A 72,089-nucleotide genomic window follows, 5' to 3' on the forward strand; every position below is an offset into this window, starting at 1 on the left:
TTGAATAATTTGAGGGGAATAAACACTTGTAAACCAGCACCCGCTAAAGACGCTGCGTGGTGCTAATTGATTCATGAGGAATTATCCTCCAAAATCCTGACCATCAACAAGCTATTCTAGCCAACCAGTTCTCTTTCCCCCCAGACACGACATTGCCGTCTCCCCCTCCCAATGCTCCTGCCATTAAAAACTCAAAATCATTTGCTCATTTCGAATTTAGACAATGCTCCGAAGCCCAAATCTCTAAAATCGTGGCCGATCTCAAACCCACTGCTTGCCAAGGAGATAGCTGTCCCTCTTAACATCTTTAAGGACTGCAAGGCGGTCCTGGCTGTTTGGGACACCAAACTGGTCAACTTATCATTTGCAAAAGGTAGTGTTCCTACATCACTTAAACAAGCCTGGATCACTCTGCTTCTGAAAAGAAGTTGTCTTGACCCCTATATTCCCAAACACTACCCGTCCATAACTAGTGTTCCCTTTCGCTCAAAATCATAGACCGTGTGGCCTATTTGCAATTCCAAGAATTTCTGGAATGCAACAACATCCTTAACCCACGACAGTCTGGCTTCAGAGCCAAGCATGGCACAAAAACTGCCATGGTGGATCTCAAAGCTAATCTGGACAGTATTATTGATTATGGTCCTCCCGCCCTTCTTATGCTCTTGCATCTCTCAGCAGCATTTGACCTGGTCGATCATGCCTTAGTGTGACCAGGCTACAGGATCACATGCACAGCATGGATTCTGCTACTCAATGGATCTCCTCCTTTTTGGACCTGGGTCTGCCAGAGTGGCTGTTGATGGCATCTGTTCCACACCCTTGGCAATCACCTTCTGCGTTCCACAAGTGTCCTCTATCTCCCCCTCTCTGTTTAACATCTATGTTATGCCCCTGCTTCCCCTCCTGGATGACCTAGGTATCCGGTATACCAACTACACCGATGACACCTAGGTCATCATGTAACTGTCATGTATTTATGCCCAGGATGCCCTTGCAATCAATTAAATCTACGTCACAATCCAGATTTGGAGGATGGCAAATTCACTTGCCCTCAAAACAGGCAAAACAGAGCTCCTGATCATTGCCTCCCCCCAGTGAGTCAAAAAACTACACACTGACTACAAATTCTTTACCATTGCAGTCAGTAGAACCTCTGTCGCCAGCAGTGTAAAGACCCTCAGGGTCACTCTTGATGCAAAGCTCTCCATGAAACCCTATGTGGCCCATGTCTGTGCTTCCTGTGGGTACATCGCCAAACTTCTCAACTATATTCACCTGTACATCTCCTTCAGCAACCTCTCCCTTCTGGCCACCGCCCTTGTGAATACCCACGTAGACTATTGCAATAGTCTTCTACTGGGCACATCACAGGCCGATGTTAAAGCATCGCAGACTGTCCAAAACGGAGCTGTTAGGGTCATTCATGGTCTCTATTAGAGAGACCATGTCCCCAAGGCAAAGAGAGGGCTCCACTGGCTCCCTGTTCATCATCGCGTGACACACAATCTTCTTACCCTGACCCACATATGCCAGAACTGTGAAGCACCTCTTCAGCTCATTGACCGCCTTAAGTTCTCCTGCCCCAGTCGTATCCTTCGGTCTCAAGATCAGGCACTGCTGTTGCAGCCTAAATACAAGCTGACCGAAGTTGGTGGAACCATCTTTGATGTTCAGGGTCCTGCCCTCTGGAACAAGCTTCCCACTGCCCTTAAGTCATCACAATCTACCAAAGACTTTAACAAATTGATCAAAACATATTTGTTCAATCTTAAACCAGGTTAAGTCTTCTTTTCCTCCCGGCGTGACTTTCCCCTACCCCTTACTGATGTGTTGTTCCTCTTGTCTGTGTTCTTTGTGTGTCCTGAGGCCCACGGGCAATCATTACTCTATAGAAATTACAATAAATAAATAAATAAAGGCCGAAATATACACAAATGTTTTGGCAAACCGCCTTGGAACAGCCCCTCCAAAAGCTCATTGACCCGGACCAGTCCGGTGTCTTAAAAGGCAGACAGACCCACAATAACACACAAAGGGTTAGCCACCTCATCGAAAATGTCAACAAAGCCAGGACCCCAGCCATTACCTATCCTTAGACACTGAGAAGGCATTTGACACGGTTGAATGGCACTTCCTTTTCTGCGCCGTGGAGAATATGGTATTTGGGGATACATTCCTGTCTATGATAAAAGCCAACTATCGTAGGCCCTTGTTATGCCTGGCTATCAATGGACACCTGTCTGAAGGCATCCCGGTCTTGAGAGGTACAAAACAGGGGTGTCCCTTTTCCCCGTTGCTCTATGCTATCCATCTGGAGCCACTTCTAGCCACCATTCAGACCACTAGAGAAATAGAAGGAATCCTCTTTCGAGGGGTGGAGAACAAAGTTGCAGTCTTCTTATTGCCAATGGTTTCGAACCGAGAGAAGGCTTTTAGGGGGATCGACAGGGCGCCAAGGCAGTTTGGCGAGGTGGCGGGTCTAAAAATAAATGCCCACATATCTGAGGTGTTGTACATGACGGTTCCAATCGATAAGGTACAGGCATTGAAGGAGGTCCTCCCATATAAATGGACTGACAAGGCTATAAAATACCTGGGTGTGATGATTACTAGCTCGTTTGGCACGACTTTCAGCATCAACTACCCATCCTTACTAGAGACAATTCGAAAGATGCTGTCCAATTGGAGACCTGTAGCAATATCATGGATGGGGTGGATTATTGTCTAAAAATGGTGGTCCTTCCGAAATGTCTTCACTACTTTATGGCTCTGCCAATACGGGTGGCCGACACTTACTTTAAGCTCCTTCAAAAATATACAGGGGTTTTCGTGTGGAACCATAACACACATAGGCTGAGGAGACAAGTTCTGAGAGCCCTGAGCAATAAGGAAGGCCTACGGGAAGCCGATTTGAGTGTATACTACCTAGCTTCGCATATCAAAATAATCAGAGACCGGTTCAGGAATGATTGTGTGAAGGTCTGGAGACCGATTGACAGGGCAGTACTTTGGCGGACAAAGGAAGATAGGCCAGTAATTATGTACTGCAGTGGCATTGGGAGTCTGGTGGGAGAAGCATGGGATGAGTTGTGAGAACAGTGGGATGGACCACCTTAGGTTCACTGCTGACCCCCCTGTTTAGAAATCCTCAATTTATGCTGACAAGAAGGGGTGAAGTATTCGAGAAGTGTGAAGATTGGGGATGCCTTAGAATTAGGGACCGTTAACCAGTGCTAGAAAGACTTCAATTTAGGAGAGGGGGAGAGATTGTGCTACAATTACGACACAGGCTGATGCACACCCTAATCCGGAGGGTGGCCAACAGGGACTTTAACCCTTTTAAAAAATATGTGGTAAGACACTGAGGAGATAGAGATAGTGTGGGTAAACTCTATTGCATCATTAAAGAAGGGGAGGAGACTGGGAAATGGCAATATATGGAACAATGGGAGAGCACAGTGGGACACCCGATTCAGATGGAACAATGGTCCTCATTTGGGTACAAATCCCAAGGCTCGCAAAGGCCATGCAAATCCAAGAAATTTGGGTCAAGATGATGGTCCAATGGCATCTCACCCCAGAGAAGCTCCACAAATACTATTTAGCTGCTCCAGAAATGTGTTGGAGTGAATGTGGGGATGTGGGGACATGGAATCATATCTGGTTGGAGTGCCCACATATTCAATCCAATTGGGCTATGATCCAGACCGCGAAGGAGGAGATATTTGGGGTGCAAATGATGGGAAGCCAGGGGCTAACCATTCTGGGAATAGGAGGGTATTGGAGGGGTTACCGAAAAAAGTCGCAAAGAAAGGCAAATGTTATCCTTATGATGGCAGGTGTACTGGTGATTTCCCAGAAATGGGAAAAATGGAATGGAATGGATGGGGGAAATCTGGAACTTTGTTGCACTAGAATGGGTCACATACTCTACCCAGGCGAACCACCATTGCTTCCATATAGAACGGGATTTAATTCTGAAATATCTTCAGCAAGAGTCAACGGGAGCATGGTGCCTGAGGAAAATGAAACTTTTGGTGGTCATTTGACTGATGTAGGTAGGGCAGGCTCCCGATGGCCAGTAGTGCCTGGGCCACGGCTGAGGGTGATTGCAGAGACACAAGACATTGGTGCTGGCCTCTAGAGGATCAACAGGTGTTAGGGGTGGGGGATTTGATCTGGGCCGGACTGGACGATGGACACTGGGGGGGATGAGTGAGTACGAGGAGGGGAATGGGAGCACATTGTGCTATAGGGGATACGACTAGGACAGGGGAGTTAAATGTTTCTTGATTGAAAATGGCAATACAAATCTACTTTAAAATAAATCCCACCAAAATGTGCAAAAATATGTTGGGTCTAATCTCTTCCTGCAAACATGTACACAGATTTGTCAAACGGCACCACATTTATAACCCATTCAACCATTTTGGAACCCCTTTTGAATTTTGCGCCCACTTGTCGAAAGGCACCAACCTTTCGAAAAGCATTGACAGTTGGGTCTGTTATTATACTGCAGTTTCATTGAATGGCCCAAAGTTATAAGCCATCCAAAAACTGCTCTTCACCAACTCTGTAATGCAGAAATAGGCATGGGTGTCCTTGCACATTTGTCAAGTTCGCGAACATCACAGCAGTGTCCTCCAACATCTGTTATGATCACAGACATGGGATAAGAAAAAACACCAGATTTATGTCTTTTCTGGTCATATCCCTTCCCATCCTCATCATCCCTCACCTCCCGAGACATTGTTTCATTAGTTTGGCAAGTGTAGTGTTGTGTATCTTGATATGTTTTTACTGCAATGTCCGTGGACTAAGGGTGCAGTTTGCAAATGCAACATGGTGTCTGTTTCAAAGGTTTGAAGCATCTCACGGTTTTAATTGTCTAATCAGCAGGCACGTACAATGTCAGTGAATGTCACGTGGCTCCCTGATTGGCCCAAAGGTGTCCACGGACACCTTACAATTTGGGCATTTCAAAAAAATCTACAGAACAGATTAACATCAAATTTGCAAAAGCAGGCTTTCAGGACCAGGCTTTTGCTCCTCATGCAGGTTTGGTGCAAATCTGTCCAGCGGCTTGGTCTACAGCCACAAGCAATTATTTTTCTTTTCATGTCTATATGGATTTGAATTGTTTTGGGCCCCCTATGACTTTGCCCTCCATTGATGATACCGCACAAAACTTTGTAAAATAATTCAGAAGTGACCATATACTTTTTTTTGTAAAGTGTCGTGCAAATTCGTCAAACAGTGCCAAAATTATAGGCCCCCCAAAAACTTCCTATGGGTTGAGCAACTTAACCATAACTTCAGGGCTGCTACCGTAGGCCTTGTAATTAACATATTGTTTTCTAAATGACATGCACTCATGTATTGTGATATATTATACGAATTCAAAGAATGGGTATTCTAAACAAACTATTAATAGTATATTAATTACACATATACAAAAGAAATGAACATTAAAAATTGAAGATTTACTTTTAGACATGTAATGGGATTTATATTCATTTTGGTTATTTCTTTTCTAAATGTACTATGACTTTTTATTCCAAAGTATATGAAGCTTTACACTCTGTATTATCTTTTGTTGTACTCATTTGTGTATGTATACTTGAAATTGTGGGCCAGGCACTACATTTAAGTAAATTATAGCAGAATAAAATGTACTTTGAAAATATGTATATGTATTTTATGCAAATGAAAATAGTTCTGAAAGTTGAAAATGTAATTAATGTAATCAGTGTGTTTATCAGTCAAGTCATATATGATGTTATGTCTGATGTCATCAGTGATGTAATCTCTGGTGTCATCACTGTGGTCATATGTTGCGTAACAGGGGGTGAGAAGTTAAGGTGGATTTGCCTGAGATTTGCAGAGCATTTTGGTACTGGACTGCCCTTGTGGGTGGAACAATGAGTGATATGCAAATGGCTATTTCTCCTCCGTGAAGGGTGTAATGAGCTAAAATGTGGTTGTAGATCCTCCAGAGAGGAAGAAATTTCATAGAACAGGGTATTTGACCTGTGTTCGTTCTCAATAGAGGGGCTTCCACACTCCTTTGTAACTTTTAAAACTTGAAATTTCAGCCTAAGTAACCCATGGTAATCCAGATGTGGACCCGTTGCTCACTGTGTCTTACAGAGGCTCAGCTTCACCTCACTGATGAGGCCTGACTAGGATGAAACATGTGTTTGGGGTTGCTGATGGTACTCTTGTTCAGAGAAGATTTGCCTAGCATTTCGGTGCTGGACTGCCCTTGTGGGTGGGACAAAGACTGATATTCAAATTGATATTTCACCTCTTGGAAGGGTGCAGTGAGCTAAAACTTGATTGTAGACCCTCCTGAGTTGAAGAAATTCCATGGATCAGGGTATTTGACCCATGATAGTTCTCAGTAGAGGGATTCCCACACTCCTTTGTAACTTTAAAACTTGGGGTTTCACCTTAAGTAAACCACAGTAATCTAGACGTGGATCGCTTGCTCACTGTGTCTTGTAGAGGCTCAGCTTCACCTCACTGATAAGGCCCGGATAGGCCGAAACACGTGTCTGGGGTTGCTGATGGTACTCTTATTCAGTGGAGATTTGTCAAGCATTTTTGTGCTGAACTGCCCTTGTGGGTGGGACAAAGATTGATAAGAAAATGGGTATTTCTCATATTTGAATGGTGCAGTGACCTAAAACCTAATTGTAGACCCTCCCTAGTGGAAGAAATCCCATAGAACAGGATATTTGACACATGTTCGTTCTCAGGAGAGGGGCTCCCACACTCCTTTGTGGCTTTGCCTGAAATGTGTGCCACATTTCAAGGATTTTGTTGCATTAAATGTTCACCATAACACCTGAAGTAAGGTTTTTTCACGGAATATATATTTAACCCAGGAAGTGCCACTGGCCAATTAGATCAACTCTGCTCTGAAAATGAAAGTGCTCAGGCCAATGTGATGGCCCTGAGCTTTTCCCTGCTGTAGGAGAAGATTAGCACTGCTGTCATTGGACATAGCCCATGTCTGTCTTTTGATTTCTCCTTCAGGCTACTCCTAGCTCCACCCACTATTGCCAAACCTTGAGTCTTTCATTTAGTTTTGCTAAGAAGCAGTAAAATGATGTGTTCTTTTGAACACTGGTTGTAATCATTTATTCTGCAGCACACTATATTATTGGGAGACATTATGATGTGGCTTATGTAACATTTCCTCTGAGGTCACTGCACTAAGATTAGAATCCTCCCTCACCCCTGCCTCCTTTTCTAAATTCGTACTATCCATGTGTTGCAACCGTATGGGGTGCGCATGTGCCTATTTCACTATGAAATCCTGGTTCACGTTCTGCTTGCATGCAGAAGTAATATTTTCTGGGGCCCTGCTTTCAAGTTGAAAGCAGACTTTTTGCAGTACTTTGTCGTTGGGAAATTCTGCAAGTGGAATTATTAAATGCAAAGCAGAGACTTCAAGAGCTCAAGGTAAGCAGGAGCCCTCTTCATCTCTTCTTCCACTGGCTGTTTGGAATGAGAGTATACTTGTTCTGTCCAACCACCTTTCTTAATTTTTCGTTTGCTACAAGCAGTTTTTTTCTCGTTAGGAAATGCTATTATGTATTCTGGATTTAACTTTGTGCTCCATTTCGTGCCTTAAAAAACACGTGAATGTGTTTAGAACGGTGCATTGTAAGAGCGTGGCTCAGTCATACCCGATGCCACCCTGGCATGCATTGGCTTTCTGTGAGCCCAACATGGACATAATGCAAGCCTTCGTGGCAGGGAAGCTGGCATGTGTTCCCAGGCTATGGCACTGTGTCCTGTTCTTTGCCTGGCTGTTATCAGCACCAAACAGTACTTTATGGTACTGTATGGTGCTTTTTTTTTTGGACACAATGTGCACTTGTGTCGCCATTGTTTTTAGGTAGGGCGTGAAGGGCTTGCGTATTGTTTGTTATGGACCTGCCAGGTCCTCACTCCCCATGAACGGGAGGGGAGCAGCTCTCACAGATTTAGACATTCACTCCTTGACAATAGTGCTTACTGTGGACCGAAAGTGGGGCGTTAACAACATGAAAGCCGCTCAACCTTTGAACAGTTTAAATGCACGCCCACATGAAGGTTGCTTTCTACGTGATCAATAGATGTGATTACTGTTTTTTGCCATGTTCAGATTAGAGCAAATTACATTCAGGCCTTGGAAAGGGTGGTGTTTTTTTTTTTTACTTAAAATCCACCTGGGGTTCATTGTACTTGTACTGTTTGCAACCCTGGACAATAGATTAAGAGGCGGGGTAAACCTTTTTGGATTTGGCTTGCGATACTGTAGGTTGCACATTCTGTTGGAGCATTTTTTACTATACGTGCTTACTGGACACTTGCAGTAAAACAGGGCTCAAATGCTGCACTCGGCAATGGCGACTAATAATTCACCCTTGCTGAGTAAGACCTGGTGGTGTGCATTTTGTGTATGCACTCATACGTGTGCAGTGATGTTGTATGCCTTGCTAGTGAATTGAACCCCTCTAATTTTGTCCTCTCTTGGCCGAACAGCAACAAACTGTGCAGAAACATTTGAGGTTGTGCCTAAAATGATATTGTAAAATTACATGCACTTTCATTGAACGGCGCCAAAGTTATAAGCCATTGAAAAACTGTTTTTCACTAATGCAGAAATATGCACAAATGTCATCAAACTTATGTCAAGTTTGCAAACATCCGCAATGTCCCTGAACATCTGAGATGTTTGTGGACATTGGCGAAATAACATACCTGATTTTAGTTTTTTTAAGGCCATATCCCATCCTATCTTCACCCTCCACCTCCCGAGAGATTGTTTAATTAGTTTGAGAAGTGTAATGTGTTTTTTAATGTTTTTACTGCAACGTGTGCGGCCTATGGACGCAGTCCACAAATCCAACATTGTGTCCATTCAATTTATTTTGATTCACCTCATGTTTTTAATTGACCAATCAGTGAGCGCATACGATGACTGCAAAAGCTGCTCGACTCTCTGATTGGCCAGTGGTGTCCGTTGACACCGAACCAGGAAATTAGTCTGTGGACCGGATGCAGACATCACTAATCTTTTGGGACCTAATTTCTGGCCATTTGATCTGTCCAGCAGTTTGTGCTGTAGGTGTCAGCAATTTATTTTGCCATTATGTCTATCAGGATTTCAAACATTTTGGGACCCCCTATAACTTTGCTCTCCCTTGACGTAACCGTACCAAACTGTGAAATCATTCCGAAGTGGCCATGCACATTCTGGTGAGGATTCGTTGAATGGGACAAGGTTATAAGCCACCCAAAAGCTGCTCTTTTTATTGAGCAACTTAACTATAACTGCACAGCCGCTGCCGCAGGCCATGCAATAAATATATTATAGGGCGGTGATAGCCGCCCTATTGTTAAGGTGAGTCTGACTCCCATAGGAACCCCTCAAAATTCTACTGTTAATAACTTTTTATTCGAGCAATGGTTTTGGCCGAAATTTCGAAAGTCATTAAAATCCCATGGGCTCCCCCAGACTGCAGAGTTTTGTAAAGATTTAGTCAAAAATAAAAAAGTTATTAAGAGCGACGAAAAACATTGTTTTTCCAAAAGTGCGTCCTACTTGCCATTCATTTTCCCATAGACAAACAGGATACATTTTTGACAAAGCGCACAGCCCAAACCACTGGATGGATTTGGACCAGGTCCAAAACAACTTGGGCACGAAGAGTTGACTCGTGATCCATTCATGGGTTGGGGTTATTCTGTGCAGTAGTTATTTCAAAATTTGCCAGAGAATGTGGTGCTCCCTTCTTAAAAATAGACAAGGGTTTTTAGAAATGAAACAACTGCCATTTTGTTTTTCTCTCGATGTGAGAGATATCCGTGGCTATAGCGTTGGGTAAATGAAATGCAAGAAAAAAGATAATTGCAGGTAAACACAGAAATAGCTGGCACAGGTGAGGGGGAAACTTGGTGTGGGCCTATGGGGACAGGAAAGCATTTTCTTCAGCCGCTTTGCTGATATTGGTGGCTATAAAGGACTACAGATAGCTGAGGGTATATATAGTTCAGTACACACGGCTACAAAATCTTTATTTTTTTAAAGTTATTTTTACAGCTATAGTGATGTTGGGGTGAAAAATCACTGTCCCCATTGGGGGTGAAAAATTGCTGCCCATGGCCAAGGGCCATGGCAAGTCAAACAATTGTCTTTCAGTTCTCCCATCCATGCAGTAACCAGGACAGACCTTGCTTAGCCATGTTGCCCGATAAATGAGCCACAGTTACAAGACCACTTGGAGAAACGGGCTGGCCCTTTCATTGCTTTGAGGCTAAACAGCGTCAGTCCCGGTTACTGCATGAATGGGCGACTGAATGGGCCTCCAAATAAAAAAAATGTAAACCGTGCTCCTGTCAGTCCTTGAACGTTTTGCACTCGGAGACAATTTTTGTCTTTTGCTGAATTTCATTCTGGTATTTGTAGTCTCCCAGTCAATAATAAAAATATTTTTACAGCAACAGTGGGTTTCCCATCCAGCAGTAACTGAGACGAGCGCTGCTTAGCTTCAAAGAGAGGATAGGGTCAGCCCCATAAGGACATGTTGCCTAATAAATGAGTCCACCTTAATTACCACTTAGAGAACCATGGTCTAAGGGGGCTGGACCCTTCCTCGCTTTTAAACTAAACAGGGCTGGTCCCAGTTACTGCATGGATGGGCGACAGTCCATATTCCGGAATGCCATGTGTTTTCTTAACTTTAAATATCTTATAACACATAGCATCTGCGTTATTTTTTTTAAAAAACCGTTCTCCTGTCATACCTTGAAGGTTTTGCACTAAGAGACCATTTTATTTGCCTTTTGCTGAATTGCATTCTGGTGCAAGAGGGCAAGTAAGTCATGAGTATTAATCCACAAGAGTTTGCAATCCTGGACACTGGTGCAATTATTTTCCCCTGATTGTGGCTGCTTTTCATGGCACCAGTAAAGGACACATGTGGGTGTACGCAGGCTAACTAGAGGGACAGCCCAAATAGTGCAAGGACTAAGGCCTTGAGCAAATTATGAAACAGGATGAGTACTTTCTTCCATCAGACACCCCTCATACCCAAGGGCACATGTTGTCTGCAAACTGAAGCGTACATGCACTGCTCGGAGTTATATGGCAATGTTACACTAAGCCAGCACGCATGCGCTCTACCGGCATATGAGAAACACTGATTCTGCACTTCTTCGCGGATAAGAGCGACACAGCTCCATTTGCCAACATGACATGAAGCCGTCAGCACCCATTTCCGATTTTCCCGAGTGACAGCCGATTCCGTTGACTTACTTGAACTCGCTAAGGTAAGAGTTCTCCGTTATGAAGCACCAGTGACTGGTTGATTCTTGACCTAAATGATAACCCCCACACCTACCCAATTCCTCCCACCCACTTCCTTCCTTACCGCCCCTCCCACACCCATGTCTCCTGCCCAAGCTAAAACAATGTGTAGGAATTCCTCTCTAACACAGAGTTCCAACTATTGCAGGTTGTGCAGCACATTGAGCCAACAGAAGGCACAAACACCAATGCTATCTGCAGAGAAACGCCACCGTTCCCCTACAGGGGCAACCAAGGTACTTTCTCTTGCGTTTTGATAACCTAAATGAGCTGTAGTCCTATTAAACCGCTCAACTAGAGCCGGCTCCATAGACGCATTAATGGTTCAGACTTCCCACCTTTCTAAATTCTTATACAGAATTTATGGGAAGCTACACAGCCAAGAGGTTTACATGGATTTGTGACAATGGCACCACAATCAAACGATAGTCCACAGCCTTAGGTGCCAACAAGTGAAACACAGACAAGGTTAGTGGCTCACTACCTGTGCACCAATGAGAATCACTGTCTCTTTTAAACTGTTTTTAAGACACTCCCCAGAAGTATTGCATGTTCAGCACTGATTAATTCTACACTAATTCTATGAATTTGTATGTCCCTCCTCTAGGGAGACCTTATCTATGGCCCAGAAGAAGGCAGTTTCATCTTAGAGCCAAACTATCACTGGACGTGGCACTTGTAGTGCCCAGCTGTCCTTACAAAATCTAGTTACTCATACCCTGATGTAGACCAAAGGTTTGGTCACCTTCTTTGTCTGGCAGTTGACCCCCCAAAAAAGGGCAAGTGACAGGTTATATATCAAACATACTTCTGTCAGCAACCAAAAATTCAAAATCAATCTAGGAGAAGTTGCTGGAACGCATATATTCATCATTTATGTATGTGATTATGTGTATTGTTTATAATGTCATTCACATGAGTACAAAGAATTGTTAATGAAAAAGTGTGCTATATGTATATACACCATTGTATGTGTCAAATTAATTTTTAGATTTTTACGCACTACTTTATAGGCTAAATGAAAAATGATAAAATGTTTGAAAAAATGATGGATTCAAGGAAGGAAAGTGTCTACCGGCTAATAAATACATGCTGTGTATTCAAACCTTAAAAACTGCATGCGTATTTGCATAATTATACTAGCAGATGGAGAGTCATTGTTGATGAGGATATGTATGGGCAGACAAATGGAAGCTCCAACCAAAGAAATTGGTCATCATTTGTAAAAGACTTACATGAATTAATCTGAGGGACGCCACCCCTGTTTCATAAAATGTAGGTGGACAGCTTTACTTTTTTTCAGAGGGCAGACAGAACCCATTGTTTTTTTTTTTTAGGTTGGCAAGCTTGCTCAAGTATTTGGCTACCAGGAATTTACTCAGGTTGTAATTTTCCCAGTGCAGACACTTACTCACAAGACCACAAGCAATTGTTTGTAATTGGGATTTCATTTTCCAGGGAATATTTCACGGCAGATTGCTGGCTTCAAAAGGTGAGCACCCTTTATATTTTGACAGCATATTTATTGGAACAATTCCTCTCTCAGGTTATTCACCTGGTGTTCATTACTTTTTTTAAAGTACATTGCTATTTTGTCTTGCGCACTTTTGTCTAAGTAGTAGGTCTATTGAACAACATTTGTATATTTCACTTTAAGATATATGTTCACTTACTGTGCATGTATTCATGGGCGCTAGATTTTGAATTTCATCATAGGGGCAAAAGTACCTAGGCATATGTTATTTTTTCAGCTGGTCCTTTTGGTCCCTTGTATGTGCTGCCTAAATGTGGTTAATTGGAGTTGTGCGATGTATGACAACAGTCACCAAGAGACCGGTCATAAAACAAGGGGCTTGTAGCATGCTGCTTAACCAAAGTGTGTGATCCTTTGAAAATAATGTAATCGTACGGGGCATTAAATAAAAATATAGGGACTTCTCAGAGCCAGCAATCTTTTGTACATAATAAAAATATATATCTTTTTACAGCTACAGTGACATTGGGGTGAAAAATCACTGGTGACCTGGGACTCCCATCCATGCAGTAACCAGGACCAACCCTGCTAAGCTTCAAAGTGAGGAAAAGTCAAGTGAGGAATAAGCCAGCCGCCTAATAAGCGAGGCACCATTACAAGACCATTAGGAGCAACAGGCCCTGAGGGGGCAAGCCCCTTCCTCACTTTGAAGCTAAGCAGTACTGTGCGTATATTCATGGGTGTCAGCTTTTGATTTTCGCTATGGGTACAGAAATTACCTGGGCATATGTTATTCTTGCAGCCAGTGATTTCTTTCCTGTTTCCGTGCTGCTTAAATGTGGTTAGTTGGGGTTGTGTGATGTAGTACAACAGTCACCAAGACACTGGTCATAAAACAAGGGCTTGGAGCACAGGAAAGGACATTTTGGTGCTGCCAGTTAGGTGCACGCCATAATGCCATGATCGTTTAGCTGCAGATGCTGTTTGGGTATGCCCAGTTAGACGCAGCCAGTTGGGTGCACGGACCTCTTACGTAAGTATGTATTGGCATGAGAGGTCGCAATCGGCGTGAACCTGCAGGCACTTTGCATTGTGTAATATGGATTAAACATGAAAAACATTTACTGAAACATTATAAAAGTGAATGGGGCATGTATTACACCGTTGTTGCAGAATTGAACATGCACTAAACATGAAACACATTTATTTACTGCAACATTAATAAACAGAATGGAACATATACACTGAGAAACACTAAGCCATTGTGGCATAGTGGATGAATGCTGGTCTTTGAACTCTGGCAGCCCAGGGTTAAAGATGTATTTATTTATTTAAAACAGTATATTTTGGTAAACTCTGTAATGTATGTATTCTAGTCTTAACAGGCATGCCTTTGATCCGGTGACTTCCTTCATGGAAACGTTCACCCAATCACTGCATGATTTTAAGAAGGTCTTTTGAGCTGCACTATCAATGGGTTAATAATAGTTGTACATCTTCCACTGCACGTGAGCCAACACAAACAAGACTTTCTTTGCAGCTCAAGGGATAGGCTTGCCACACAGTCCTAATATTCCCATTATTCCTATTATTCCCTTAATATGTTGCACTACCTTTTGACCTGAAAATAGCTGGGGCAAGTGCACACCATTCCTCTCCAGCCCCTTATTCTCACGTTCCCCAGCTGAAAAAAAACATATTTAACTTTGTTTCCCCTCCTCTGATTCTATAATACGTACCTCCTCCTTCAACAATTTACAGATCCCCTACTGCCATTCAACCCAAACAAATAGAGGTACAGGAGAAATCATGAATATACCCAAGTTACCTGTCTTGTATATATTGTTTTAGGCCCCACGTCCCTTGGAAGATGATCATTCAGATTTCCTTTTTACTGTGCATTTTGAGACTTGTAGTACAGGACACTTGATGGACAAAACAAAACGACAAGCCACAAAATGCAACAAAAAAAACAAGAACTGGATGGGCATCTTCCGAATTACATGTTGACATGCACACACACACACACACACACACCCACACACGCACACACTGACACTGAAAACGTACACTCGACATGTTAAAACGCTCATATACACACACAGGAGCACATTTGTGTGCGCACACTAACACTCGCCTTCACGGAGCAAAGGCCCAAAGCATGCACAATCCCTCACACACACCTTCACACCATATACAGAAACACACGCTCACATCAAAGACACACATATTGCATGCACACCCTCTCAGATGACATGCACATCCTCACACCACACATTCCCCTTTACACTGCACATATATTCAAAAAGAGGACTACACTATCTCTGAGCAACATTATAAAACAGAAAAAATTAAATTAAAAAAATCACATTTATGATGTACGCTGCCATCGGAGAACTCAGACCATCAGGAGCTCAAGACATAGCAGTTAACCATTATTCTACAATGATGTTATCGTTTGTATTATCACAAGTTTCATGGTGTAAAATGTATGCCCCGTTAATGTAACTAATTTAATTTAATTAAAAGAAAAGCAACTCAACTGGGAAGTGGCGAGGTTTGTTGCAGTGCAGTCCTATGATTTTATTAGGCATGAGATCATTTAGACATGTTGCAATGCCAGCCATGTCCAAACATCCCTTGTGCCAAAATTACGGCACTAAGGAAAAAACTTTAGTTGCAGGGACGTTAAAGTGAGAACTTAATGCAACAAAATCCTTGAAATTTAGCTAACAACACCTTAATGTTGCACCACCTGTTGCGCAGCCTATGATCACAATGATGACATCAAAGATCACATCACTGGCAATAACACTAATTACATTGTATATAACTGATTCCATCAGTAATGGAATTAGAAATAACATAATTTATAAGTTAGCTCATGAAAACATTGATTACCTTAATAACAGTTTAGGCCGTGGACTTGGCAATGGCAACATCTGGGTCATGGCCAGCTCCAAGGGCCAAAGTTAGTGGTCGGTTAGTGTTAAAAAATGTAAAAGGCTTTTCTACAAGGTATTACTAACCTCAACGTCCCTGTAATTAAAGTGTTTTCCTTGAATTCCAAGGATTTTGTTATTCCACACATAATTGACATTAATATACAGACAAGTGGGCTACTGAAAATTATGTATCGTGTAGAATGTAACAAAAAACAAATTATACAACCATATTCCCCCCAAATAAACCTGATAAAAAATGTGTTTGCATATTTACTTAACTTTTTAAAGTGTATACATTTATATATATTGTTGATGAATAGAAAGTAATTAAAGTGTACAAACTTTGAGAAACCTGAAGGTGTCTCTAACTAGTCCCCGGGGATCTGTCATCCTGGTAGCCAGGACACAGCCATTGCTATTTGATTCAGTTCTTGGGGTGGACCAGTGTGGGAGGATCCCCTGAGGGGAGGTCCTCGGGGATTGGTGCGGGAACACCGACGGGTGAGACGCAGTATTCCCCTTCTCCTAACCCCTCTTCCCTATCCTACTACATAGGATACTCAACCTCTCTACCCTCCCTTTTCTAAATCAAACAATTTTGCACATCACAGGAGAAAACAGACTAACATTAGGGCCCTTTACCTGACATGTCCCAACAGCAGGATCAGGCAAAGTCAGGTAATTCACCAGAATAACTCACACCTGACGACCCTTTCCCTTCCCCACAGGGATAAAAGGTGCAGCACGAGAGCACACTACAAGGAAGGCAGACAGCACGACGGGAGAGCAGTACCAGGTTGGCAATTCAAGAGTAGAAAGGTGGCGAGAACCGAGAGAGTGACAAGTAGAGAAGGGAACTCGCCCTTTCCAACCCAGAAAGTATAAGACTGTGAACAAAAGCTGTGTGCTGCAGCAGATGGCAACGCTACACAGAGAGCGCCTACGCTGATAAGCAAGAGAGCAGAAGGCGCTTGCTACCGTCCTTGACTCCAGATACAAGGAAAGCCAAGCGGTGCATCATAGCCAGTGAGTCAAGGGGATAACCAATAAGAAACCGAACTGTGTTGAATGAAGTTAAGGAAACTTTAAAGAACTGTGAAGGTCGCAGGGGAAAGCCAGCTAAAAGGGTCTGACATCAGGTGGGTATACGGCGAGATACTCTATTCTGTTCCCCCTTTTTTTGTTGAAACTACCAATACCAGAAGGCCGTGCAAGGGCCGTGAAAAGAGTTCTAAAGTGGTCATACAGAGGTATAGCAAAATCTGCTGTACAGTCGAAAGTTTTTGACCAGCAGGTAATGGAAAGGTAAGGGAAATGAATCCTGCATGGTGTGTGAAGAGATAAGCTAGAGTGAACCCGATGGAGGGATGCTGATAGAAATTGGCGAAGCCTGATGCCTCGAAGAAACATTTGTGCTTACTATAGTGAATCCGATAGAGGGAGGATCACCATGATCTGATTAAAAAGACATTAATAATCATGAATGTAACTGAGAAGATTGTTTGAAATCCTTTGGAATATAAGTCTTAGTGAACCTGGCAGAGGAGGCAAACATTCACAAGTGGTCTGAGCCCAGAAGAGAGGGAACCAGGGGTGAATAAGCACCACCACAAGTGTAGCCAAGAAAGAACTTTTTGTTTTGTTACTCTGGACACATAAGGCCCTCAGAAGCAAGATACGCAACCACCAAAGGTTCTGATACTGTTAAAATTATTTGTGGACCTTAGCCCGGGAGAGGCGGATCCAGGTGTGAAAGGTTGTCAAACAGCGCATAGATGGAAATTAACTCTTTATTTATTATACTGTATGCAGCAGGTCCATGGAGGCAAGAGACTTTTTGTAGGAAAGAGACTTAACCGCCAGAGGTCATGGTACTTGAGAACGGAACTGTAGGCATGTGCTGAAAAAAGCTTGAGTGTATGCTGTGCTCCAGAACCCCACCTTGTCCCATGCTAAAAACGTAGGGAAGGGAGACCCCCAGCTCGTACATCCTGACTTATCATTTGTGAAAACTTTCTTTCTCAAGGACCTTATCCCACACATTTCTGTATTTAATTGTAAGGATTGACAATAGTTTTATTTTTTAGTATAAGCCCTTTTATTTTGACAAGATACCACTTGGACTGCCATATTATTATTTGATGGTCGTAGCTTGCTCCCATCTTATATTTAGGTTTGGATTATGTGTTTCTCCAACCTGCATATACTGTTTAATAAACACTGTTGAACATTGATCACTTCTGTCTGTCTTTACTGTCGCCACCATGAGTTTCTTACAAAACACTACACTCAATGGATCCTGAAATAAATCTTTACAAGGCTACTGCCCACATATATATGTACATATTTTCTTTATTTCTAATGGTTTTCTAGCCACGGCTACCAAGATGCAAGCATGGCTAAGTGCCACAATGACTGGGGGGGTTTTAACCATGGCTTCCACAGGGCATAACCACAGCTATAATGAAATTCATAGGGGTATGTAGGTTTTTTTACACACACTGAATTGAAAGGATCAATTAAATGTCTTTGATACATATACACAGCATGTGTTTTCATTGTATATTTTTATAACTGTAAAGGTGTCCCTGAAAAGGACCGTTTTGGGGAATAAGGCAAAAAGAGGTAGGAACTGGGAAGGGAAAAACACTAGGATTCATACATATAACAAAGAATAGATTTATTTAGAAAAATGGACACTTACAAATAAAGCTAGCATTGGCAATTGGCCGCATGTTATGAAAAAGAGCCTTCCACAAAGCGCCTAGTGTGCCACCTCCCACCAAGATCAAACTGTAACAGGTTTTGCACATCACGATAAAGTTAGAAAGATCAGGTACAGTCAGGATGGACTAGGGTTGGGTGTGTAAGGAAGGCATGCAATCAAACAGTAAGACAGACACAAATGACCACAGTTCAAGGGTATTTATTGAACTTCAATTGGGTTTGAAAAATGCCTAGCTAATCCTAAATCTAAAGATCGGAGCAAGCTACGACCATCAAATAATAATAACACAGTCCTAGTGGTGTCTTGCCAAAATAAAAGGGCCTATACTAATAATCATGTTGCCAATCCTTACTTCGAAATACAAATGGTGTGGGAAATAATGTTATACAAAAGAAAAGTGTTCAAGAAATGATATGTCAGGATAGTTGAGCCGTTAGCTTCCCTTCCCCATGTTTTCAGCACTGCACAAGGCAGCACACTCGATCTTAGCACATACTCTGGCTTTTCTATCACGAAGATGCACTTCAAAATCTCAGTATCAAGGCCTTCTGTGCAAAAGTCTCTTTGCCATTCAAAGTCTCTTATTACAGAGGACCTGATGCAACAAACAAACATTCAAAGTTCCTTTCTTCTCAGGATTCTTATATGTACAACTTCTCTGGTGATTCACTGTTCACCCCGGGTCCCCCTCTGCCAGGTTCAGACCCACTTTAACACAAAACCTTCAATTGGTCTAACTCCACCAGGCCCAGACCAAATTATTCTCATTTTCCAAACTTGTTTTACTGTATCAAAATCAAAGACTTTCAACTGCGCGTGACATTTTGCGTGACCCGTCGCAGCATCACTTAGATCCACAATTCTTTGTTCTATTCTTAATTCAACCCTTTAAATTTCACTTCTGCCACTTCGTAGCTGCTTACCTTACAGAGAGCTCCATCATATTTTTTTAAAAAATTGAAAATGTGAATTCTTATTTAAACTTCTATTTGCACACATAGTTGTGTGCATTGTAGAATACATTTTTTTAATCAAACTTCATTTAAAAATATAAACATTATATCTACATTGCCATTACAATACTTCTTTTTTAATTTGGTGTGTGCCCTTTTTTTTGGCCACCTACACACTTAAGAAGCTAATGATGATTCCGTATAAATTACTATGAAAAACAAAAAATGTCCAAGGTGTAATTACTCAATACATTGTACGACTTTTGTCAACACTTCCACACCGCAAATAGAACAACTTTAATAATTGAACGAGCTAACACTTAAAGTAAGATGTTTTCATTTTTTTATTGAATTGGAATACGTTTTTAAAATGTTGTGTACATCCTCATTTTGACCACCTCACACACAACAAGCAAAGTATATACAAACCGTTCCCTAAAACTCTTATTAGTAGTTAGATCTCATTTATTTTACAAACACTGTACTTTATTGTTTTTGTATCTACATCCTACTGTTAACTTGACCTTCTACACTGTCTACCACTCAAAATAATGTAGATGGAACTATTTATGTAAACCGAGCATTTATAGGGAACACTTGTACATATTAATAAATATACCGTTTCACAGAATACAAAAGAAGTAGAAGATTGTAGAATGCTGTTTTCTCTTCTAAATTATATAATCTTAAAAATTGTATCTCTGCACCTATTTCATACTAATTGTAAAATGCATCCTAGCTACAATCCATCTCCTACTGTAAATAAAACACTTATTGTCCTATTCTTCCATTTCAAACTTGTATTTACCAAGTTTATATTCACAAAGAATATAAAACATCTTGAAGAGGCTTAGTATCATCTCCACTCCAGTTGCCCCCCTCCCATTGCCTATTGAGTTTACACCAAAGTATGTGACCAATGAAGAACAGTTAGATCAGCAGAGGGCAGCACATGGGCTCTGCCCAGTACCTATCAGCACCTATTAATATATCGACAGCCAAGAAAACCTGGACAGTAAGGTATCAATTGAGAAAGCCATATATAGATCCTAGACAATATGATGGTTGTTTGAATGAAATACCCGAAGAAGCAAAGATGATAATGAAGGAAGATGAATGGTGACGTTATAAGAAATCGGACTGACAAACAAATAGAAGCCATAATGAGCTAAGAATACTGAAAAGGTACAAAATATAAAGGAGATACCATAGATAAGTGACAGCTTGGCTCAAGATGAAGAAACCTATTCCACATACATGATGAAGATATTTAGATAGTTTAAATGTGTACAGATGCAAGTAACTGCAAGAGGCAAAGAAATCATGAAGCTAGCTTATGCTTAATAGTCAATAAATTGTGGCAAGTGCCAACGTTTACAATTATATACCTCAAGAAGCACTTTATGTATGAATGCAAGTCCACTACGCATATGAGCAGAATTGAACGATATACAGGTTGGAAGAGTGATACTTTCACACCTCTGCATGTATCTCTGCCATGCCCATACTCCTTAATAATTCTCAGAGCACAGAGCAGACTGAAGGCCAAACTACAAAGAAGAAATTGACACATGACTACTGAGGTGATGATTGATTGTAGCATAATTGGTGGGAAGCTGGGGTGCAGACGAGTTTCTCTTCACCTGGATGTTCTTTCTGTGTGCTGCTAGATGTAGGTGGAAAAGTATGCGTGGGGTTGATGCCAACCCAATCATAGTGGACCATGTAATTTAGGGTCCTATAGTGAGTAGAGCCAATGGGACATCATACTTTAAGTGACGTTCATAGTGGCCATTTTGAAGGGAGGGCTTAGTTGCCCCACATGACATGATTATCTAAACCCCCTCCCCGTTACCATATACAGATATAGTAACTATATTAAGTTACCTTCCTATAACCAATCACATTGCATGTTAGGTTTTTAAGGTTGCCACGACGAATGACGCTAGTATGTGCGCAGGTTGTACGTCAGCAATGATGAGTTTTTGCTATTAGTATTGTGTTTTTTCTGAAAGTGAAGAGAGCAAGAAGATCGAGCGATTGCTGATGTTCGTTGTACTTCCCATTTTATGAACTTGTCATTAAATGGACTCACTTTGCCAAACTATTGAGTTGACATTCCCGAATGTGTACTGTGTGGTTTTTCATCTACAGATATTTTAAGAAATTAAAGTTCTACACATAGCTGATTATCAATGTGGAAGATATTTCTTGCATCAATGGTGCCATTTGAAACAACATACACAAAGCTGCATTACAATAGGATTATATTCCTGTTTCATTACTAAAACTGCAATGAGAGAATGCCATAGTTGAACAACTCTCCAACTCTGGTAAATTCTGTTGTTTTTTAGTCTTAAAATGAATGATTGTATTAGAAGGTAGTTTCACTGGCTCATTATGTTTCCTGGCTAAGTACTTAGCAGGTTCAGGAATATGGTACAAGTGAGGAGCATACAGTACACATAACCTATTATATTCTTAAATACAAGAAATATCAGCTGTCACTTTTCTTTCATGAAAGTTTATTACAAATAACCTTCAATATTGTTCACACATGGCAGAGCTACATGTGACATTCCTACTTTAAACACTGTATAGTCAATGTCAATAATTTCTGCTTCTAAAGTCAAAAAGTGTGATTTATCAAATGTAATTGCATATTCAGAGCATAATGGAAATTGTGCTCTCTTCACAAAGGTATCCTTAAAAAGCATGAAACGTACAGAGGTCTGAGAAATCAAATGAGTTTCTTCTACACAATCAAAATTTACTTCAATATGTTCAATATTTGTACAATGAGGAAACGTGTGAAATGCAATCACCATTCCTATTGCTGCATTTACTGGACCAGTTCCTGCATTCAAGTTCCACTTTAACATTACTCATGCATTGATTCATAGCTTCAAAACTGCTTTTAGACCCACTGTTTTAGAAATTGATTTCTTTAGTTGAATGAATTGAGGTTTTGCTTTCTCATCCAACTCTAATAGCTTAACATGACCATCCAATACATCACACAATTTTATCTGTACAATATTTTGCTTCTCTGATAGTAGCATTGCAGCATTGCAGAGTTGCAAGCGTGCACAGCAAAGCAACACAAGAAATATGTATTTCCTGGAGAGTCAACTTGACATCAGTCTGACTGCAATGTGTATGAAACATGTACACATCAATCTTCCCATTAAGACTGCTTCCACACTCTCCTCAAGAACACATATACAAATAATATTAAGCATTTCTGCATTGTCGAAGTCTTCAGATTGGCTCATATTAATAGTGAGTTCCTGGAATTCAACATAATTCCAAAGGTTAAAATTACCAATACTTCCTATCATTTTTTGACTATGCTTAGATTGCAGCATTTGAAAACTGTTTGACCTTTCACAAGAGTTAATTGTAACAAGTCTCCAAAAACAAGCTCATGTTTACCTCCAAAAAGAAATGGTGTAGACAGTCTTCAAACCCTTTTGCATTAACAAGTGAAAGAAAGCTAGCATCAAGTTAGACACAAATGCTCACGTCATCTACAATCAAAGCATTTAATTTTCTAAGAACTTTTGCTGCACTTGATAGAAGTTTTCAATACTCTAATGTGTTGTCATGCTCCACTGGTAGCATCAACAGTCGATGCAAAGTAACACCTCCTACAATGAATGATGCTTCACCTGTTGGAGCAGTTACCATACACGACAAGGAGCGATCTTGTAGCATTGTGGATCATAGTGCTTATTGCATGAATTAAAAAGGATGTACCTGTTCCTGCTTGTCCACTAACATAAAACAGTACAGGTTTGTATTGGACACAAGAACATTCATGCTTGTCATGCTGTACACCATGTAAGAACATATCTTTGATTTTATAATACACTTCATTTTGTTATATATTAAGTTTACTATTTCATCAGAATTTGCATCTGCAACTTTAGCTTGTTGCATTGCACTTTCAATAATTGTCTCACCAAGCACATTTACTTCCTGCTGCTGAATCATGACTATTCTCAGGTGTCTCTTTTGCCAATTCAGCTGCCAAAAATTCTTCTTGACATAGCTCGTTCTCCAGTAACTCCAGGTACTGCTCAACTTTGAGATATGTAATTAAGCTTTTATTTACAAAAAATGATTCTTCAAAAGTTTTAAAACTTCCAAGCAAATCACTCTCTGCACACCATGGGAAGAACTGCAAAACACAAAAATGTAATTATTCTTTTCCTCTGCCGTTTGGCAGACATTGGAGACATTTCCATGTGGTTAATGAGACTTGCCTCCTCATGCCTCACTAGACAACAAGTACAACCACATACTTTAAACTGTCCTCTGTCACTGTTTGCTTCAATATTTCCATATGAGTAGTGTTGTGCTACTTCATATAAACAAAGATCCTCCAACCCTACAGATCTATTTGGATTATATGTATTGAACAAGTTAGTTTTCAGAATCTTTGTACTATCAGGTACTGTTTCAGCTAACTGCTGATTTTCATTTAAAGGCTTCAGTACCCGATTTCTAGTACTAGCTGGGCCAAGAATTAACCAAAGTACATTAATGCTATATCCATACAGAGGCAAACTAGTTAGCCAATCTGCAGCTTGGTAGCTACCATACTCTCTATCTGAGAGCATCTTCAGACCAAAGCTTGGATGTTTCTGACTAAGACTTTTATCAGCTGATAAATCTGCCATACCTCTGCATTGCTCTTTTTAGCTTTTGTCATATATGCTGTAACATAGTGAGCAACAGCTGTTTATCAACAGAAATGTATGGTATATCAGTATTTGCATTCCAAAGCTAAGCAATGACAGGATTATAATTATTAATGAATTGGCATTCCTTTTAAATAATAGGTATTTCTTGGTGACTTACCAGTAACATGATGTCGAACAGATGACATAAAACTATTCACTTAACCAACTGGTATCACAGGCCTAGGACAGGCCGAATCTTCACTGAGTGTAGTACTTGTCTTCACTTTTGTATTTTCTCTGACAGTACTTTCCACATGAGTGCTTTTGAAATCTTTACACCTTGTTTAGTAGATCAGCATCCTTAATCCACAAAAGCATATCTATATATGATGCCCCACATGCCTGCTACTCGTTCCTCCAAACAAAATGTCCCACAGTGCCTAGAGGACCATTTTCTCTATTACATATAAAGTGCAACATGGCTGATAATCTATAATGAAAATATTGCTGTACACTTACAGAGTCCATGGAACACAATTCTCCTGGTGTTGTGTTCTATGTTTTCTTTCAGTGGCTTACTTTCACAAATCCACTCTGCAAGATCATACCAACCATACTCAGCCCAATCTAAAGTCACAAACCAAGTTGGGGGGCCCAAGTTTTTGATTATGCATCTAACCTCGGAGTGTCTCCTATACCAATATTCCTTAGTTGCTCTCATTGTAGCAAGAATATTGGTAAGTTTTCCTTCTAAAACGTCACTGTTTTCTTTCACCTGCTGCAGCATCTCACATGCAGAAATATTTGAAATCTAGTTCCGGTCTGAAGTGTATGAGCAACATCATAACATAATGTTGAAAATTCACTTTCATCCAATAAGTGAAAATATATATTCAACATTAGTGCAGAATCAGGAATCTTCAGAATATATTCTTGTACAATGATATTCTGAAGAAGAGATTGGAACCTTCCAATCATCCAATCTGCCTCTTGTACCAGTAGGAAAAAGCATAGGGAAACAACACGCTTCTAATATCTTTTCCCAGACACTGATAGGTGCATCTTTCGTTGCTTTCATTTGATACAATTCTAAACTGTCGCCCATCACTTCACACAAGTATAGAAGATGAATAGTGTAATGTTGACATAAACATTTCCCTTCTGCAACAGATAGACGTTAGAACTGACCTTCACTGCATTCGTTTGTTGATCCAACAGCAAGCATGGACATGCCTGGTACAGCCAGACAACCTTTGTATTAATCATTGCGCTCCAATAGAAACACCAATGTGTTTTTCACCTTTCCAGTATCTATAAGCTGTAGCCAAATGTTCTTATCTTTAGTGGCAACAGCATTTACTAAAACAAACAAAGAATCTGCAATGTAACGCTTTACTCCTAGAGTGTTGACATTTTCTTCCGAATTGAGAGGTAAATACACAAATTTCCCTCTCACACTTTGCACTAATGATTTTTTATGCAGGTTTGGCATCTTTGTTTGCAATCTAACAATAACTTGGAAATGATGAACTGGTTGCAATGCAATCACTTCAAACATGTTCAATTTTGTATGCACAACAGGAATATCAGGCACTACCATGTTTGTTCATGACAATTCATGGAGGAATACAGTTTGATTATAAAATCCAAAACAGTGTTTACAAACATAAAGTGCCTCACTTGTGTCAAATCCTTCTTCTACAAACAGATGCTGATAAAGTTGTTTCCAAACATTTTGTAGACTATGTGTAATTTTTTCCTCAATGTACACCAGTTGCACTTGAGACTTATACAAAGTGTGTCAACAAGGTATGCAAACAATGTCAGGTATTTCAGTAGAAGACAACTCAAACATTACAATACTTTATACTGTTGAAAAATCCGATCCTATGAAAGAATAGGATCATCATTTCCACATCCTGTAAGTGTTTCTTCTACATACATATACTCTTTTAAATGCATGTTATGTATCATTTGCATTTATCATTTGCACTGTAGAAACTATGCTTTCTGTAGTTCCAGTCAGAGGTGTTTGATTTAAAAGTGCAAGAAACATACTTGTTTTTTTGCACCTATACAGTTTAACTACAAGGTATCTAATGTTAGTATGATGTGCAGCCAGCTTCCGTATATAATGAAACTGACTCTTACATCTACTTTTATCAAACAAGCTGTTTCTTCACAAATATCACAGTTATCTATTATTTGTAACTTCTTGACCTGCCTTTGAACATTATTATTGTTGTGCACATTTCACAAAAATCTCTTTAAGACTTTACAAGAAACTTCTCAATATTGCACAAAAAATTTCTCATCCATACTTCACGTTGCTTTTTAGTTTTTATTCTCGACTCACCTAAACTTTCGATTTATGCATTATCGGACCTTAGGATTTATTCTTTTCTAGAAATAACACCATTAAAATCTTTCTACATGAAAAGTGTGTTCCACTCTCCGCAAAACACACCAGAAAAGTGGTCGCATGTAAGTACATGAACTGTTTGTATATTTCTATTAAATGGTATAGTCACTTTAAGTAATTTCTTAACTTTATTCAATACAAAAAAGGAACAATTTTCTTTTCATACGAAAAGCTTTTTTATTTTTGCAAAAAACATTTTATAACATATCTAGATTTTTGTTTCACACTTCTCCAAGGGTTTGTAAAAAGTTGAGAGAAAATGTATCTTCATTCCTCTGTTTCAATTTGATAGTAGATTTGCTATCTTTTCTTCTAATAATCTTTGTTTTTTGCTTACTACTAACGATTTGGTATATTTTTCTTTTATTACATTCACTAAAAATATCACGTGTTCCATTAATTTGTTCAGTTGGCATATCACTTATTTGAAATTGCACATTTTCAAAAGTATTAGTTATACCAGGTATTGTATTATCTACAGAATTTGTATGTACAGATTTGAGAGCACTGTTTCAAAAATATTATATTGTAAATGTTTACTTCCCTGCATATAATTCTTCCTTCTGGCATGTTGTTGTTGCTTTCCTGATGGCATCCTAGAAAAAAGCTGTAAAGAAAAATGTTTGAGATGGTGAAGGTCAGTGATTGTGTTTTATTTTATATTTTCAATATATAATATAAATTGTTGTTTATATAAAATGTTTTCAGTATTTTTAGGTGTGTAAATTAGTACAGTTCAAAGTAGGGGTTTCCATATTTCATTTCAGCATTTTCTGAAGAGTATTCAAGCAGTAGTACATGTTATGCTATGGCTATGTGTGACAAAAATATATTTCCCATATGAAATGTCCTTGCTTATTTTTTTATAGGTGTGACTTGGCAAATCCCTTACTTGGGCCATATTGTTCACTTCATATGTGCATCCCTTATCATGAATTCTTAGCCTGAGAAACAAATGGCCACTATGATATATACAATTAGCTTAGATTTTATTCAGGCTTAGCATCTTGAAAATGTAATGTGCCAACCAAAAATGCATCACAAACTGAGAAACCCAGTACCCATACATTGAACCTCTACTTTGCTCATCTTATTTACACTACATGCAATCCTTTACACATGTTCTCCAATTATATGAAGTTAATCTACAAGAGGTATGACAGCCTATCATGCAAAAGGCATTCCTTCACCAGAAATTTGGAGGAAGGGCACATGGCCTTCTCCCTCACCATTCATTGATCACTATAAACTGAAGGTGCAAAGTGGGCATCCTATTCCTGAGAAAAGTAAACATGACATACATTTGCATAACATTTGAATTCACATACATAGAGGTGTTGAAAAATAATGTGCTACACATCTTTGGTTTGATGTAGCAACCTGTCATTCATGAATCTCTGGTGTGTCCTGAATTCATGAGCAAAGTTATGAGGGAAGAGAGCTGCAAGGTAATGCTCTGCCACCCAGTTGCTCCACCCAGCTCCTGTTTTCATGCCTTACAAGCCTCTACTTAAGAACTGTAGGCCAGCTCCAAGCAGACAACATTGGGAACTCTTCTGGTCATGTGACAGGACCCTGCCACTCACTTCCTACTCCCACCACCTATTTAATCAGTACTTCTTAGGCATCCTTATCGATGGGTAGGCAAAGTCAAGGACTTTACCCTTTTTTTCCTGTTCAGGCCTCATTGGGCCAATGGTCTGACCAACTATTCTGCATTTCACCTACAAACTAATCGCAACTACAGCTACTCAACGAAAGACATAACCATGTGTGTCCTCCCTCCAATGCCCATCTCAACTCTCACTATTATTTAAATGGCATAGTGCCCTCGGCAACCCCAGAAAGCTAGCATAGCAAACCTCATCAATATTGTGCTTGCCCCAATCCCAGTGAACATTTCTTTAGCAATACCAGGCATACTGTAAACGTAACTCCAGAGTACAATTCCTAAACTACTTCTAAAGAGAAGAAATGTTCACTGGAACCTTATCAGTTGAAATTAACTTTGCCTGTAACATGGCAGAATCCATAAATCAACACAGATAAGGAAATTAACATTTGCCAAAATCAAAACCAAGTTAGCATCGATGAGCTGCACTCCACATTCAAACAATTCTGCAAATCTGACACAAAAGCAGTTAATAATATGGGGTCATAGGGGAGAGCTTGATATCCAGGTTCAAAGCACAAACACACCTGCAATATGTTTTAAGGCTAGAGGTATGCTGCTTGTTTAATGATAGAAAGTATGATGCATCCCCAATGTACATCTTCTTATGTGTGTAACAACATATGTGATTACATAACATGAAACCCAAGTAAGTTCCTGCCCTTCCAAACCACACCATTTCCAAGCAAATTGTGAAACTGCCAGATATGGTTGTAATTTATTTTTTCTAAATTACTACCAACATGTTGCTTTGTCTATCACACATGTTAGACGTGTGCATGCACTAGTGCTGCAGATTATAATACTCATACTGTTCTACAGACAATGCAGTGATGTAATCTACTTTCAAATCTGTAACCGAAATGTTAGACTCAATTTCACATCCATTGTTAGTGAGGAAACATAGCTGAGCTACATAATGCAACAATTAGATGACAGTTGAAATACTGCAGTATACAAAAATGTCCCATGTAGAGGTCTGATCTAATTTCTTGATTAATGTGGGATGGTATTGAGCAGCTCATATATCGTAAATAAGTTGAGCAAAGTACAGTTTCACTTGGTGAGTACTGACCTTATCGGTTTGTGATATATCTGTATCCGTTTCTTTCATCACCTAACAATTTATAATAAACAATATAGATATGAAGTGAGAGATATACATAAACCATTTGATTTGCACGGTCATACCTAAATTAAAAGAATCAAGCCCATTTCATAGATTACTGCAGACAAGCTGAAATGCACTCTATGAGGCCTTAGCCTCTATGAATTCACATTCTTCACATTGCTTCATAATTTCCCAGAATCCATTTACATGGTATATTTTGCCTGAAACGCCAAAATACTTTAATAATACCAAGCATAATGTTGCCACAACTTCAGAGTACAATTCCCAAACCACTTCGTAAGAGAAAAATGATCACTGCAAATTTACCAGTTGAAATAAACTTTCCCAATAAGCTGGCAGAATACTGAAATCTCCACAAATAAGCTAAAGAACATTGGTGACCATCATAACCAGGTTAGCAATCATCAGATACAATGCCCCATAACACGTCTGAAATCTAAAGCCACATTCAAACACTTCCACAACTCTAACACAGTAGAAAGACACCAATAATGAGTCACAGGAAGCATCTTGATATACAACTACAAAGCACAAACACAGCTGCAATATTTGTTGAGGGTAGAGTTATGCTGCTTGGTTGATGCTAGCTTTTCCTATGAATCCCCATTTGTTTCACATCTTCCAATGTCTGTGCATTATATAACATTATATCTAATCACATCGCATAGTACCCAAGTGGATCCCTGCCCATCCAAAATACATCATTTGCAAACAGATTTCCAAAATAGCAAATACGTTTGTTGTTTATTGTCTAGGAAGTATTACCAACAATGTATTCTGACTAGTACACACATTGAGCTCATCTGCATGCAATTGTGCTGTAAATTATGGTACCAAGGATGTTCTAGGTGCAATGCAGTGATGCAATGTACTTTAAATCAGTGACAAAAATGCCAAACTCAATTTCACATATATTCATACTGAGGAAACTGTGGAAACCTAAGGTACATTATGCAACAAAACACCCTATTTCTTCAAAGTACAATCCATGTTCTTACCTAACAACTAACTTGCAAATATTGTGACCATACACTTATTAGATATAGAGTAGCAGCACATTATTTTTCACAAATACAGAAAGAATTAAAACAATTCACACAGCCACCTTATAAGCAAATTATCGAATACATACTTGAACAGAACAGTGAGAAACAACCTTCAATTGGAAACATATTTTTCTCACACATAACCATAGCATAACATGTGCTTCTGCTTGATCACTCTCCTGAAAACACTAAAGTAAAATATGGAAAACCCTATTTTCCAAATAAAACTTATAAACTTTACTAAATCAGAAACCTAAACATTCATAATTCATCTAATATAAACAACAATTCATATTATACATAAAATATACAAAAACACAAAATCGCTGACCTTCAGCTGCTCCAAGGAATGACCAGCAGGCCGATTCATGGAATAATTAGCATGGCGCAAGTGGCCAAAAACGTGCGAATCGCAGTGGAATAGCGAAAATCGCAGTGCAAGTGCGAAAATCGCATGAAAAGCAGTACACATCGATTCATGGAAGGCTGTGCGCGAGAAAACCATCGGATGTGCGCTAAAAAAGTGTGCGGCGCATGTTGGCGCACAGGCCATCTAACGGCGTGCGCCAGGTCACAGCGAAAATCGCACAGGCCACAGCGAAAATCGCACATAGCACGGCGCACACAACAAAAGTAGGCGTAACACTCGGAATGGGGAACAACTTGCCAAAATGTGGGCGTCACGGGGGAAGTACAGGGTGCAAGTGTGCGGAACGCCCACACGCTCGCCTACAACACGTATTCATGGAATCGAATAGGGCAAAAAAGCGCACGGTCAAACCAGCGCACAGGCACAAACACAACCGCCACAAGAAAGCAGGCGGTAGCGTCTCTGCGCCTGTAATAAATGTGCGCCAAAGGGTGCGCCAACAAATAGCACCTATATACAGCTATGATGAATGTCCTATACTGTGGCCCTCCAGGACAAATGACGTGCAAAGGGGTACCCACAAACACGGACACCCGCTGACTGAAAAATAACGTGTGCGTGTATTCCAGAGTGTGCGGGAACTTTCACACGCGATTTGGCAGGGTACGTGGATTTCAGGGGTGCGCGGGAAGTTCCACATGCGATTTGGCCGGGTACGTGCGCTGGAATTTCCACACGCGACTTGGCTGGGTACGTGGATTTCAGGGGTGCGCGGGAAGTTCCACACGCGATTTGGCCGGGTACTTGCGTGGGAATTTCCACACGCGACTTGGCTGGGTACATGGATCTCAGGGGTGCGCGGGAAGCCTCACACGCGATATGGCAGGGTACGTGGATTTCAGGGGTACGCGGGAAGTTCCGCACGTGATTTGGCTGGGTACGTGCGCGGGAATTTCCACACGTGATTTGGCTGGGTACGTGGATCTCAGGGGTGCGCGGGAAGTCTCACACGCGATTTGGAAGGGTATGTGGATTTCAGGGGTGCGCGGGAAGTTCCACATGCGATTTGGCCGGGTACGTGCGCGGGAATTTGCACACGCGACTTGGATGGGTACGTGGATCTCAGGGGTGCGCGGGAAGTTTCACACACAATTTGGCATGGTACGTGGATTTCAGGGGTGCGCGGGAAGTCCCACACGCGATTTGGCCGGGTACGTGCGCGGGAATTTCCACACCCGATTTGTCTGGGTACGTGTATTTCAGGGGTACGCAGGAAATTCTACACACGATTTGGCTGTGTGCTCCCAGGTATTCCCTGTACACCCTCCATGGCCCCTGCAGGCAGCCAACACCACAGGGGACTACCCTGCACACCTGCTCATGTCACCCAGCACCCTCACCCCCCAGCAGTGTGGGGCACCCTCCACCAGGCCCCCACTCATGTCCCCTATCACCCCCACCCACCAGCATCCAGGGGCACCCTCCACCAGACCCCCACTCATGGCCCCCTGCACCCCCACCCCCAGCAGTGCAGGGCACCCTCCACCAGGCCCCCACAAATGTCCCCCTGCACCCCCACCCCCCAGCATCCAGGGGCACGCTCCACCAGGCCCCCACTCATGTCCCCTATCTCCCTCACACCCCAGCATCCAGGGGCACCCTCCACCAGGCCCCCACTCATGTCCCCCTGCACCCCCACCCCCCAGCATCAAGGGGCTACATCCACCAGGCCCCCACTCATGTCCAACTCATGTCTCTCACCACCCCCACCCCCCAGAAGTGCAGGGGCACCCTCCACCAGGCCCCTACTCATGGCTCCTATCACCCCCACCCCCCAGCATCCAGGGGCACCCTCCACCAGGCCCCCACTCATGGCCCCTATCACCCCCACCCCCAGCATCCAGGGGCACCCTCCACCAGGCCCCCACTCATGTCCAACTCATGTCTCCCACCACCCCCACCCCCCAGCAGTCTAGGGGCACCCTCCAACAGGCCCCCACTCATGTCCCCCTGCACCCCCACCCCCCAGCATCCAGGGGCACTCTCCACCAGGCCCCCACTCATGTCTCCCATCACCCCCACCCCCCAGCAGTGCAGGGCACCCTCCACCAGGCCCCCACTCATGTCCAACTCATGTCTCCCGCCACCCCCACCCCCAGCAGTGTGGGGCACCCTCCACCAGGCCCCCACTCATGTCCCCTATCACCCCCACCCCCCAGCAGTGCAGGGCACCCTCCACCAGGCCCCCACTCATGTCCAACTCATGTCTCACACCACCCCCACCCCCCAGCAGTGCAGGGGCACCCTCCACCAGGCCCTCACACATGTCCCCCTGCACCCCGACCCCCCAGCAGTGCAGGGCACCCTCCACCAGGCCCCCACACATGTCCCCCTGCACCCCCACACCCCAGCATCCAGGGGCACCCTCCACCAGGCCCCCACTCATGTCCCCCTGTACCCCTACCCCCCAGCATCCAGGGGCACCCTCCACCAGGCCCCCACTCATGGCCCCTATCACCCCCACCCCCAGCAGTGCAGGGGCACCCTCCACCAGGCCCCAATTCATGTCCCCCTGAACCCCCACCCCCCAGCATCCAGGGGCACCCTCCACCAGGCCCCCACTCATGTCTCCCATCACCCCCACCCCCAGCAGTGCAGGCCACCCTCCACCAGGCCCCCACTCATGTCCAACTCATGTCTCCCACCACCCCACCCCCCAGCAGTGCAGGGGCACCCTCCACCAGGCCCCCACTCATGTCTCCCATCAACCCCACCCCCCAGCAGTGCAGGGCACCCTCCACCAGGCCCCCACTCATGTCCCCTATCACCCCCACCCCCCAGCAGTGCAGGGCACCCTCCACCAGGCCCCCACTCATATCCAACTCATGTCTCCCACCACCCCCACCCTCCAGCAGTGCAGGGGCACCCTCCACCAGGCCCCCACACATGTCCCCCTGCACCCCCACCCCCCAGCATCCAGGGGCACCCTCCACCAGGCCCCCACTCATGTCCCCTATCACCCCCACCCCCCAGCATCCAGGGGCACCCTCCACCAGGCCCCCACTCATGTCCCCCTGCACCCCAACCCCCCAGCATCCAGGGGCACCCTCCACTAGGCCCCCACTCATGTCCAACTCATGTCTCCACCACCCCACCCCCCAGCAGTGCAGGGGCACCCTCCACCAGGCCCCCACTCATGGCCCCTATCACCCCCACCCCCCAGCATCCAGGGGCACCCTCCACCAGGCCCCCACTCATGGCCCCTATCACCCCCACCCCCCCAGCATCCAGGGGCACCCTCCACCAGGCCCCCACTCATGTCCAACTCATGTCTCCCACCACCCCCACCCCCCCAGCAGTGCAGGGGCACCCTCCACCAGGCCCCCACTCATGTCCCCCTGCACCCCCACCCCCCAGCAGTGCAGGGCACCCTCCACCAGGCCCCCACACATGTCCCCCTGCACCCCCACCCCCCAGCATCCAGGGGCACCCTCCACCAGGCCCCCACACATGTCCCCCTGCCCCCCCACCCCCCAGCATCCAGGGGCACCCTCCACCAGGCCCCCACTCATGTCCTCCTGCACCCCCACCCCCCAGCATCCAGGGGCACCCTCCACCAGGCCCCCACTCATGTATCCCATTACCCCCACCCCCCAGCAGTGCAGGGCACCCTCCACCAGGCCCCCACACATGTCCCCCTGCACCCCCACCCCCCAGCATCCAGGGGCACCCTCCACCAGGCCCCCACTCATGTCCCCTATCACCCCCACCCCCCAGCATCCAGGGGCACCCTCCACCAGGCCCCCACTCATGTCCCCCTGCACCCCCACCCCCCAGCATCCAGGGGCACCCTCCACCAGGCCCCCACTCATGTCCCCTATCACCCCCACCCCCCAACATCCAGGGGCACCCTCCACCAGGCCCCCACTCATGTCCAACTCATGTCTCCCACCACCCCCACCCCCCAGCATCCAGGGGCACCCTCCACCAGGCCCCCACTTATGTCTCCCATCACCCCCACCCCCCAGCAGTGCAGGGCACCCTCCACCAGGCCCCCACTCATGTCTCCCACCACCCCCACCCCCAGCATCCAGGGGCACCCTCCACCAGGCCCCCACTCATAGCCCCTATCACCCCCACCCCCCAGCAGTGCAGGGGCAGCACCACCAGGCCACCACTCATGTCCCCCACCACCCAGGTCCTCACAATCCCCAATCATGTGCGTTATGATGTGCCTCCACAGCCAAAAGGCCCTACCAAGTAACCTATTCACCCACATGGAAATGGAAATTACATGTTACACCCCCAATGTTCATAAAGCGAATGAACCCATGTCCGTCACACACAATGGTTGCAATTGAATGGGAAAACACCCAACATGACATGCATGAAACCAATGAGATGATACCACACAGTGAAGTATGAAAACAAAATTGTATTAAAAAAATTGAATGCAAATGAAATGAAACAAACTACAATGGCAATGAAAAAAAGATAAGCTGCATGTCCGTCCAAAAAAATCAAAACTACAAATCCAAATCCAAAAAAATGTTGTGCAAAGTCACATTAAAAATAAAATCAATCCGAGAGAGAAAAATAAATGCAAAGACCATTGCTCCATGGTGAAAAAATAAAAAAAATAAATAAAACAATCCAATGAAAAATTATGTACAAAACATCCAAGGGTCCATGAGCCCAACTGAACAAAGGAAACCTACAAAAAACCCTAACTAAAATGCAACTATAAACAAAAAGTGGAGCAGTGTCCTTCGACTCCAAATCATAAGAAGAAACAAAGGAAACCTAAAACTAAAGAACTATATACAAAGGCGGCGGGCAAGTCCAGCGGCTCACTCCGTGGTATTCCGGGCCAGGCCATCATCAAACTCCTCGTCTATGTCCTGGAGGCGGTCCTGTTCCATGGCCCCGAGGGTCCGCAGGGACGACACCATCTGCTCCTCCAACCCCCTGCGGATTGCCTCGAGGCACTCGGCCCGCCTCAGGGCCCTCCACATGGAGTTCTCCGCCCTGACCATCGTGAGCCACGCCTCTTCCGCCCGCCGCCGCTCCGCACCTATCTGCTGGCCCAACCGCAGCCACACGGAAGACACTTCCCGTCCTGGGTCCTCCTGCCCTCCGGCCGATGCCTGCCCCTCCGATGTTGATGGCCCCGAGCCATGATGCCTCCCACGTTGACTCTGCTGCTGCCTCCAACACAACTGCCTCTGTCAGCACGACGGCATCCAGGCTGATGGAATCCACCGACGCCGTCGTGCACGTGCCCTGCCTGATGATGCCGGCACATCCTCCATCTACTGGGGTACAGTTGCTGTGGTGTCCACCCCTGCTGGACCTCCAACTCCCGACTGTGGCAGGGATGGGATCCCCACCGAGGTGGCTGCATTGGTCAGGGCAGGTCCACAGGGGGCCCTGGTGGTATCTGGGCCGGAAGACGGCAAGGAGAAAGACCGGCGTATAGCCTCCACAGAGGAGGAGAGGGCCGCCAGATTGGCTGACACATGCAGGAAACCCCCGAACATGGAAGATCCCAATTGGGCCACGTCGGCACGGTGCTCTTCGTGATGACGTGCGTGCTCCTCCCGGGAAGCATGCACGTCATCACGAATTGCACCCGCGCGCATCGCGACCCCAATCAGGACCTTTTCCATACGGCCACGGGTTCCCTCGTCCACAGGTGGAGGGGAGTCAGGTGACATGGACATCCCCTCTACCTGCGGACGGGCCTGGGACGGGGCATCCCTGCTGATGCATTGTGGTGCACTCACAGGGTCAGGGACAGCGACATGCACAGGCCCCTCCACGGTGACCTGTGCTGCCTCCTGCCCCTGGACTGCATCACTTGCACCAGCAGGGATGCCCCCACCAGGCCCCATGTGTGCCTCAGTGGTGGCCTCCTCCTCCTCTGTGCAAACCACCAACCTGGATGGCTCCTCACCGTCTTCCGCCATAGCAGGCCCCTGTGGGGGCTCACCCACCCCTTCTGCTGCAGCCGTGGGGGCATCCCCGCCGCCTTGCTCCAAAGCGCCGTCTCCGCCCTCTTCTTCACTAGCCGCTGCGTAGAGGGAGACATAGAACACAAGCATCAGGGTACTGTACAATGGTCCCCTAGACAGGAAGCAATAGCAGATGAGTACCACTGTCAAAGTACACTTCCATCATGTCCTTCCACAACACATGGGTCAGTCCAGGCAAAACACACACAGTAACAGGTATGGTGCATGCCATGGACATTTCCATACATGTCCAATGGACTCTTGAAACATACAATGATATGGAACTCACATGCATCATGGGTCATGCCTATCACATGCACACACTTCACCTCAGTCACATCCATCTGGCCTCATACACCCCAAACACAGCGGATACAAGGATAACTAGGCTGCATCAGTGAATCTGTGCATTGTCACACACATGTGTCATGCATCCATGGCATTCACAAGTCACAGACACGCAGGTCAGGCACACAGACATGGCTACCATATATGTACCTGGCATCAGCACCCATCCCTCACCCCCACCCATGTACAGGAACAGAGACTGGCATGCTCTCATGTGTAAAATCTGCATAGGGCTCCCCATGTTGCATTTAAACACATGCAACAACCATGTGGTTCACACATTACTGGTCGCACATGCATTACCATGTTGTCCCTGCACACATACATGCATACATGGCCTATATCACACATACAGGCAAGTATCAGACAACCAGCACACCGCAACATGCCCTGTCTCACACAGCAATGCTTGGCCACTTACCGCTCAACTCCAGACGGGTCTCCCTCTCAAGGATCTGGGCGTGGAGCGCTGGGCGTACGCGTTCCAGGAACCTCATCTGGATGGAACTCATGCGGCCCCGGCCCCCCTCCACGAGGCGCCGGGCCTTCAAGAGGGTCCTGGACCTCAAGTCCTCCCAGCGCTTCTTGATCTTCTGGACGTCGCGGGTTGCCACCACCTCTACGTTGATGGCAACCACACAGTCGGCCCAGATCCTCTCCCGTCCTTCCTTGCTGGCGCAGGACGATCCAAAGAGGGCATCATACTGCCCCAGGACATGATCCACCAGGACACCAACTTCGGTGGCAGTGAAGCTGGTGCCCCTCTGCCCCTCTGGCCTGGGGTTGCCACTGGTGCCAGATATCGAAGTGCCCACATGGCAACCCCAGAGGCAGGAGTGGGTGGGCAACTGGGTCCTGGGGCTGGGCTGTGGAGCAATGTTATCCCAGTCGGGAGTCTTCTGTTCCAGCAGGGGTGGACACAGCAACTGGACCCCTGCAGATGGCTGATGAGCAGGCACCAAATGGCAGGGCACGGTGGCAGCAGGCAGGCAGGCAGGCAGCAGCAGATGGCACGTGGGAGGCTGCTCGGGGCACTGGGGGGCAGTAATTCGGCCTTCTGGGCAGGAGCATGGTCTTGCGTGTGTTTTCGCGTGGCCAGCTTGATACGGAGTGATTTGGCACGTGAAAATCCTGCACGTCAGCGTGAAATTCGAGGAAAGGCCCTTAGCGCGTAAGCGCGTCAGCACGCATACGCGATTCTATTGGACCAAAGGCCCTCAGCGCGTAAGCGCGTCTGTGACGTGACCCGCACGGGCGTTTCCCTCATAGCACGTGATGACGGAGCACACGTGGAAAGACTGCATGTCAGAGTGTCATCGTGTGTAATTGGACAAAAGTGCGCGTACACGCGATTGGCCTATGTACGTGTATTTCAGGGGTACGCTGGCACTTACACACGCGAGTACATCAGCGCAAGTGTATTCCAGGGTGCGCAGGAATTTCCACACGCTATTGGCCTGGGTACTGGATTTCAGGTGTGCGCGGGCACTTACACACGCGAGTACATCAGCGCACGTGTATTCCGGGGTACGCGTGAATTTCCACACACTATTGGCCTGGGTACTGGATTTCAGGGGTGCGCGGGAAGTTTCACATGCTCGCCTACAACACGCGCAAAGAAACACGTACGCCAGTACGAAGCAGGCATACGTCGACCCGCGACGCATAAATTTGCGCGCAAAAAACTAACAAGCTCAGACGCCAGGATGAATATACCGTTCCTAGCAGCAGTGGCCGTGGGCTACCAAAGGAGGAGGAGGAGGATAGTCAGGGCCAGAATATTCACACCCAGAACCAGTCTTTTCTGGATTCCTGATGACCAGGTGTATGGGAGGTACAGGTTTCCACCACACATAATACTGGACCTGGTGAGTGAGTGGGAGGATGACCTCACATCACCCACCCTGTGCTCCCAAGCACTCAGCCCCTTGGAGAAGGTCCTCAATGTACTGCACTTCTTAGCCACTGGATCATTTCAGCGGACAAGTGCCATAGTGGGTGGGGTGTCACAGGCCACGCAGTCACGCTGCCTACACCAGGTCTTGAACATCATCACTGCACGCCCATCAGTCCGCAGGCACATATACCTGCCCAGAACACCTGCAGAAAGGCATGCTGCCGCCCTGGATTTTTACGGTGTGGCACGATTCCCCAAAGTGCTAGGTGCCATCGACTGCACCCATGTGGCTCTACGTCCCCCCAGGGCATCCGAGCACATCTATAGGAACCGCAAGCACTGGCATTCCATCAACGTGCAGGTAGTATGTAATGCCAAGGGAATCATCACCTCAGTATATGCCAACTATCCCGGGTCCACCCACGACAGCTTCATTTACCGAATGTCCACCCTAAGCCGGGACCTAGAAGCTGGGCGGCATGGCGATACATGGCTGCTTGGTGAGTATGAATGCCACTGCACATGCATGCATGTCAGATACTGAGCAAGGTCACAACCCCACCAATGATACCCATCACCACCTCCACAGGGGACAGTGCCTACCCTCTCAGCCCCCACATGATGACGCCAATTCTGAACCCCACCACGCCACCCGAGGTAAGATATAACACAGCCCACATTGCAACCCGGGGCATAGTGGAGCGCACATTCGGAGTGCTTAAGTCACGCTTTCGCTCCCTTGACCGTTCTGGTGGGCAGCAGTTATATGCTCCCCCAGTAGTGTGCAGGATCATAGTGGCAGCATGTGTCCTGCACAACGTTGCAACACGCCGGGGCCTGGCCGTGGACATGGTGGTGCCCCCACATCCCCAACCACATGCACGCCCGCAGCGCATGGGAGGGGAAAGGGCACGGGGGGAGGCAGCCCGTACACAGCTAGTGGCTAATTACTTCACATAGAAATCACACCCCTGTGGAGTGCACACTGCCCTGGCACATACCATCTGACAATCAATGATGACTCAACCTGACACTGATCCTGAATGTCTGGAGAATCAACCGTCAAAACCATATCAGCCTGAGATTGTTCACCTGGAAGTGTTACAATGTGTGCATCCCTACCTACACAGACACCACCAATGCAGTTTCGTGAAAAAACACATTCATGCAGCTAAAATGAATACCCACTTGCAAAATGCAACATGAGGACAGTGCCATGTCACCCAACCCATCCCCAGCTCCGCCACACGACACACCATGCCATGTCATGCTATGTGCAGGTAATTAAAGTAATCCCCACAACATGACACAAGTGTCACAAAGTACAGTGTCCCTAATTGAAACTCGCGACACCTGAAATGCTCACAGTAATGCAGGACCAACAACACACGTGAGCAGGTATTTAGCAATAACACTTATCAGCTACTGACCCCTCAAAACTACCATTAACATGACATTACGAATGTAAGGAATTAGTAGTCTCACCACCTGGAAATGCCTGCACTCCCACCACTTCCAACTGTACAGTGTTGCCGCCATATAGAGTTGTAGGTGCAATGCTGCCAACATGGACCCCATCTCCAAAGTAGAAGGCCTTGTGTAGACATGAGGAAAGGACCTGCAAATTAGGAGGTAGACATGGATGATGAGTTACACATCAATGCAACATTCAGTGTACAACACAACAGCAATATGCACTAGGAATGTATAAACAGTATTGACTAGACTACCCACACATGTAGTGGGAGTCCAATGTCACCATGTACGTCAATGTCACTTGGGCACACCCTTTGCAAGCCCATGGAAACGGGAAGCAGGAAGGGTGTGTGTGACAAAAACCCAAGCATCTGAACCAAATACATGACAAGCCTGCATGTGCCCAGCCACAATGCAGCGTATGCCCACGGGAGCCACACAAGGCAACACACTGTCCCAAAAAAATAAATAAATAAATAAATAAATCAAAAATGACCATTAATGGGCCCGGGGGGGGGTTGGGGAGGCCACCCAGGAGGTCCGAGGACAGGGTGCACACCAAAACCCACCTGTGTGGATCTTGCGAAAAAAAAACACCTCCATGGGCTCATGGCCCACACGGCTACCCTATTTTGGGAGTATCACTGCTGTCGCTATTATCACCCTGTGCAGCTGCATCCGGAGGTGGTGGCACTATGGGAGGCAGCCCACGCAAGGCCCTAGTTTGTTCATCCATGGCTGCAAGCATGCGGGTGTGGTAGGTCTCGTTCTGGAGGATGAGTGTGCGGAGGTCCCCATGCAACAACTCACGGGATGCCCAGACCTCCGCCCTAGTTGCCTGCATCTCAGCTGAGAGCATACGGGTGAGACGCTCCAGCTGCTGTTCTGTCCTTCGGTTTTTTGAAGCCTCAAGCTCAACAAGAGTCGTCCTGAGGTGAAGGAGTTCCAGCCTCAGGGCTTCCCTGTGGCCCTGAGACTCTATGGAGATGGCTTCCTGTAGAGTCGCCAGTGCCGCCCGCCTGTCCCTGTTGGACGCCAACATGTCCTCCCTGTGTGACTGGCAGATGGAGTCGGTTGCCTGCTGTAGTCGCTCCATCAGCCTTTCGGGGAGGACAATGGAAGTGGCCACCCTATCCATGGCCTGAGCCATCATCTCTGATGATGCTGCCTGTTGGGTTGCCATACCGTAAATGGATTGCTCCCATGCGGTATTGCCAGGTGGCGTACGGCCACCACGTCGGCGGGCACCATACCTGTCTGGGGCAAGGTGAACTGCGCCTTGCTGTGCCGGCACTGCCTGAGGCTGCAGGACTGCATTCCCCCTCTGATCTGCTGGCCCAGGAACAGGATCAGATGTCGCGGAGTGTGACCCTGCATCCGTAACCACCAAAGGCGTAGCTGCCAACACTGACATCCCCATTGAGGGTTCTGACCCTGGTGCAGGTGGGTGGGACAGAACAGAATCCCTCCCAGGAACACTCACCTGCGACGGCACGTAGGTCTCATCATCCGAATCAACACCTGAGTACAGCTCGGGGGAGGTGCAGCCAGAGACACCCCTTGAGAGCACGACCTGCAGCAGTTATGGGTTCTCACCCACCACCACACCACGTCCCTCACTAGTGGTCGGTCGGCCCTCAGACCCCTCCTGGGTCTGCACCATCTCCACAACCTCAGCAGTATCAGGTGTGTCTTCCCCTGCAAAGACATAAAAGCAAACAAATGGAAACAGGCCTTAGCACCATGGCACACAATGAGGGCTAAGATGCAACAGAACCAGTACTTGATTGACACATGTCCCACATGACTAAAATCCTCCCATGCATGCGCCCTCACTGCGTATGAAGGGTAGGCAAATGGCACACACTGATGACACCAAGATGGAAGATGAACACATTTTCTGCATGCTGCCTGGCAGTGGCATCACACATTGGCCTGTGATTGCCAGGTGAAATACACATGCCATCACACAGATGGCATGTACCATTGCTATTGAGTGAAGATGGAGAGGAGGGCAGCACTTATTCATTCAGTCCAGTTCCCTCATGTAATAGCTTTTCTAATTCAAACAGGTCTGGTTTTTCACCTGGAGCTGCCAGTCCAAAATGGTTCGATTGCACAGGGACATGTCTAAACAAATGATATCCAGGTAACAAAGTCACTCCACTTTACCATAGCCATGTCAGACATGTGACTAGAGGACTGAGAAATGCCTAGTAAAAGTGGTGGAATGCAAACAATCTGCCTGAATGAACAGAGAAAAATAAGCAACAATGTTGTGGCAAGGTGACACTTCAAGGGCAACTGGCGTGCTGTTGGGCTAGATGTCTACTGTTGGCAGAAGGGATACTGCTATGGCCAAATGCTGCTGCGCAGAATGTATTGCATGAAGCACATGGGTGACCCAAACGACTCAGGCGCACACACCCTCACCTGGCACACAAACAGAAGCCCTCACACACACACCATGCACATGGATGACACACACATGAATGTGCACTCACCGGACAATGCCTCATAATCAGGCAGATCTCACACACCTTGGATCTGTTCCTCCATGACGTAGGTCCCAGCGACTGACTCATGTGGAGTGAGTTCCATGTCTTCTACTGGAGACCCACCTCCAGTCACTAGAGTTGCGGCATGACTTAAGGCCAGCTTATTCTTTGCCCTGCGCTTTAGGTCATTCCAGCGCTTATAGCAATCATTGGCTGTGCGCCTCACGATTCCAAGGGCACTTACGATGTCCGCAACGGTCTGCCAGTGTGCCTGGCATTGTGCAGGTGTGGTCTTGGATCCTGCAACAATGACCATTTCGTTATCATGTGCGGACACATACTCGACAAGTGCATTTAGTTCGGCATCCGTGAAGCTGGACTTCCTCGACGGGCCGGACTGTGTAGCCGTGTCTGGGGCATCAGCCTGTGCCGGACGAGCACTCTTCCTCTTCCGCTTGGAAGGTGGTGGTGATCCTGAGTGTCCTACGCCGCTCTGGACACTAGGGGCAGGAGCCCTGGTGGACTCTGTATAAGGAGTGTTGGATTGCACACTCAGCATGGGAGTTGGTGCAGGCATTGGCTCAAGTGTAATGGTGGCAGGGGGAATGTCAGCAGGATGGATTAGGACCGACACTGTCCTGGCTGGGTGTGTGAGAGCTGGGGTGGATGGAGCCGCAGCTGCCCCTGCAGCCTCTCCACCCTGCCTACTTGGGGCAGCAGATGACCTTGCTGCCCCTGATCCACGTGGCCTGATGACATCAACGTGCACCAGCGCACATGTCATAGGCCTGCTGACCTGGAAGTCAGCCATGGAGTCAGCCAGGTCTGGTGCCACAATGGGCTGGTCCAACAAGGGCTTAGCATGGATGGTGTCAGCCACATCAGCCTCAACCAGGGGGGGTGGGGGGATTATGGGTGCCCTTGACTGGTCCTCCACACATGGGGGGACAGGGTCACCCTGCAAGTAACAACCACGTCCCCTACCGGATCCACCTCGGCCACCACTTGTGGCTCGTCCACCTTTGCCACCCTTACGGATTCCTCGCCTCCCAACCATGGCACTGATGTTAATGTGCTTATGGGAGTGGCTGTAAACTATTGTCCTCGGCAATTGGGGGTCAAAGGGGTTGGGTACCAGATGGTAATTGTACCCTAGTGCTCTAGCAAGGCTGAATGTGACCCCTGGGGAAAGATGACGGGTCACGCAACGCACAGGAAGCCCAAAAAAGGGAGATGACGTGCACGCAACCCCTCCTAGACCACGTGTGTGGTAAAAAAAACCTGCACTACGCTGTGGCACCCAGTAACACAAGAATGAACGTATGCGTGTCACACGCAGCCTAGAATGACCTCTGAAGGGGTAGGCTACACACGGGGCAAGCACAGATGTTAGATATGTGCGTGACTCACCGTCTGCCAGGAAAAAGAGCGTGAAAAAGAAGCGCATTTGCGCATTGGCAACACCCCCGCCAAAAGAAGAATTGTACGCTGTCTGAGGAGACAGGACAACAGTAGAAGGGAACGCTGTTTGAGGGAACAGGCCCAGGAAAACCAGAAAAAGAGAAAAAAGAGAAAAAGCTGTCAGAGGTAACAGGGAGTATGAACTTGAAATGCTGTGAAGTAAATCGCGTGTGAAACGACAAGAAGTACAGATTTCACCCACTCGCTCTCCACGAAAAGCACGTACAAGGAAATGGTGTTCTACACGTACCTTTTATGCAGGCCCACACATCCAGCGTCACTTCCGCGTGTACGTGCTAGGGCCATTTCCACCAATTACACGCTTTGTCACTTCCGTGTGTAGGGCCATTTCCACCAATTACACGCCTTGTCACTTCCGCGTGTACGCGCTAAGGCCATTTCCAACAATTACACGCTTTGACACTCGGACGTGTCTTTCATTTTTTTAACACACAACATTTCAAACGTGTGCCACATTCAACGTGCACGTGACTTCATAGATGCGCATACGCTGGTGGCCTTTGGGCCAATGAATGTACAGACGTGTGCTGACGCGCTTACGCACTAAGGGCCTTTCCTCGAATTACACGCAGACGTGCTGGATTTTCACGTGCAAAATCACTCCGTATCAAGCTGGCCACGCGTTCACACACGGAAGACCACGCTCCTGCCCAGAAGGCCGAATTACTGCCCCCCAGAGCCCTGAGCACGCTCCCACGTGCCATCTGCTGCTGCCTGACTGCCTGCTGCCCACGTGCCCTGCCATTTGCTGCCTGCACATCAGCCAGGGGTGCTGTTGATGTGACCACCCCTGCTGGAACCGAAGACTCCCGACTGCTTTTCCATCGCCCCACAGCCCAACCCCAGGACCCAGTTGCCCACCCACTCCTGCCTCTGGGGTTGCCATGTCGGGCACTGCAACATCTGGCACCAGTGGCAACCCCCGGCCAAGGAGGCAGAGGGGCACCAGCTTCACTGCCACCGAAGTTGGTGTCCTGGTGGAGCATGTCCTGGGGCAGTATGATGCCCTATTCGGAAGGTTGCGCGCCGACAAGGAAGGACAGACTCGGATCTGGATGGACATCGTGACTGCCATCAATGCAGAGGAGGTGGCAGTCCGCGACTACGAACGTGTCAGGAAGCGCTGGGAGGACTTCAGGTCCAGGACCCTCAACAAGGCTCGGCGCCTCCTGAAGACAGCGGATGCTAAGGGGCGCCGGGCCACTTGTCGGAAGATCAGATGAGGGTCCTGGAACGCATATCCCCAGCGCTCCACATCCAGGTCCTTGAGAAGCAGACACGTCTGGAGTCGAGCGGTAAGTGTACATGCATACTGATTGTAAGCTGTGCGTTTGGTGGTGTGCCAGGAGTGTGCAGGTTGAACATGTTTTTTTTATGTGGGCAAGTAGGGGGGGTGTACAGGGCCGTGAGGGTGACACATGGAGGGGTCTCATGTGTGACACATGGATGGTGCTTGTGTGTGTGGAGCACAGCAGCAGGGGTCGCACCACCAGGCGGAGACGCAAGGCCCGGATCCCCTCCCAGGTTGTGATCTCGTCGGGGAGTGAGGAGTCCGGTGCCGTGTCCCCGGCCGCAGCTGCCGAGGGGAAGTCCGAGAGGCGGAGGTTGGAGTTGGACTCCTCGGCAGCAGAAGGGGCAGCTGGGACCCCACAGGGCCCAACGGAGGAAGATGGCACGGAGTCATCCAGGTTGGTGGGGGGGTTGGTGGAGGAGGAGGCCGTGCAAGCGACAGAGGCGGGGTCTGGAGGTGGGGATTCCACTGGTGCTAGTGGTGCAGTGCAGGATCAGGGACAGGAGGCAGCACAGGCCGCCGCGGAGGTGCCTGTGTGCAATCCTGTCCCTGCTCCTGTCACTGCATCATCTTGCACCAGCGGGGATGCCTACCTCCAGACCCGTTCTCAGGGAGAGGATTGGCTTACAACACCTGGCCTTCCTCTCCCTGCGGATTTGACTATCCTGCACCAGGTTGAGCCTGTCCAGGGTGGGGTGGCGTTGCGTCAACGGGCCATGCGAGCTGACCTGCAGTCTTTTCATGATGAGTCTGCACGTCTTCTCGCATGGCTCATTGACCGGGTTGACCCACTGGGACAGCTCACCAGGGCTGGATTCCTCCATTTCCTGGACCTTGTTCCGACCCCCTTCTCCACAGAACCCCCTATGCCCCAGTCGTCCTCCATGCCATCTTCCCACCCATGTGTCACCTGGGTGTCCTGTGGAGCTGCCTCCGACCGTGCTTCCAGGCTGGTGGACAACAGATCCCTGCCACAGTCGGGAGTCGGACGTCCAGCAGGGTTGGCCACATCAACGACTGCACCCCAGCTGGAGGAGGACGTGCAGGCACCATCGGACAGGGTACATGGACAGCAGCAGCTGCAGCAGCAGGAGGCTGTAGGTGGGAGCCACGATAGCTCGGGGCTTTCAACATCGGAGGGGCAGGCATCGGCCGGAGGGCAGGAGGACCCTGGACGGGCAGTGTCTTCCGTGTGGCAGCGGTTGGGCCACGCCATAGATGCGGAGCGGCAGCGGGCGGAAGAGGCGCGGCTCACGATGGTCAGGGCAGAGAACTCCATGCGGAGGGCCCTGAGGCGGGCCGAGTGCCTCAAGGCAATCCGCAGGGAGTTGGAGGTGAACATGTCGGCGTCCCTGCGGACCCTCAGGGCCATGGAACAGGACCGCCTCCGGGACATAGACGAGGAGTTCGATGATGCCCTGGCCCGGAACACCACTGAGTGAGCCGCTGGACTAGCCTGCCGCCATTGTATATAGTTATTTAGTGATAGGTTTCCTTTATTGTTTATTTTTATTTGGAGTCGACGGACACTGCTCCACCTTTTGTATATACTTCCAGTTTTTTGTAGGTTTCATTTCTTCTGTTGGGATGATGGACCCTGAATACTTTGTACATAGTTGGACTTTGCATTTGGATATTTTTTTTACTATGAATATTTTTTTCCATGGAGCAATGGTTTTCGATTTCTTTTTTCCCTTCATTTCCTTATTATGGACTTGAACTTTGGAAACATTTTTTTGGATTATCATTTATTGAATTTAATTTGAAAAGGGACAGCCAGCTTAATTTGCTTTATTTTATACTTGTGTATATTGTTTAATTTTGATTGCCATTACTGTTGTTTTTAATACATTATTTTGATTTTTTAATTCTTCAATGTGTGGTTTCATCTCATTGTTTTCATGCATGTCATGATATGGGTTTTCAGGTTCACTTGCAACCATTGTCTGTGTGTGAGACACATGTGTTCATTTACATTGTTTCCATTGGAGTAGTATCATGGGCGCATGTAATACTTGGTTGTGTCTTTGGGCTGTGGTGGCTGGCCATGAGGCCCATGCTTGAGGATTGTCAGGGCCTGTGGGCAGGGGGACATGAGTGGGGGCCTGGTGGAGGCTGCCCCTGGTGGCTGGGGGGTGGGGGTGGTGGGAGACATGAGTGGGGGCCTGGTGGAGGCTGCCCCTGCACTGCTGGGGGGTGGGGGTGATAGGGGACATGAGTGGGGGCCTGGTGGTGCTGCCCCTGCACTGCTAGGGGGTGGGGGTGGTGGGAGACATGAGTGGGGGCCTGGTGGAGGCTGCCCCTGGTGGCTGGGGGGTGGGGGTGGTGGCTGACATGAGTGGGGGCCTGGTGGAGGCTGCCCCTGCACTGCTAGGGGGTGGGGGTGGTGGGAGACATGAGTTGGACATGAGTGGGGGCCTGGTGGAGGGTGCCCCTGCACTGCTGGGGGGTGGGGGTGGTGGGAGACATGAGTGGGGGCCTGGTGGAGGCTGCCCCTGGTGGCTGGGGGGTGGGGGTGGTGGGAGACATGAGTGGGGTCCTGGTGGAGGCTGCCCCTGGTGGCTGGGGGGTGGGCGTGGTGGGGGACATGAGTGGGGGCCTGGTGGAGGCTGCCCCTGCACTGCTAGGGGGTGGGGGTGGTGGGAGACATGAGTTGGACATGAGTGGGGGCCTGGTGGAGGGTGCCCCTGGATGCTGGGGGTTGGGGCGGTGGGAGACATGAGTGGGGGCCTGGTGGAGGCTGCCCCTGGTGGCTGGGGGGTGGGGGTGGTAGGAGACATGAGTGGGGGCCTGGTGGAGGCTGCCCCTGCACTGCTGGGGGGTGGGGGTGGTGGGAGACATGAGTTGGACATGAGTGGGGGCCTGGTGGAGGGAGCCCCTGGATGCTGGGGGTTGGGGTGGTGGGAGACATGAGTGGGGGCCTGGTGGAGGCTGCCCCTGGTGGCTGGGGGGTGGGGGTGGTGGGAGACATGAGTGGGGGCCTGGTGGAGGCTGCCCCTGCACTGCTGGGGGGTGGGGGTGGTGGGAGACATGAGTTGGACATGAGTGGGGGCCTGGTGGAGGGTGCCCCTGCACTGCTAGGGGTTGGGGGTGGTGGGAGACATGAGTGGGGGCCTGGTGGAGGCTGCCCCTGGTGGCTGGGGGGTGGGGGTGGTGGGGGAATGAGTGGGGACCTGGTGGAGGCTGCCCCTGCACTGCTAGGGGGTGGGGGTGGTGGGAGACATGAGTTGGACATGAGTGGGGGCCTGGTGGAGGGTGCCCCTGCACTGCTGGGGGGTGGGGGTGGTGGGAGACATGCGTGGGGGCCTGGTGGAGGCTGCCCCTGGTGGCTGGGGGGTGGGGGCGGTGGGAGACATGAGTGGGGCCCTGGTGGAGGGTGCCCCTGCACTGCTGGGGGTGGGGGTGGTGGGAGACATGAGTGGGGGCCTTGTGGAGGCTGCCCCTGGTGGCTGGGGGGTGGGGGTGGTGGGGGACATGAGTGGGGGCCTGGTGGAGGCTGCCCCTGCACTGCTAGGGGGTGAGGGTGGTGGGAGACATGAGTTGGACATGAGTGGGGGCCTGGTGGAGGGTGCCCCTGGATGCTGGGGAGTGGGGTTGGTGGGAGACATGAGTGGGGGCCTGGTGGAGGCTGCCCCTGGTGGCTGGGGGGTGGGGGTGGTGGGAGACATGAGTGGGGGCCTGGTGGAGGCTGCCCCTGCACTGCTGGGGGGTGGGGGTGGTGGGAGACATGAGTTGGACATGAGTGGGGGCCTGGTGGAGGGTGCCCCTGCACTGCTGGGGGGTGGGGGTGGTGGGTGACATGAGTTGGACATGAGTGGGGGCCTGGTGGAGGGTGCCCCTGGATGCTGGGGGGTGGGGGTGCAGGGGGACATGAGTGGGGGCCTGGTGGAGGCTGCCCCTGCACTGCTGGGGGGTAGGGGTGGTGGGAGACATGAGTGGGGGCCTGGTGGAGGCTGCCCCTGGTGGCTGGGGGGTGGGGGTGGTGGGAGACATGAGTGGGGGCCTAGTGGTGGCTGCCCCTGCACTGCTGGGGGGTGGGGGTGATAGGGGACATGAATGGGGGCCTGGTGGAGGCTGCCCCTCGTGGCTGGGGGGTGGGGGTGGTGGGAGACATGAGTGGGGGCCTGGTGGAGGCTGCCCCTGCACTTCTGGGGGGTGGGGGTGATAGGGGACATGAGTGGGGGCCTGGTGGTGCTGCTCCTGCACTGCTAGGCGGTGGGGGTGGTGGGAGACATGAGTGGGGGCCTGGTGGAGGCTGCCCCTGGTGGCTGGGGGGTGGAGGTGGTGGGGGACATAAGTGGGGGCCTGGTGGAGGCTGCCCCTGCACTGCTAGGGGGTGGGGGTGGTGGGAGACATGAGTTGGACATGAGTGGGGGCCTGGTGGAGGGTGCCCCTGCACTGCTGGGGGGTGGGGGTGATAGGGGACATGAGTGGGGGCCTGGTGGAGGCTGCCCCTGGTGGCTGGGGGGTGGGGGTGGTGGGAGTCATGAGTGGGGGCCTGGTGGAGGCTGCCCCACAGTCCTGGGGGTGGGGGTGATAGGGGACATGAGTGGGGGCCTAGTGGAGGGTGCCCCACACTGCTGGGGGGTGGGGGGTGGGAGACATGAGCAGGTGTGCAGGGTAGTCCCCTGTTTTGTGGGCTGCCTGCAGGGGCCGTGGAGGGTGTACAGGGAACACCTGTGAGGACCCACCCAGCCTAATCGTGTGTGTAACTTCCCGCGCACCCCTGTAATACACGTACCCAGCCAAATCGCGTGTGTAACTTCCAACGCACCCCTGTAATACACGTACCCAGCCAAATCGCGTGTGATAATTCCTGCGTACCCCTGTAATACACGTACCCTGGCTAATCGCGTGTAAAAATTCACGCGTACCCCTGTCATACACGTACCCAGCCAAATCGCGTGTGATAATTCCCACGTACCCCTGTAATACACGTACCCTGGCTAATCGCGTGTAAAACTTCCCGCGTACCCCTGCAATACACTTACCCTGGCTAATCGCATGTGAAACTTCCCGCGTACCCCTGATATGAACGTTACCCGCTTTGCTTTTCTTGTCTGGCAGCCCTGTAAACTGGTCCAGGGTTAGCGCAGCCCTTTGCGATGATTTAGCGATTTTGATGGCTTTTCCTTGCGCGAGGGCGTTCTTGGGGGCGTTACTGGCACTGCTGCAGGGGCGCTGCGATACTCTGCGCCACGGCTGGTTTGGGAGCCTAAAATCCATGAATACGCTGTGCGCAGAAATCGGTATTTTGGCGCACGCGCCTGGCGCAGACAATCGCACGCGGACACTCTGCGCCAGCCGCTTGCGACACTTTTCTGCGAAATTCTATGAATTACCCTGTAGATCTTCACAATAGCCAAACGCAGCACATCTGCACACTCTGAGTTCTGGAATCAGAATGACAAAAGTTCACAAAAAGATCACAAACAAATGAGTAAAATGGCCAACACTTTTTTTATTACAACTTATAACAGTCAATAAACCCCAAAACAGGCTTTCTAAAGAACACATTGTAGTAGATATAGAAACACAATTAAATAAAACAATTTTTTCTTAATTTGACAAATTAAATAACCGTGGGTATAACCCTGGTTACACTGATAGGACCCACTGATAGCTGAGTACACGTACATTTTTCAAATGCACTGAAAAACACAAATTGCAAAGGTTTCAAATTTAAATCACACATATCTTGAGATGAGAACATCGAAACATAAAGACATGTACAAATCTGTGTTAAAACATCCATAAAATGATGTGATCACTGTGCCAAAATACAAACAGCTATAACCACCAGTACAATCAGTGGGTTCATACCCATGGCTACCAAAGCCAGCTGAAAGGTATGACGTCCAATTGGAGCATTCATAGCCATGGTTTAAGTCAACCGCCTGTAGCCCCGGCTACCTATAACATTATTCAAGATTCATAAAGACCTATTAAAAAGGTGTGAATATTCAAACAACAAAAAAGGGACATATGAGAGCATAACATCAAAAACACATGTAAAATTGTATACTGCAAAATCCATAAAATATCATGATCAATGCACAAGAATTAGTATGATTAAAACCACGGTTAAGGCAATAGTTATAGATGTGCTGCAACTGCAAAAAAATACATAGCACCCCATTGGTTTATTGGTAACCGCTGCTATGACCCCTCTGACAGAGTGCAACGCTTCATTGGCTGCTGTTGTAACTGTAGTTGTTTTTTAAAAAAGGCATCAAAGGTATTTTCCTTTTCCAATACTTAGAAAGTTCTCTGGCTGGCCCTTTAGAGATGTTGGGTTCTTTTACCAACATACAACCAAAAAATATATTTTCAATCAGAGAAATACTTTTCAACTCTGTTACAATTAAAACAATTTTGGAACATTTCTCTATGCTCTTTCTTTAGATGATTAATTAATATTTGTTTCCCAAAGAGAAAAAAAACCTGTGCTCCCTGTCAAAAAAAATGTTGTCCACAATTGCAGCATAAACCTCTCATTTCAAACACTCTGTCTAAAATAATATTAAAGAATCAAAAAAAACGTTGTAAACCAATGCTTTCACAACACATCACCTATTTACTCAACATCACTATAAACCCCATTCTCAAAATGTTCAAATTCTGCAGCCTTCTGAACAATGAAATTCTTCTCCTTCTGCAATTGGCTCCATGTTTCAAATATCAATTGAAACAATATATATTCCCCAAAAATAGCCCAACCTCCTAAAACTACACCTCACTCTCAAGCAATACAAAATTTAATATATAGAAAAACTCTTAATATAATGAAACAATATAATCTACCGTTGTATTGGCATATATAAACATCACTCAAAAGGTACATTCTCTGATATGTTCAACAGTTGAACAACATCTGAGGTACTTGACATGCTATTGGCAGCAACCCACCACATAAACAATAAACAACCAATCAGAATGTAAATACAAGGAATATCACCTTCTATCTTCATGTACTTTCCCTCCATTGCTTATTCTAATATCTGAGGTGACAAGCAGTATTTTTGACAAGCACAGTAAAATGGAAAACTTCATGAAATGGCTGGAGGACAATTATCCTACAGAGGAAGACATTAAGGGGCCGATTCATGGAACAAACGTGCGCCGAAAATCCATGCGCAAGCAGGTGCAAGGGAGCGCAAGCGTGAGAAACGCAGCGCACGCGCACGCGTGCGATTCAAGGAAGACGCTGCGCGTGTTTCCCGTTGTCCGTGCGCCCAATCCAGCCATGGCGCACGCAGGCATACACGGCGTGCGCTACGCACACAGCAAAAGCGCACATAGCGCGGCGCACACAACCAAAGTGGGCGGAACAGTGGGCGTAACACGCAGAATGGGGAACAATGCGTGAAAAAGAAGGCGTAACTGGGGAAGTACTGCAGGGAACTACACGGAACGCCCACACGCACGCGAAAAACCCGTATTCATGGATCCGAATACGGGAAACCCACGCATGGCAAAAGACGCGCACAGGCGTCAACGCATCTGCCACACGAAGGCAGGCGGAAGCGTCCCCGCGCACAGCATAAAGGTGCACGCAAACAACAAACGCGTATATATACAGCTACGATGAATGCCCCATTTGTCGCAGCACTGATCGTGGGACACCGCAGGAGGAGGAGAATAGCCAGGGCACGCATTTTCGCACCACGGACAAACCTTTTTGGGATGCCTGATGACCAGGTCTATGGCAGGTATAGGTTTCCACCCCATATCATCCTAGACCTGGTCAGGGAGTGGGAAGATGACCTTACATCCCCCACCCTTTGCTCCCAAGCATTGAGCCCCTTGGAGAAGCTGCTCAATGTCCTGCATTTTTTGGCCACTGGGTCATTTCAGCAGACCACTGCCATAGTGGGGGGGGTCTCACAGGCCACGCAGTCACGCTGCCTACACCAGGTACTGGCAATCATGACAATGCGCCCCTCAGTCCGCAGGCACATATACATGCCCAGAACACCCGCAGAAAGGCAGGCCGTTGTCCTGGATTTTTTCAGGGTGGCACACTTCCCCAAAGTGCTCGGGCCATAGATTGCACCCATGTGGCCCTACGTCCACCTAGGGCCACTGAGCACATCTACCGAAACCGCAAGCACTGGCATTCCATCAATGTACAGCTGGTATGCGATGTAAAGGGAATCATCACCTCTGTCTATGCAAACTACCCTAGATCCACCCATGACAGTTTCATATACAGAATGTCCGCCCTGAGCCGGGCCCTGGAAGCTGGGCAGCATGGCGACACATGGCTCCTAGGTCAGTACAAATGCCCTTGCACATGCATGCAAGTCACACACAGACAAATATCCAAACCCTAATAATCTCAACTATTATCACCTCCCCAGGGGACAGTGCCTACCCTCTGATCAACCACATGATGACGCCAATCCGGAACCCCACCACACCACCCCAGGTAAGATACAACGCTGCCCATATTGCAACCAGGGCCATAGTGGAGCGCACATTCGGAGTGCTCAAGTCACGTTTCCACTCCCTTGACCGCTCTGGTGGGCAACTACTCTATGCACCACCAGTAGTGTGCAGGATCATTGTGGCAGCATGTGTCCTGCACAATGTTGCAACACGGCAGGGCGTCCCGGTGGACATGGTGGTGCCCCCACATCCCCAACCACAGGCACAGGCGCTGCCCATGGGAGGGGATAGGGCATGTGGCGAGGAAGCCCGGACCCAGCTTGTGGCCACATTTTTCACCTAAACTCCCACCCCTGCGGAGTGCACACAGGCCTGGCACATACCAGGTGACAATCGATGATGACAAAGAGACAGTCAACTGTCACAACCCTACCACCCTGAGATAGTTGCCATGGAAGTGCCACATCGTCTGCATCCCTAGCTACTTAAACACAAGCTATCCCGTGTGACCAAAAGGCACACATATGACATATGACATGATATGGCCTATACACAAGTATTTCAAGGTGCGATGAGGCAGGGAGGGGGGAACAAGGGAAGACAGACAATGGTACTACTAGGCCAGGTGTCATTGAGATTGTGCAAGTGCAGGGGTAGTGGGAAGGGAAAAGTGCAAGGGGAAGGGGGGAGTGCAGTACAGGGGAAGTAGACCAAAAAAAAATACATAGGTCGGCTGGTGGCAACTGCAAAGGTAAGTGCAGACAAGTGCTGGGAAGGGTGGGCTGTAGGGATAGAGAGACAGTACCGCAGTGCAGGGGTTGCCAGGGAGGCAGTGCAAGTGGAGAGTGGCTGGGCCAGGGACCGAGGTCGATGAGAGTGGCCCAGTTGCAGCTCCAGTGCAGTTCCAGTGAAGAATTCTGCAAGGGAGAGGCAGAGAGAAAGCAGAAGCAAAGAGGAAGGTCTTGAGGTGCTTCCAGAACTGGAGATGGTTCCCCTCAAGTTCAAGTGAGGCAGGAATGCTGTTCCAGATGGAGGGCCCTGCCGCGGAGAGAGATCTACCCCCAGCTAGTTGCTCTGAGAAGCGGATGACCCTGACATGCAAGGTGTGCATCACACACACCTGCAAAACAGGCCATGGCCATTACTGTCATGTCACTCAAACCACCCCAAACCACAACATAACATGGCAAGAAATAGCCATACACCAACACAGTAACGATAAGGTACACATTGCCATGTCCTAAATCTACAGTGGCATCAGACAATGATGCCTGACCCGGAATCAGATGAAATGACAGACCAACAAAATCTCCCACCCAAAATAAGTCATTTCCAAATGCATTACAAGAGTCGTAGACGTAACATAACAATGAATGCTTATCTACATGCACATTGTGCATTGCAAAATCAACACTGCAGCTCATGTGTGCAGTGTCCTACTCCTGCAACACACTGCTCAGCGCACAGCACAGTGAACAGCCATTGTGTGTGATGCACACCCTGAGCATCACATCTAAGTGACAGACCACATCAAACAGCAAATTAGGCATGTACAGGATCCATAATCGGTCACAGAACATGTGCTGCAGGGACACAGTGGGCACCAGAAGGCAAACAGTGTACACGTGGATATGCAAGGGTAGGAGTACATGTAGTGCATCAGAGTGCAAGTGTATGGTTCTGCAAGGACATGCACTCCACATATGCATGTGCACTCAAGTGACCATTAGTGTTCTCTACATTTCACATGTGAACATTCACCATGTGTACACCCCAGCATGTCAAACCACAACTATCCCCTCGCACCTGAAAGGTAAACACAACACATGAACAGGCATTGATCAGCAGAACACAACATGTACATAGGATACCACCATTACAATGTCAGAGTTCCCATCACACTGCAGGGCAAGGCAACTATCAACAACAACCCCCCCCTCCCTCACAAATGACCATGACCCACTGAACAACTGCACCCGGGTCATGGAGCCTTCAAACCTCAATTCCACCTGGCCACAGGATCACCTTTACCCTTCGTCACCATCTCCCACCTTGTGTGTAAAAAGGTGCCTGCACCCTCATAATCAATGTCCAAAATCACAAAATCCAAGCCAGAAAAATGAACCAGAACACCCTCCAGTAGATGACTTGACGTAGCAGTACCTCACAAAGGCAAAGTACTACCACAATGATGCAACAACCAAGGTAGCACAGTAAAACAATGTCATGACAGGATGTGAAAAATGTGTGGTACATGACATAGGATGATGCACCATGAATGGATGTGTACTGTCACAGGTCCCCTGTACAGGCGCGGGAGTGTCACGAAACAACCACACCCACCATGTCCCGGGTGCCTGCAAGGTCAAAATCACACAGGCCCCTGATACCCTGGTGGGGAAGGAGGTTCAGGGATATGCAGTCGGGACAGGTGTTGACACACTGGATGACTGGAATGAGTGGCAGGAGAGGGGAGAAGGAATGACACATAAAACTAGGGAATGCACGAAAATCTACTACCTGCATGAACACATACACAATCCAAACAAACTTGGACATCATTATCATGGCCTTCTGTAGTCCAGGCTCAGGAGTGGTACGAACCAACCACCCCCTCTAGGGTTTTGGCGCCTGCAAGTTCGGGGCTTACACAGGCATCCGCATCCCCAGCGGGGAAAGAGGGTCAGGGAACATTGCTTGGATAGGTACGGGAAGCAGGAACACCGGGTAGAGGGTACAGGGTTCAAAATTGCATAGGATTACGGGTGATTAGGGAGAAAAAACATACCAAATTGAACCACACATACATCCATGCATGAGTACACTCCCCAGCAAGCCTATGCAGAGCAGTTTGAAAGAAAAACAACAAGACACTTAGCTCTGGTTTTGAGTGCTGGCCTCCTGCCTGCGCACTCTCAGGTCAGGTTACAGGAGCACTGCAATGCTGCAAAGAGAGCCACAGTCAACAACCTGTACGTGCCAATTACACAAAACACAACACCAAACATGCCGCATAGCAACAAACTACTCTACAAACAGACATTCTGGTGTATTAGCTTCATACCCATATATAACATCACCCCTGTGACGGGTCATACACAGTCAATGCAGTAAGTCGGCCGCCGGTGGGTGCATGGCAAATGGAACACCAATGTGTCACAATTCACACAACATGCAATGTTCCCTGGGTAAGCAGACAGACCCATATAGCAAGCCATGACTTCTGAGCAAGTTGTGTACCACCATGACCGAAACAAAGTTGGCAGTGCATTTATCATAAAGTACATGGAAAAGACATGCACTGCACCCGAGTATGTCCCTTGCTGTATGTCCCTGTGAGCTGCCCCTTTCCATGTCTCGGAAGGCTACATGGTTGATACAAGTGCCTCAATGGACCTTGGTGTACCGGAGGGTATGTGCCACTGCCCCTGCATGTGTCCCAGACAACCCTACTATCAACAGCCATCAGTCCACCAACACATCTGAGCTGCATTGTGTGCTTGAACACCAATATTCGTCTAAGCTCACCCTCAGTGCTGTGACTAAGCCTGCATGTGTAACTCACCTGGTGCAAGCTTTGCTGTGTCGTGGACCCCCTGTGCTGCTCACCTTGCCTGGAGTTCCTTGGAACATGTCAGCAGTTCTAGGATGTGGGTCTGCAATCCCTGTGCTTCTGCTTGTGCACACATGTGCATGTGGGCACCAACAAACGGGTCCAGAATTCCGTCGTCCAATGGGCCATGTCTGCTGGCAAAGGTGCTCTGGAGGCTCATCCCCCTGCAGAAAGGGCATGAAACACATGATTAATGCTTCAAAGTCGTCTGTGTGTGTCTCTGCAGGCATCTCATTACTTGACCATGTCAGAGAGTCACATCACAAATCACACCATCAGTCCGTCTTTCACATCCAAAGTGTGGAACACTATCTACAGCATGAATTGCAACAAGCACGTGTACAGGAAAGATATGAAACATACTACACAATGCATAGCAATTAATGTACACATTAATCATGACACACCCCATCTAGCAAAAACTGAACAGTGGACAATAACACCAAAATCATCCCCACTAGGGGTGTCAACACAAGTCACACAGCACCAGACATGCCACAGATATGACAGTCCAAAGCCCTTGTGTAATATTCTGTAACACCGAACCATCCTTGCGAGCACATGGATAAGGGAGGCAGGAGTGGCATATGTGAGTCAAGGACCCCAAGCAGCAAACACATACGCAAGACAAGCCTGAAGGGCCCAGCTGGAACAGACAGTGGATGTCTTCAAAAGCCACAAAGCACCGCACCGTCACATGAAAGCACAATAGACTAGCAATTTTAAACTAAATCAACTATTAACTAATTACACTAACAATGGAAAACCTACATTACCTAATTAAACTAACTATCAAACAGAAACTTAACTAACTAAACTAAAAGAAAAATCAAAAATGGCCACATACGACCCGGGAGGGAGGGGAGGCACCCAGGAGGGGGGAGGTACAGGGTGCTGCTCAACATCCACATGCGATGATGCTGAGCCAAAAAAAAAACATCGATGGGCTCAACGCCTGCACAGCCCGACCTATGTGGGAGATAGATGGTCGTCCAAGTCTGGCTCATCCTGGAAAGGAGGACGTGGCACAGTAGCCTGGCCATGCCTAGCCGCAGCTTGCCCCTCGTCGGCAGCAAGTCTGCCGGATGGGTGAGCCTGGTTCTGTGTGGCGATGTGACGTAGGTCTGCATGCAGAACCTCACGTGATACACGTGCTTCCTCTTGCAAGGTAGAACGTGTAACACAGAGTTCCTCCTGCAAGGCCTGGCTGGACAACCGCTGCACCTCCCGGCAAGCCTGTAGCTCAGCCGAGATGGTACGCTCAAGCTGTGCAAACCTCTCCTCTGCCTGCTGCCTCTGGGACATCATAAGGACACCCAGAGTGGATCTGAGGGAAGCATACTCCTCCCTCAGGGCATCCATGTGCGCCTCTGCGTGAGCAGCATTTGCTTGACGCAGAGATGACATTTCAGCCTGGCGAGCCCTGTCTGAGGCCGCCATGCCCAGCCTGAGCGAGCGGGCCGTGGACCGTGCCGCCTGCTGATGGAGAAGCACTTGCCTAGCAGGGGGGAGCACAGATCGGGCCACACGCTCCATGCTCTCAGCGATGTTCTCCATTGCTGCCCCCTGCCGTTCGGAATTGGCAGTCATGTCTTGCTCCCACTCGGTATACAGCGGTTGTGCGCGGCGACCGCGTTGCCGGGCTTGACCCCTGCGGGACCCAAGGACCGGGGGTCCTCGCTGTGTTGGCACCGCCCGCGGCTGCACGACTACATGCCCCCGTCGACGGGATGTCCCAGGCACATCAGTGACTGGTGTGGAGGGTGACCCTGCGTCCCGGTCCACCATGGGCGGAGGAACCAAGACTGTCTGATCCCTCAGTGCAGGGGTCGCAGACAGAGGAGTGTCCACATCAGAATCACTCACCCCTGACACATGGACTTGATGCTCATCCAACTCAACATGGACGTCAGAGTCGTCATCAAGGCTGGACTCATAGGCAGCCAGAGACAAGATGGACTGCAGCACTTGGGGGTTTTTGTGGCCTACCACCCCACGACCCACACTAGTGCCGGGTTGATGTGGTGTTACCAACCCTGTGTCTGGCATGACAACACCATCCTCCGCCTCCATTGCGTCATCACCTGAAAAATAGAGAAAAAAAAGGTCACTACACATGTCAGAAGCACACAACAAACACACACACACACCGAGAGCAAACGCATCCGGCAGACATGTGACACACAACATATAACCTGGCATGCATGCTTGGTCAACTTTGAATAGCTTCTGTGATCAGACCTGTTGAAAGGTGGCAGTTTCCATGGAAGTGGGTCTATGCAGTGCAGAAAATGTGTACGCCACTCACTACCTACATGTACAAGCACTCCATGGTGTGTGCCAGGAAATGTGAAGGCAGTGCAATGTCAAATTCAGACATCATGTGCATTGTGCATTCAATGTGTACCATATCTAGAAGCCAAGCACCCCTCCACCCCAGTACCAAAGCAGGGATGCCTAGCATGGTATCAAAAGGCTGACCATACTCCTGTGCATTGACAGGCAGTGTTGACTGGCATCAACAGCTTAATGTGATTCAAATGACAACACTGCAAATGATGCTGGGGCAGTAGGCAGGACACATGATAAAAACTCCGGAGGCCGCCCACGTGTGAAGAAGACACAACAAGAGTTGGACAGAGTCATTGGCCATTGAACAGGCTGAGGCCTGTGAGCCACACAGATTGTCAGAGCCTAAACATGTGTGCAACGCAGGACTGAGCCACAGTTGACATGGGAAGGCTGATGAGATGGCAGGCAATGTATGTAACCAAGGACTTATATTACAGTGATCATCCAGTCAAGGACACATAGGGGCATGCGTGCAATGCACATGGAGCATGAATGGGCACTCATGTCCCTGCGGGACATCTGACCCATGCACAGTACAAGTGAGATACCCTGCATCGAGTACTAAGGCTGTACCACACGGCATATGTCTGGCAGATTCTACGCTGGAAGTTAGCATCTACACAGGACACATGAACAAGAAACTACACATTTGCAAGATTGAAGCAGACCAGTGCAAAGGTGGAACTGGGGTGCAGAGTGGCAGAGGAGGGGCAAGGGAGCATGCCTACATGGAGTCCCGCATGCAAGCAGAGGAGACATGCATGACGGAAGCATTGCATTACTTACACATCAGAACCATGTACATGTCACATGTAGCAGCAAGCATGCACAACACATCCCACAAGTGAAACACACACGTCCTCAACAAACACGCATCAACACTCACTGGACTGCGCATCAAAGTCCAGCATCTCTCCCACTCCTTCGACCAATTCAAGTGGTATGAACTCTGCAACGAGAGCCTCATGCGGAGTGAGCTCTTCCTCCTCTGGTGCAGGCCCACCGCCAGTCAACACAGTCAAGTTGTAATTAGAGGCACGCTTAGCCTTAGTGCTGCGCTTGATGTCATTCCAACGCTTTTTGCACTCTTGTGCCGTGCGCACCTCATGGCCGAATGAACTGACATGTTCTGCAACATGCTTCCAGTGGGTGTCACGTTGGACAGCCGTAGTCTGACTATTGGCACCCACTAGCATGTCACGGCTGTGGCCCCGCACGTAGTCCACGAGGAAGTCCAGTTCCTGCTTACAGAAAGGCTTCTTCCGCGACGTGCAGGAGGTCGTGGTTGTGTGTGGGGTCCCAGCCTGTGCTGCAGGTGCAACCTTCCTCCTCTTGGACTGTGGCGCAGACCTTGGCTGGCTAATGCCACCCTGACCAGTATGGCCAGTGGATTCGGTGGATTGAGCCAAGGGAGTGGCAGGTGGAGGGATGACCAAAGGCCTGACTTGTGTCAGTGGCAGCTGGGTGCCCACTAATGGACCCTGCGCAGCAACATCAGCTGTGGCAGGGTCATTGACCGCAACGGTCCTGGTTGGCAGACTCACAACCGGGGTGCTGTTGGGTGCATCTGCCCCTGCACTTGCCAACACCCGGCTGTTCTGGGCAGCAGATGACATGACTGCCCCAGGGACACGTGTCTTGGTCTGAGCAGCCCGGCCTGCCCCTATGGTTTCCCCCCTGGCCTGTTGGAGATCTACCAAGGGCTCTTCAAGTGCCAACGCAGCCTGCGCTGGCAGACCCTGAGCCTGGGTGGCGGTGTCCACAGCTGCACCTGCAGCTACTACTACCCTTGGGACCGTGGCAGTCAATGGAACGGTCTGCCGGGTCGAACAGGTGCCAGTGCCAGATGCAGGAGCTGCATCCCCCGGAACCACAGGGGGTGGTGGCATGACTGCACCGACACATGGCACAACATTGTGCTCAAGTGGCGCACCCCTGCATCTTCCCCCTCTGTGGCTGCCCTGGACACCCTGGAGTCCCCCTACTCCCTGGTCACCACGGCCACATCCCCGAGGAGGACGCCCAGCTGAGGCGCCCCTCACCTTTGGTGGCCTCCCAACCATGGCACTGATGTAGTAGTGCTGGCACAGATGGAGTGGTGCCAATGGGAGGTGTACACCACAATTGACCTGGGCAATTGGGGTGAAGAGGGTGGGAAGCAAGATGTTAACAGCCCCCCTGCACCTGCAAGGCTGTATGTGACCCCGGTGATGTGGTGACGGGTCACGCAACGCTCAGGCACCCAAAAACTGCAGTAAAACCGTGCACGCAACCCTGCAGCCTACGTGCGTGAATTCAACCTCCCGCAGTACGCGGTGGCAACCAGTAACACGAATAACGCGTACGCGTGGGACACGCAGGCTACTATGACATCGAAAATGGGTGCGATACACAGGGGCACCCGCAGTGGGAAAAAGAGCGTGTGCGACTCACCGTCTGGCTAGCGCGATGCAGAAAAACACGCGTAGCCAATACCCCCGCCAAAAGAAGAGATACGTCCTTGATAGCTGTGAAGTTGTGATGGCGCGCGAAACAACAGGAAGCAGCAACACACGTCGGTCTCCACGAAAGGCACGTACAGCGAACTGCTGGGCCCGCTCACCTTTAACCCGTGCTGAGGGAAATGCATGCGCGCGTCACATCACTTATGCGCATGGGCCCTTTCCTCGTATTACACGCGGACATGCAGTTTTTCACGCATGCTGAAATGCCCATGCACGCCTGTACGCGTCACGTCACAGGGACGCTTGCGCTTGAGGGGCCTTCTGTCCAATGAAAATGCGTATGCGTGCAGACGCGCTTACGCGCTAAGGGCCTTTCCTCGAATTTCACGCTGACGTGCAGGATTTTCACGTGCCAAATCACTCCGTATCAAGCTGGCCACGCGAAAACACACGGAAGACCACGCTCCTGCCCAGAAGGCCGAACTACTGCCCCCCAGAGCCCCGAGCACGCTCCCACCTGCCATCTGCTGCTGCCTGACTGCCTGCTGCCCACGTGCCCTGCCATTTGCCGCCTGCACATCAGCCAGGGGTGCTGTTGCTGTGACCACCCCTGCTGGAACCGAAGACTCAAGACTGGGATTCCATCGCTCCACAGCCCAGCCCCAGGACCCAGTTGCCCACCCACTCCTGCCTCTGGGGTTGTCATGTTGGGGCAAACACCATTTGAGACCACTGACAACCCCCGGCCAGAGAGGCAGAGGGGCACCAGCTTCAGTGCCACCGAAGTTGGTGTCCTGGTGGAGCAAGTCCTGGGGCAGTATGATGCCCTCTTCGGAAGTTCCCGCGCCGACAAGGAAGGACAGACTCGGATCTGGACTGACATCATGACTGCCATCAACGCGGAGGGGGTGGCAGTCCGCGACTTCCAACATGTCAAGAAGCGCTGGGAGGACTTCAGGTCCAGGACCCTGAACAAGGCCCGGCGCCTCTTGAAGGCAGCGGATGCCAAGGGGCGCCGGGGCCACTTGTCGGAAGAACAGATGAGGGTCCTGGAAAGCATATCCCCAGCGCTCCACGTCCAGGTCCTTGAGAGGCAGACCCGTCTGGAGTCGAGCGGTAAGTGTACATGCATCCTGATTGTGAGCTGTGCATGTGGTGATTTTTCAGTAGTGTGCAGGTTGCACATCTGTTTGTATGGGGTCGAGTATGGGTGGGGATGTACAGAGCCGTGGGGCTAACACATGCGAGGGCTGGAATGTATGAGACATGGATGGTGCTTGTGTGTGTAGGCTTGCATGCCAAATGCAGTTGTGTGGGCACACATGTTTGGATGAATGTGTATGTAAGTAGACATGTCCGTGATGTCACGCATGTATGTTGTTTTCAGCTGCATGTATCAGCACTGTGTACATGTGCATCTGTGTGTATTTGACAAGGGTGCAATAGTGATGCAACCTGGATGCATGTGACAGCGGTATGTGGAAGCCTGATCGGCAGATGTGACATGGATGCCCATCTGAACACTACGACACTTGGCAGAGGTGTACACATGCATGCAAGTGTGGTGTGGTGTGTACATGTGTGGTGCACTTCCTGTGTTGCATGTGATGTCTGGCTCACCTTTGCCTGCTCATGCTGTTGTATGTGTATGGATGGTGCTGGCAGTTGCGATATGGCTGTGGTATGGCTCATGTGTGGGAGTTGAAATTACATGTGTGTTGGGGATTGTGATGACATGTCTGAGGTTTGCCAATGCCACTCATGTACAACTGTCATGTGTGTATGTGTCCATTGTACAGTGCCCTGATGCCTGTGTTTTATTTCTCCCTGTCTGCGGCGCCAACTGATGAAGAGGGCGGAGAAGGTGCTGTGGAGCACAGCGGCGGGGATCCCACCGCCAGCCGGAGACGCAAGGCCCGGCTCCCCTCCCATGTTGTCATCTCGTCGGGGAGTGAGGAGTCAGGTGCCGCATCCCAGGCCGCAGCTGCCGGGGGGAGGTCCAAGAGGCGGAGGTTGGAGTTGGACTAAAGGGGCAGCTGGGACCCCACAGGGCCCAACAGGGGAAGATGGCACGGAGTCATCCAGGTTGGTGGGGGGTTTGGTGGAGGAGGAGGCCGTGCAAGCAACAGAGACGGGGTCTGGAGGTGGGGATCCCACTGGTGCTAGTGGTGCAGTGCAGGACCAGGGACAGGAGGCAGCACAGGCCGCCGTGGAGTTGCCTGTGTGCAATCCTGTCCCGGATCCTGTCCCTGCATCATCTTGCACCAGCAGTGATGCCTACGTCCAGACCCATTTTCAGGCAGGGGATGAGCTCACGACAACTGGCCTTCCTCTGCCTGCGGACGTGGCTATCCGGTTCGGGTTGAGCCTGTTCTGACTGGTGTGGCGTTGCGTCAACGGGCCATGCGAGGTGACCTGCAGTCTTTTCATGAGGAGACTGCACGTCATCTCGAATGGCTCGTTGACCACGTCAGCCTGCTGGGACAGGTCACCCAGGCCGGATTCCTCCGTATGATGGGGCTTGCTACGACCCCCTCCTGACCTGAACCCCCTATGCACCAGTAGTCCTCCGTGCCATCTTCCCACCCATCAGTCACCTGGGTGCCCTGTGGAGCTGCCTCTGACGGTGTGGCCAGGCTGGTGGAGGAGGCATCCCTGCCACAGTCGGGAGTCGGACATCCAGCAGGGGTGGCCACATCAACGACTGCACCCCAACCGGCGGAGGATGAGCAGGCAGCAGGAGGCAGTGCACGGGCAGAGGCACAGCAGCAGCAGCAACGTGGTGGGAGCCATGAAGGCTCGGGCCCTTCAACATCGGAGGGGCTGGCATCGGCCGGAGGGCAGGAGGACCCAGGACAGAGAGTGTCTTCCGTGTGGCAGCGGTTGGGCCACGCCATAGATGCAGAGCGGCAGCGGCAGAAGAGGCACAGCTCACAATGGTCAGGGCGGAGAACTCCATGCGGAGGGCCCTGAGGCGGGCCGAGTGCCTCGAGGCAATCCGCAGGGATTTGGAGATGGACACGGCGACGGCCCTGCGGACCCTCGGGGCCATGGAGGAGGACCGCCTCCTGGACATTGAGCAGGAGTTTGATGATGCCCTGGCCCGGGACATCCAAAAGTGAGCCGTCAAACTAGCCCGCTGCCCTTGTACATAGTACATTGTACATTCCATCTTTCTTCGTCGAGGGGTGAGGGCAGGAGCCCCCCCAGCCCAGCAGAGGATCCAGGCTCCTAGCGAGCAACACGGACAGGGCCTGCCTGACCCTGTCCCCATACGGCGCCTGACTCGCCCATGCTGGGCGCGGCGCGAAACCGAGGCTGAGCCTCAATTACATGAGCTGGATCCGCCGGCAGGCGGATTCGCCGGCGGCCAGCCCGAAGGCCATACAAAGGCCTGTTCCTGCGCCCCAGATCCCCCCATTCCATCTTTCTTCATCGAGGGGTGAGGGCAGGAGCCCCCCCAGCCCAGCAGAGGATCCAGGCTCCTAGCGAGCAACACGGACAGGGCCTGCCAGACCCTGTCCCCATACGGCACCTGACTCGCCCATGCCGGGCGCGGCGCGGCGCGAAACCGAGGATGAGCCTCAATTACATCAGCTGGATCCGCCGGCAGGCGGATTCGCCGGCGGCCAGCCCGAAGGCCATACAAAGGCCTGTTCCTGCGCCCCAGATCCCCCCATTCCATCTTTCTTCGTCGAGGGGTGAGGGCAGGAGCCCCCCCAGCCCAGCAGAGGATCCAGGCTCCTAGCGAGCAACACGGACAGGGCCTGCCTGACCCTGTCCCCATACCGCGCCTGACTCGCCCATGCCGGGCGCGGCGCAAAACCGAGGCTGAGCCTCAATTACATCAGCTGGATCCGCCGGCAGGCGGATTCGCCGGCGGCCAGCCCCAAGGCCATACAAAGGCCTGTTCCTGCGCCCCAGATCCCCCCATTCCATCTTTCTTCGTCGAGGGGTGAGGGCAGGAGCCCCCCCAGCCCAGCAGAGGATCCAGGCTCCTAGCGAGCAACACGGACAGGGCCTGCCTGACCCTGTCCCCATACGGCGCCTGACTCGCCCATGCCGGGCGCGGCGCGAAACCGAGGCTGAGCCTCAATTACATCAGCTGGATCCGCCGGCAGGCGGATTCGCCGGCGGCCAGCCCGAAGGCCATACAAAGGCCTGTTCCTGCGCCTGTTTACGCGCATGGAAGCGTGGCGTGGCCACCCCCCCTGCACATTTTTACTACTCTCCAACCGATAGACTACCACTCGGACAATGAAAACGTACTGTAAGTACATGCCAGCACTGGAGACACTACTGTATGCTTGTAATTTTAACCCCTTCTACTGAAATGTGCTCACGGTCTCTAATACTGGTCGCCTACAGACCATATTAGACTGCTGTATTGTGCCCTTTGGTCGCCTACAGACCACATTAGTTTGCTGTATTGTGCCCTTTGGTCGCCTACAGACCACATTAGACTGCTGTATTGTGCCCTTTGGTCGCCTACAGACCACATTAGACTGCTGTATTGTGCCCTTTGGTCGCCTACAGACTACATTAGACTGCTGTATTGTGCCCAGGATCACCTACAGACCACATTAGATTGCTGTATTGTGCCCTTTGGTCGCCTACAGACCACATTAGACTGCTGTATTGTGCCCAGGATCACCTACAGACTACATTAGACTGCTGTATTGTGCCTTTTGGTCGCATACAGACCACTTTGAGGAGTTAGCACTGTGCCTTATGGTTGCAGCTCGCCCTGACACTAATCCAATATGCAAACTTGGTTGCCCCTCATCATGTTCCCGTTCTGCATTCTCCCCAACCACACACCCTGCTTGGCCCACTACTACTGGCCCCATAATAACGGTCTCAGCAAGCCGGCATGCCCCCGGCATCACCCTATCCCATGTCCTACACCGTTCCTTCCCTCTACTCCCCCATTCCCAAACAGCGCAAGTCTTACTCCCAGGACCTATCTGAATACCATCAAGCAGCATGCTATCAGCCCTGATCCAATCTCACATGTATTGCCCACAGCAGAGTCACCTTACCACAGCCATACCAAAAAATTCTCTAACCCCGTGACAGGTGTAGCAAGACACTTCCAATTAAGGTCTCGCACCTTCAACCACCCCAACCCAGTCAAATATGAACACACACCTCCCAAACAAATTAAGCCCAGAGTACCTCCCCCTCATCAAAATCATACTCCTAGCCAGAAACCCAACACTACTTCCAAACCAGCTCCGGACACCCCCAATAAATTACTATCCACCTTTAAAGGAGCGCTTATCAATGCCCGCTCCTTAGGGGCGCATGCTATAGAAGTTCACGACCTCATTATGGAATCACAGCTCGACATACTAGTAGTCACAGAGTCCTGGCTCCATCAAGCATCAGGTCCACTACTAACTCTGGCAATCCCATCCGACTACACCATATTCAGAACAGATAGGACCCACTCACAAGGAGGCGGTGTTGCTATTATAGCCAAGACTAAATTACAGCTTAGATCTTGTCCCATTGAAAGTATTGAAGGGTATGAAACACTACTCGTAAAATTTCCCATAAATGCCAAAACTACTATTAATTTAATAGTAATTTATAGAGCACCTAGCCCCAACAACCACCCAGACATTGAAATTCCGTTGCTATTAGCTCCACTAATAAAACCTAGCTCGAAATACATCATCCTGGGTGACCTTAACCTAGGTTTCAATGACAGCCAAGATGCCAAAGCAGAATCACTGCACTCCGCCCTGAAGGACATGGGTTTCAGCCAACTAGTTAATGCACCCACACATATCAAAGGCAGGACTCTTGATTGGATCCTCTCCCTTAATACCCCCGTAACCATTGAGGTCATCTCCCCTCTTACTTGGACCGATCACCATAACATTGTATTTACAATCAATCCCTCCGAACCCACACAAAAGAAACCTAAAACTGTGATTACCTATGAAACTAGAAACGCCCGCAAACTCACGCCAGAAAACTTCACGCCTCCTCTTTCAAAACTTCTAGCTTCTACCTCGATCACCAGTGACAACCCCTGCCTCCTAGCAGACATATATCACAACTGCCTCATTGCAACCATTAATGCTATAGCACCGCTCACCACCAAGGCAAAACGCTCAGACAAGCGATCTAGCTTCTGGTTCAATGATGATCTTATCGCCCTCAGAAGAACCAAACGCGCGTGTGAACATGCCTACAGAAAGCATCCTACTGCAGAGGCAGAAAAAGCCTACCAAGAATTAAACAAAACCTATAAAACAGCTACTATTACCTACAAATCTAATGCGTATAATAATAGGATCAGCAATGCTACTTCAGATACCAAGGAATTATTTGCCATTCTAAAAGAATTGGAAAACCCCACTCCAGCCATAAACCCAACCATCCCCAGCAAGGAATGGTGCACCACTATACAAGACGCACTAACAGCCAAAATTGAACTACTCCAAATAAAAATCACTTCCAAAAAACAATCACTAGCCAACAAACCTGCCCTCCTTAACCTAAATTGACCACATCAGGAATTCACTAGCGCCCCATTCCATTTCACACCAGTATCCCAAAATGCAGTGTTTGACACCATCGCCAAACTGAAAGCCTCCAACTGCAAAGGCGATTCTGTCCCCGCATCAGTAGTCAAATCCTGCGCTCACACCCTCACCCCCATTATCACCAACTTCGTCAACGCTTCCTTCAATACTAACCTAGTACCAGCTAGTATTAAAGAGGCCTGGGTCACCCCTCTCCTGAAAAAACCTACCCTAGACCCCACTGTGCCCACTAATTACAGGCCAATAACAACTGTCTCATTTCTCCTCAAAATATTGGATAAATTAGCATACAACCAAGTCCAAACTCACCTCGAACAAAACCACCTCCTTGGCACGAGGCAATCAGGCTTCCGCCCCAACCATAGCACAGAAACGGCGCTCCTTGACTTAAAAATCCAGATGGATACCATCAGAGACTCAGGGAAACTCTGCATCCTCCTCCTACTCGATCTCTCCGCAGCGTTTGATTTAGTAGACCATAATAAACTGTGCGCCACACTAGCGAAAGACTTCAACTTCTCCACCGAAGCTACTACCTGGATCAAATCCTTTCTTGCTGACCGCACCTCCAGGGTCGCCATAGGTAAACAAGCCGCCAACCCCATCATAGTACCCATTGGTGTCCCCCAAGGTTCCTGTCTCTCACCAACATTATACAATGCATACACTAAACTCCTCTTCTCAGCGCTAGACGACATGGGTGTCATCTACACCAACTTTGCAGATGACACCCAGATCCTCATCCCCTTATCGGGAGACTACACTCAAGACACCGACACTATCAACAAAATATATGCCATAATCCAAAATTGGATGGCACTAAATAGCCTCTGTCTCAATGATGAGAAGACTGAGGTTCTCATTGTGGGCTCCCAATCCAAAATAGAAGCATTACATCCTGATTACTCATCCATCAACATTGATGGCACAAACATAACAGTACTCAAACAAGTGAAAACACACGGTGTCTACCTTGATGCCAACCTCACCATGACCAAGCACATCAACGCCCTCTCTTCCTCTACATCCTACACCGCAAAACGTATTGCTCTCAGTCGCCAATTCTTGACACCCACCAATTGTATCACGCTGGCAAGAGCTTTAATCTTATCCAGGCTCGACTACTGCAACGTACTCTACCTGGGTACCTCAAAAGCCAATCTAAACAAACTACAGCTTATCCAAAATAAAGCCCTTCGGGCGGCCCTTGGAATAAGGAAGTCAGATCATATCTCAAATATTAGAAGAAACCATCACTGGCTCCCCATCAAAGCCAGGGTCACATTCAAAGCTCTGTGCGTCACATTCAAATGCATCCACTCATGTGTCCCCATCTACCTCAACCACGCCATCACCAGAAAAGTATCTAAGAGGCCCCTCAGATCTAACAGTCAATTACTCCTAGCTATCTCCCGCTACAAAACAACCAAGGCAGGAGGCAGTAGTTTCCAATACCTCGCACCCACATATTGGAACACTCTTCCCCTCCCCATCAAAAATGAGCAAACATTCTCAGGTTTCAAGAAATCCCTGAAAACGTGGCTATTTAACCAAGACTAAAATATCCCCCTCCATGCTTCAGGAAATATCATTGTACTGAATCCCTGCATTTAATGTCTTCGTGTATGATTATTTTGTATTCACATGCACTGCGCCCGATTGGCAAAGTCCAAGAAATGTTTTAACCAAGCTGTCTGTAACATCGCCGTGGTACCCAAGGGTTTGGGCGAGTAATAAATGCAATAAATAAAAATAAATAAATAAATAAATAAATAAAATAGTTATGTAGGTAGTGTTAGGTTTCCTTTTTTTTCTGGATTTATTTTGGACCTTTTGGACATTGGCCACATTTTTGTATATAGTTTATTTTATTAGTTAGTGTAGTTAGATAGGTTTCCTTTCTTTTGTTAGGATAATGGACCCTGGCTTGTTCGTATGTACATAGTTCACTGTTGGATTGTATTTTTCTTTCACATTTTAACCATGGAGCAATGGCTTTCAATTTTATTTCCCATTGGATTTTGTTTTGTTGACAGTGACTTTGGACACCATTACTTTGGATTTTGATTTTTGGTTTTGCTTTTTTTCACGGACATGCTTCTTTTCATTTTTGTACATTCCCATGTTTCTTTATTTTTGATTCTATTTATGTTTCCTTTAATACATTTTTTTTTATCAAACTTCAATGTGTTGTATCATCTCATTGGTTTCATGCATATCATGATATGGGTTTTGAGATTCACTGACACCCATTGGGTGTATGTGAGGGAAATGTGTTTGTTTCGGAACTTGCAATTGGTGTTCTGTCATGTAATTGCCAATTATGAGTGGGTGGATGCAATACTTGGGTGGGTGTTTTGCATTTGGAGGCTGACTATAGGGACCAGGGATCTAGATTGTGATGACATGTTGGCTGGGGAACATGAGTTGGGGCCTGCTGGCAGGTGCCCCACAGTGCTGGGGGGGGTGGGTGGGAGACATGGGTGGGGCCTGGTGGAGGGTGCCCCTGCACTGCTGGGGGATGGGGGTGGTGGGAGACATGGGTGGGGGCCTGGTGGAGTGTGCCCCACACTGCTGGGGGGTGGGGGTGGTGGGGACATGAAGGACATGTGCAGGGTAGGCCCCTGTGGTGTGAGCCACCTGCAGGGGCCGTGGAGGGTGTAGAGGGAACACCTGGGAGGACCCACACGTGCAATTAACGTGTGGTGCTCCCCGCGCACCCCTGTAATACACGTACTCTGATGGAATTGCGTGTGGAACTTCCCGCGCACCCCTGGAATACACGTACCCTGCAGATGTTGCGTGTGATACTTCCCCCGCACCCCGAAGTACACGTACCCTGATGTGATAGCGTGTGGGACTTCCCGCGCACCCCTGAAATACGCGTACCCTGCTCGCACGGGGCCAATCGCGTGTGGAACTTCC

The sequence above is a fragment of the Ambystoma mexicanum genome, chromosome 5p, assembly GCF_040938575.1.
Source record: "Ambystoma mexicanum isolate Mex_15411 chromosome 5p, UKY_AmexF1_1, whole genome shotgun sequence".
Lineage (NCBI taxonomy): Eukaryota > Metazoa > Chordata > Amphibia > Caudata > Ambystomatidae > Ambystoma > Ambystoma mexicanum.